Genomic DNA, 72,089 nt, shown 5'->3' on the forward strand with positions numbered 1-72,089 from the left:
AGAAAAAAAAATGGTCTCAGAACTTCTTTTTTCCCTCTATTGAGAATCATTAGTATCTTTTGGCTTCCTGTACTGTTATGAAAGGCAATTCAGTACTACAATGGACATAGCGGTCAGAGCACATACAGTGATCTGACAATAACCCAAAATCATAGAACGAGCTCTGAGACGTGGGAACTCTGCAGACCGCAATCCCCAATCCTCTCCAAACAACACTAGAGGCAGCCGTGGATTGCGCCTAACTCTGCCTATGCAACTCGGCACAGCCTGAGAAACTAACTAGCCTGAAGATAGAAAATAAGCCTACCTTGCCTCAGAGAAATACCCCAAAGGAAAAGGCAGCCCCCCACATATAATGACTGTGAGTTAAGATGAAAAGACGAACGTAGAGATGAAATAGATTCAGCAAAGTGAGGCCCGACTTTCTTAACAGATCGAGGATAGAAAAGGTAACTTTGCGGTCTACACAAAACCCTAAAGAAAACCACGCAAAGGGGGCAAAAAGACCCTCCGTACCGAACTAACGGCACGGAGGTACACCCTTTGCGTCCCAGAGCTTCCAGCAACAAATTAGACAAGCTGGACAGAAAAAATAGCAAACAAATAGCAAAGAAGAACTTAGCTATGCAGAGCAGCAGGCCACAGGAATGATCCAGGGAAAAGCAAGTCCAACACTGGAACATTGACAGGAAGCCAGGATCAAAGCATTAGGTGGAGTTGAGTAGAGAAGCACCTAACGACCTCACCAGATCACCTGAGGGAGGAAACTCAGAAGCCGCAGTACCACTTCCCTCCACCAACAGAAGCTCACAGAGAGAATCAGCCGAAGTACCACTTGTGACCACAGGAGGGAGCTCTGCCACAGAATTCACAACACCGATCCCATACACCTCCATATTCATCCCCAGATCCTCCAGATGGCTGAGCCTCTGCGGCATCCCCCTCCTGGGCGGCTTGGTCCTCGTGCCCCCGCCAGCTTCGGAGCCAACTGTTCCCGTCCCAGCAGCCACCACAGGCTCCCCGAGTATAGCGGCTGACATCACCTGTGCAGATGCTGCACTGCCTGGGCCCGGCACACAGCGGGTGCGCGATTAAGTGACATCATCGAGCACCTGCAGTGTAAGAGGCAGAGGGGAATGATGTGAGGGAGCGTCAGCTGATGCTCTCTCCTCCATCATTGCTTTGAACTGTACTGGCGTCATAGACACCGGTGTAGTTCAATGTGGCGGCGGCAAGGGGAGTCGGCACTGGCAGCAGGCGGGCCCCCCTGACCCACGGGCCCCATAGAGGCAGCGTGATGTGCCGCTATTAGTGGCACGCCACTGGCTGGGGGCCCCTGGGGGCGTGTGGGCCCTAGGCCTGGTCTGTGTGCCGCTAAGAACGGCCATGGCCACTATTTATTAATTTATGACTAGACCATACACAACACCATTTTTTTTACCTTTTGTGTCAAACTTATTTCCTCTCAGACTGCATGCTTACTAGCAGGAACCTCACTTTTCTTGGTATGTGTTGTACTATATGTTACTCTGTAATGTTTTATCTTGTTTGTACAAATTCCCACTGAATTGGGCAGCACGGTGGCTCAGTGGTTAGCACTGCATCTTTGCAGTGCTAGGTTCAAATCCCACCAAGGACAACATCTACAAGCAGTTTGTATGTTCTCCCCGTGTTTGTGTGGCTTTCCTCCGGGTACTCCTGTTTCTTCTCACATTACAAAGACATACTGATAGGGATTCTAGATTGGGAGCCCCATTGGGGACAGTGCCAATAATATTTGTAAAGAGCTGTGGAATTAATAACGCTATATAAATTATTAAAATAAATAAATGAAATAAAAAGAAATTGTAAAATCTGTTGGCACTATAGAAAAAAAATTATTATTATTGTTTTTTTTTGTTTTTTTTAGGTTATCCAATAAAGGTATAGAGTAAAAACATGAAAGGGCATTTTGTGCATAAAGACAACTTATCTAAGAAAGGTGTCAGTGTCAAGAATTGTTCTGACAAACAGGCAGTGTACATTCAATCGAATTACAGCCAAAAGTAACTAATGTGTCCAAACACACAATTCAATGTTCCTTAGCACGAGTGAACAACAAATTACCAGTTGCAGTGACATTGGTGCCAAAGGGACAAATAAATCAAAGCATGATTCAATTTTTCACGCTTGTGTGAGAAGTGATTCTTTCTGCATGGGTAAATATTTCTGCGTTTGAAGTCTATTTCATGCCGAATTGGTGCAATTAAAAAGGTCAAAGATGGTCTAACCAAAAAAGTTCCAAGTCAGTTTAGAGTTGCTTTGTTTGAATTCCAATAGCTTTTTTTTATAACAGATGTTAGTGATAATTGCATACATTTATAATTATAAATGTGACTTAACATTGACTGTACCTAATATATTTATTTTCTTTTGTCTTAAACAATTTGCCAAGTAAATGACTCAAAAAGAAAATGTCTCTTTCTCTGTGAACTCTCTGATGTGTGGCAAGGTTAAATGTGTAGGTAAAACTTTCCCTACATTCTGAACACAAAAAATTGTTTCACCTCTGTGTAAATTATCAAATTTATAGCAAGGCTATAAATTAAAACCAATGAAAACATTTCCAATTAAAACATTTGCCATACTCTCAACATGAGAATGGCTTCTCTCTTGCATGAATACTCAGATGCCTAACAAGTATGGATTTCTCTGTAAAATATTTTCCTCATTCTGAACATGAAAATGGCTTCTCCCCTGTGTGATATTTCTGATGAGTAGAAAGTTTTGTTTTGTGATTAAAGCATTTCCCACATTCCGGACATGAAAATGGCTTCTCACCGGTGTGAATTCTCTGATGTCTAACAAGACTTGATTTCTCTGTAAAACATTTCCAACATATTGAACATGAAAATGGCTTCTCCCCTGTATGAATTCTCTGATGTTTATCTAGATCAGATTTTGTAGAACAATATCGCCCACAGACTGAACATGAAAATAACTTCTCCCCTGTGTGTAATATCTGATGAATAACAAGATGTGATTTCACTGTAAAACACTTCCCACATTCTGAACATGAAAATGGCTTCTCACCTGTGTGAATTCTCTCATGTGTAACAAGATGTGATTTCCTTGCAAAAGATTTCCCACATTTTGAACATGAATATGGTTTCTCACCTGTGTGTCTTTTCTGATGATTAATAAGAGTTGATTTATCTGTAAAACACTTGCCACAGTCTGAACATGAAAATGGCTTCTCGCCTGTGTGAATTCTCAGGTGTGTAGCAAGATTTGTTCTTTGAGTAAAACATTTCCCACATTCTGAACATGAAAATGGCTTCTCCCCGGTATGAATTCTTTGATGTTTAGCAAGAACAGATTTTGTAGCACAACATTTCCCACATTCTGAACATGAAAATAGCTTCTTTCTTGTATGGTCACTTTCATGTTCACCATCCCTTTTGTTAAACTTATTGTGCTTATCAGTCTGTGATGAATCAGTGGATAGAACCTGTTCAAAAGGACTAGATGAAATATCTTTACTTTGATGGGCTGTAGATAATTCTAGAATACTGGCATGATCTTCATAAATATCTGGGAGAATACCATGATCATTTGCTTTAAAATTTGAATATACCAAATAATTCCCTGAGCTCAATGTCCAGTAATCTGCCAAAAAAATGAAAATGAAATATTTTGTTTTTATTTTTTAATAATACTTCCTTACTTCCTTAAACATATATTATTTCTAATATATTATTAAATACAACTTAAAACTGTAGATAATTTGGAATAAAATTACATTTTCAACGAACTAGGACAGTGATGACAACAGTAGACCTTCTATCACCACTAGAAACGGATCTTGGTTTGTTTCTTACATGACTCCTGCCTCATCCCCTGCTTAAATGACCATTTGCCTGACTTTTTTTTATAATGGCATCCGTGGGGTGACTGGGACATTTCCTGCAGTGAAGTCCAAAGCCCTGCTAAGGTATGACTAACAAGGATCCCTTAGATCCACTGTCTGTTTTGGCAAGCATTGAACTCTTCAAAGCTTGTTTCACTTTACTTGTAAGCATAATCATATCAGGATAACTGACCAATATTATTAGGATGGACCAGATGTAACCTGCGATGAATCAAGTGATTGATTCTTTCAGGTGGATAATGAAGAGGCCAACTTTGGAATTTTCCTTTAATTCTGCAGCTTTAGCAGCACTGGCCTCTACTGAACACAAGGACAATGTATCTGATGAATTAGCGAGACATTACAGAAAAATGTTGTGCTTTTCAATTATTTTAAGATTCATCCTCTGCTCTGAACAATAAGCTAGACCATGCCCGCTCCTGGCATGAGATGAGATAAGCATCTTGCCTCAGGTGGCGGCAGTTGTTAAATGGTACCGTCCAGTTTATATTTTTCTTATCTTGTTTCCAGAGCCATAACTTTTATTTTTCTATTGACATACTGTAGCTTTATCATGACTTGTATTTTTCTGGAACAAGTTGTAGTTTTGTATGTCAGCATTAATTTTACCACAAAATTTACTGAAATACATGAAAAAAATTCCAAGCAATGATGGAAAAAATTCTGCCATTGTTGGAGGTTTATTTTTAGTACTTTATTTTTACAAAGCATGACCAATACGCATGGGTGTCTAATGTATGGATTTAACCCCTTTACCCCCAAGGGTGGTTTGCACGTTATGGACCGGGCCAATTTTTACAATTCTGACCACTGTCCCTTTATGAGGTTATAACTCTGGAACGCTTCAACGGATCCCGGTGATTCTGACACTGTTTTCTCGTGACATATTGTACTTCATGATAGTGGTAAAATTTCTTTGATATTACCTGCGTTTATTTGTGAAAAGAATGGAAATTTGGCGAAAATTTTGAAAATTTCGCAATTTTCCAACTTTGAATTTTTATGCAATTAAATCACAGAGATATGTCACACAAAATACTTAATAAGTAACATTTCCCACATGTCTACTTTACATCAGCACAATTTTGGAACCAAAATTTTTTTTTGTTAGGGAGTTATAAGGGTTAAAAGTTGACCAGCAATTTCTCATTTTTACAACACCATTTTATTTTAGGGACCACATCTCATTTGAAGTCATTTTGAGGGGTCTATATGATAGAAAATACCCAAGTGTGACACCATTCTAAAAACTGCACCCCTCAAGGTTATCAAAACCACATTCAAGAAGTTTATTAACCCTTCAGGTGCTTCACAGGAATTTTTGGAATGTTTAAATAAAAATTAACATTTAACTTTTTTTCACAAAAAATTTACTTCAGCTCCAATTTGTTTTATTTTACCAAGGGTTACAGGAGAAAATGGACCCCAAACGTTGTTGTACAATTTGTCCTGAGTACGCTGATACCCCATATGTGGGGGTTAACCACAGTTTGGGCGCATGGCAGAGCTCGGAAGGGAAGGAGCGCCATTTGACTTTTCAATGCAAAATTGACTGGAATTGAGATGGGACGCCATGTTGCGTTTGGAGAGCCACTAATGTGCCTAAACATTGAAACCCCCCACAAGTGACACCATTTTGGAAAGTAGACCCCCTAATGAACTTATCTAGAGGTGTGGTGAGCACTTTGACCCACCAAGTGCTTCACAGAAGTTTATAATGCAGAACAGTAAAAATAAAAAATCATTTTTTTTCACAAAAATTATCTTTTCACCCCCAATTTTTTATTTTCCCAATGGTAAGAGAAGAAATTGGACCACAAACGTTGTGCCACAATTTGTCCAGAGTACTCTGATACCCCATATGTGGGGGTAAACCATTGTTTGGGCGCATGGGAGAGCTCGGAAGGGAAGGAGCGCCGTTTGACCTTTCAATGCAAAATTGACAGGAATTGAGATGGGACGCCATGTTGCGTTTGGAGAGCCACTGATGTACCTAAACATTGAAACCCCCCACAAGTGACACCATTTTGAAAAGTAGACCCCCTAAGGAACTTATCTAGATGTGTGGTGAGCACTTTGACCCAATAAGAGCTTCACAGAAGTTTATAATGCAGAGCCGTAAAAATAAAACAAAAATTTTTTCCCACAAAAATAATTTTTTAGCCCCCAGTTTTGTATTTTCCTGAGGGTAACAGGAGAAATTGGACCCCAAAAGTTGTTGTGCAATTTGTCCTGAGTGCGCTGATACCCTATATGTGGGGGAGAACCAGCGTTTGGGCGCATGGGAGGGCTCGGAAGGGAAGGAGCGCCATTTGGAATACAGACTTAGATGGAATGGTCTGCAGGCGTCACATTGTGTTTGCAGAGCCCTTAATGTACCTAAACAGTAGAAACCCCCCACAAGTGACCCCATATTGGAAACTAGACCCCCCAAGGAACTTATCTAGATGTGTTGTGAGAACTTTGAGCCCCCAAGTATTTCACTACAGTTTATAACGCAGAGCCGTGAAAATAAAAAAAAAAATTTCCCCTCAAAATTATTTTTTAGCCCCCAGTTTTGTATTTTCTCGAGGGTAAAAGGAGAAATTGGACCCCAAAAGTTGTTGTCCAATTTGTCCTGAGTACGCTGATACCCCATATGTTGGGGTAAACCACTGTTTGGGCACACGGGAGAGCTCGGAAGGGAAGGAGCACTGTTTTACTTTTTCAATGCAGAATTGGATGGAATTGAGATCGGTCGCCATGTCGCGTTTGGAGATCCCCCTGATGTGTCTAAACAGTGGAAACCCCCCAATTATAACTGAAACCCTAATCCAAACACACCCCTAACCCTAATCCCAATGGTAACCCTAACCACACCTCTAACCCAGACACACCCCTAACCCTAATCCCAACCCTATTCCCAACTGTAAATGTAATCTAAACCCTAACCCTAACTTTAGCCCCAACCCTAACTGTAGCCCCAACCCCAACCCTAGCCCTAGCCCTAACCCTAACCTTAGCCCTAACCCTAGCCCTAACCCTAATCCTAGCCCTAACCCTAGCCCTAATGCTAACCCTAGCCCTAACCCTAGCCCTAACCCTAGCCCTAGCCCTAACCCTAGCCCTAACCCTAGCCCTAACCCTAATGGGAAAATGGAAATAAATACATTTTTTTCATTTACTTTTATAGCGGGTTTTTTAGCGGATTTTTATGATTGGCAGCCGTCACACACTGAAAGACGCTTTTTATTGCAAAAAATATTTTTTGCGTTACCACATTTTGAGAGCTATAATTTTTCCATATTTTGGTCCACAGAGTCATGTGAGGTCTTGTTTTTTGCGGGACGAGTTGACGATTTTATTGGTAACATTTTCAGGCACGTGACATTTTTTGATCGCTTTTTATTCCGATTTTTGTGAGGAAGAATGACCAAAAAACAGCTATTCATGAATTTCTTTTGGGGGAGGCGTTTATACCGTTCGGTGTTTGGTAAAATTGATAAAGCAGTTTTATTCTTCGGGTCAGTACGATTACAGCGACACCTCATTTATATCATTTTTTTATGTTTTGGCGCTTTTATACGATAAAAACTATTTTACGGAAAAAATAATTATTTTTGCATCGCTTTATTCTCAGGACTATAACTTTTTTTTTTTTTGCTGATGATGCTGTATGGCGGCTCGTTTTTTGCGGGACAAGATGACGCTTTCAGCGGTACCATGGTTATTTATATCCATCTTTTTGATCGCGTGTTATTCCACTTTTTGTTCGGCGGTATGATAATAAAGCGTTGTTTTTTGCCTCGTTTTTTTTTTTTTTTCTTACGGTGTTTACTGAAGGGGTTAACTAGTGGGCCAGTTTTATAGGTCGGGCCGTTACGGACGCGGCGATACTAAATATGTGTACTTTTATTGTTTTTGTTTTTTTTATTTAGATAAAGAAATGTATTTATGGGAATAATATTTTTTTTTTTTTTTCATTATTTTGGAATATTTTTTTTTTACACATTTGAAAAAATTTTTTTTAACTTTTTTACTTTGTCCCAGGGGGGGACATCACAGATCGGTGATCTGACAGTTTGCACAGCACTCTGTCAGATCACCGATCTGATAGGAGTGCAGGCTGCTTCACAGTGCCTGCTCTGAGCAGGCTCTGTGAAGCCACCTCCCTCCCTGCAGGACCCGGATCCGCGGCCATCTTGGATCCGGGGCTCGAGCAGGGAGGGAGGGAGGTGAGACCCTCGCAGCAACGCGATCACATCGCGTTGCTGCGGGGGGCTCAGGGAAGCCCGCAGGGAGCCCCCTCCCTGCGCGGTGCTTCCCTGTACCGCCGGCACATCGCGATCATCTTTGATCGCGGTGTGCCAGGGGTTAATGTGCCGGGGGCGGTCCGTGACCGCTCCTGGCACATAGTGCCGGATGTCAGCTGCGATAGGCAGCTGACACCCGGCCGCGATCGGCGGCGCTCCCCCCGTGAGCGCTGCCGATCGCATATGACGTACTATTGCGTCCTTGGGAAGTAAAGCCCACCCCACATGGACGCAATAGTACGTCTAATGGCAGAAAGGGGTTAAGGAGGTTTTTTTTGTGTAATATATTTTTCTCATTAATATTTTGCAAAGAGCTGATGCTCCTCATCCCATGCTGGCTATGTGCGCGGCCAGTCTCCGTGCTTCATCTTCCAGCCAAACACATGATCGTTTCTACCTATCACTGATTGCAGCAAAGACGAATGCATCTCTGCTGTGGCTGGAATATTGTCTGATTTCAGCCATTGATAGTTGCAGCTAAATGCATTAATAAAAGAAAATTGTAAAACGGTATATTTTGTTCAAAATTGCAAAATGTTTTTGTCAGTAGAATCCACAAAAAAATTTGCATAATCAAAGCTTAAAAATTACAAGTCAGTGACTGAGTAGCATCTGTGACTTATCTGCCTTTAGTGGTCACTACTCACCTGTGAGGTTATCTGTAGGAATCTCCTCTTTACACCACTCATCACCCTTCACATATGTCTCTGTAGTATTAATATGGGTCAGATCTTTACCCTGAAACAAATATTGTAAAAGTCACAGACAGATGGAGAAGTCATATCAGCTCTAATTCTGCCATCTCCACCATTCTCATTACACAAGTATAAGACATACAATACTGGTGGATAAATCAAGACTGAGCACAAGATCTTCACAGCCGTCTACAAATCATAGGGGAGATATCATGACACCTTCTCTCCATCTACCTGATAATCCTGAGGAACATTGGGATCTTCTTGTTTACAATCCTGTGGAAGAAGAGGACGGGGACATCTCTCTGGTGTTGTCCTGTTACTGGATAGAACTGGAGGAAACACATACAGGGACTGAATTCATTCTTTACATATAGATAATTATAGGCCGTGTGTATTTAGTCCTGTCTATTACCTGGTGATGTGAGGGGCTGGGGAACCTTCATCATGACGTCCTTGTACAGATCTTTGTGTCCTTCTAAATACTCCCACTCCTCCATGGAGAAATAGACGGTGACATCCTGACACCTTATAGGAACCTGACACATACAATGATACTGTCATCCCCCCGGTCCCTCCATAGCGTTACTGTATAATGTCCCAGCATTCCCAGCAGTGTCACCTCTCCAGTCAGCAGCTCAATCATCTTGTAGGTGAGTTCTAGAATCTTCTGGTCATTGATGTCCTCATGTATCAGGGGGTGAGGTGGAGGCCCCGTGATTGGGCTCAGGGGTCTTTCCCATCCCTCAGACACAGGGGCCTGACAGCGCTCACTTGAGGTATTCTTCACTACTGTGTAATCCTGGTTATGGAGAGACACATGAATAAATCTCACTACAGACATTTCCAGAGTCCTCACCTCTCCAGTTCTGTCCATCTGTTATTCCCATAGATAAGAATGATGTAATGTGACGTCATCAGAATCTCTCACCTCTCCAGTAAGCCGGAAGAGGATCTCTAGGGTGAGGTGTAATATCCTCTCCGCCATCTTGTCCTTGTCCCTATCCATCCTTGTAGGGTCACTCAGGAGAATTCTCTTATATAGAAGATCTCCACTGAGAGGATCCGATATTGTAGGAACCTGAATGGGGAGAAGATGATGATGTAAGATCATAAAGATCCCATGTAAGAAATCTCCGGAGCTGTTACCGGCGTCACATGATCACTACATCCAGTCATTGGTCTCGTCCTGCCCCCAGTATAAAACACAATACAATTTTAGTCTGATGACAATCAGGTCTACCTGTCTGGTCCAGATGTCACCTCTTTGCTGTCCAGTATCCCAGAGTATCTATCAGCCATATTCTCCTTACTCTCATAACACTTCTCAATGTAGGAAAAACTGAACTCATCATGTTTCCTCCATATCATCTCACCACCTACCCAATCTATCACAATAAATGACATCACGCTTTTCTCTGTACCGCAAGTCCGCTGCCTATGAGTAACCCTCGACTCTGCCTTGCCCTTCAAATTGCACATCCAAACTCTCACCACCTCCTGCCGACTCCAACTCAAAAATATTTTCAGAATCCATCCTTTCCTCAATTTCCAATTTACTAAAATGTTAGGGGATGCTCTCAATGTCCTTACCATTATCTCCCACCTCGACTACTGCAATATCCTCCTCTGTGGTTTTCCTGCTAACACAGTCTCGCACCTCTCCAATCTGTCCTTAACTCTGCTGCCCAACTAATCCACTTTTCTCCTTGCTACTCCTCTGCTTCTCCCCTCTCCCCTTCACTAGCTCCCAATTCCACAATGTTTCCAGTTCAAACTACTAATATTGACCTACAATGCTGTCTATAATCTGTCTTCCCCATAATCTTTGAACTAATCTCCCAATATCTTCACACACGTAATTCAAAAATCTTCTCTTCTTCACACTTATACGTTCCTCACAAAATCATCTCCAAGACTTCTCCCAAGTATCACCTCATTATCTGGAATTCTGTGCCCCTGTCACGGGGTTACCGCGACAGTGTAGAGCCAGAAGACCACAGCGCCTGATTGCTCCTACTGCGGGGCTGAGAAGAGGCACTTCTCCTTCATTTTAAATGTGTTTATTTCTTCTGGCAGAACAGTGGTTAATCTGCCATGCTGGAAAATCGCTGTGTTCACAGCTGTTCTCGGTTAGCCACTCCTTTTCCCTTTATAATCTGGGCTCTGTTACTAATCCTGGTCAGAGATAGCATTTGCTGCATGGCTAATTGTTGGAGAGGAGAGTTGGAGGAGTAATCTGTGACTGTTGCTTGGTTTGCATGCATAGTAATTCCTTATCCTTTTTTGTTTATTCCCTTACCTTCACACCCCGGTGCATTCCTCTGTTATATATGAGTGAATATTTTGTATGCCTGGAGTTTTTTCTTAACCATTGTCCATGTTACCTTGTTTGTCGGGTTGGTGTACAGTAGCACCCCCTCTTCCCTGGGTGGGGGAGGAGAACAGATGGAGGGTCTGACTTTGGAGATAAGGCAAGGACAGAGGTCCCGGCAACTTTGCCATCTGAAGTGTCCCAGGGTGCCCCCTAGTGTTAGGGACAGGGGAGGGGCCTTTGGTCCCTGGTCAACTGACAGCTGAGTTGTGACAGCCCCAACATATCTGATTATCCACTGATGGAACATTCAGACAGAACCTAAAAACCCATCTCTTCAAGAAAGCTTACAGCCTGCAATGACCTCGCTGCCACCTCAACACCATTGGAGCTGCCACAACCCTCAACCTACTGTCTCCTTCCCCATAATCCTGTAGAATGTCAGCCCGCAATGGCAGGGTCCTCGCCCCTCTGTACCGGTCTGTCATTGTTAGTTTGCTCATTGTCATTTATATTTTGTATGGAACCTCCTTGTGTACAGCACTATGGAATCAATGGTACTCTACAAATAAATAATAATAATATTATATAGTCACACAGAGATTTATCACAGAATATCTCCAATCCAGCACCAATAACATGGAACGAATAAAAAAATCTTATGTATCTTGGAATAGAGCAACAGAAATATACCTAAACAGAGACAGTAGTAAAGGAGTTAATGTCCCCTGCGCCCAGTAATGGGGAATCTCCAGCACCTACCTCCACCTGCAGAGCCGCACACCACATATATGGCTGTTCTGTGCACACAGGACCTGTGATGAGGTCACAGGAGGGGAGGAGTCAGGGGTCACAGACCATCCAGAACAGCCATATATGTGGTGTGCGGCTCTGCAGGTGGAGGTAGGTGCTGGATATTCCCCATTACTGGGCGGGGGCAGGGGACATTAACCCCCACAGTGCTGCGGTCACATTCCGGGAGACAGAACGTGTTCCCGTCTGTGTCACTATATCAGGATCTCTGTCTGTAGTGGATTACATTGGAATCATAAATCATTTCCTTCTCTTCTCTTGCAGTTATTTAGGGAGGTGCATTTTTATCTTTTTTACCTTTTTCAATGTATTTTTTTATATTAATTTTCAATTTAATATACTGTACACAAGTACAAACATACCAATAAATCACTGCCCCTAATATAGTACAATCGCACCAATGCACATTAAAAGGAATACACATCACCAGCTGTTGTTTGTTTTCCCAGTTCCTCTTGCAATGTGAAATTGCACAAAAGCTTTTTGACTTTTGCCAATTTTCTCTGCAGATTTGCCCAACTCACAATGGTTGGCGCACAAGCGGGACTGGAATCTGATGCAAGATTTGTGGTGAGAAACTCCTGATTCATTAAGAGGCTGGTAAACATTAGTAAGTAGAGACGGGCGGACACCTGGATGTTCGAGTCTGGCTGGTTTGGCCGGGTTCAGGTACCAGAACAGTACCCGGACCCCATTCACTTGAATGGGGGGCCCAAACATCCAGTCAAGTGCATGGCAAGGCAGCAAACACCACTTCTGATCAGCGATGAAATCATGCCCACGTGTAAGAGAGCCGCGGTTCCCACACTGTCAAAAGAACAGCGTGAGTGTGCAGCTGTGATCGGAAGTATAAAGTTTCCCACCGGTCACTGGTGTCAGCTGATGGGACTACTGCTCCCATAATCTTAAAACCTACAAGAGAAAAAAGTAAATGAAAACCCTGATATAACTAAGTAAAAAAAAAGGAAAAATGCATTTAAATAACACAGAGTTTTTAGTAATACTGTTTTTTGATCAAAAAATAGCACAAAAGCCATCCCACCTCGTCATGGTAACTCTGATTGGGACAGTCCTAAACTATCTAATATTAAAACCTTACCATGTGTCAATGTTGACCTCAGTGTGAATAAGGGCAGATGAAAGGACTGAGCCCAAACAGTGAAACACTAGACTAGGGAAGCCTTATATAGTTTCTAGCTCAGAAACAGGGAGGCCACACCCCGGATTGCACAGAATGCAACAATTCACAGAAAAAAAAACACAAAATTGAGCTTAACTTAAGTTGGTATACATGCAGAGGTAATACGCATGTTCAAAATGGCCACAAAACATTAAAACCTACAAGAGAAAAAAGTAAATGAAAACCCTGATATAACTAAGTAAAAAAAAAGCAAAAATGCATTTAAATAACACAGAGTTTTTAGTAATACTGTTTTTTGATCAAAAAATAGCACAAAAGCCATCCCACCTCGTCATGGTAACTCTGATTGGGACAGTCCTAAACTATCTAATATTAAAACCTTACCATGTGTCAATGTTGACCTCAGTGTGAATAAGGGCAGATGAAAGGACTGAGCCCAAACAGTGAAACACTAGACTAGGGAAGCCTTATATAGTTTCTAGCTCAGAAACAGGGAGGCCACACCCCGGATTGCACAGAATGCAACAATTCACAGAAAAAAAACACAAAATTGAGCTTAACTTAAGTTGGTATACATGCAGAGGTAATACGCATGTTCAAAATGGCCACAAAACATTAAAACCTACAAGAGAAAAAAGTAAATGAAAACCCTGATATAACTAAGTAAAAAAAAAGCAAAAATGCATTTAAATAACACAGAGTTTTTAGTAATACTGTTTTTTGATCAAAAAATAGCACAAAAGCCATCCCACCTCGTCACGGTAACTCTGATCGGGACAGTCCTAAACTATCTAATATTAAAACCTTACCATGTGTCAATGTTGACCTCAGTGTGAATAAGGGCAGATGAAAGGACTGAGCCAAACGTGGTGGTGCAGAAAGGCAAGGTGCATGACTTGGTGACTGAATACCCACTGCCGAGGTTGCCGCAGCTTGGACTGGAGCAGTTGCAGCAGCCGACATCAGAGCATCTAAGCGAGTGTTTACTGTCTGCAGATAAGACAGGATTATATCTTGCTGATCTCTTTGGTGGGTCATCTCCTGAAATTACTCCGGGACCGGAGGAGTATTGTAGCCAGCAGGTTCCATGTCCTGAGCAAACTGTCACAGCTGGTGGTTGTGGATCCACTGTGCCACGGACTGCGGAGAGCTTGGAGGTGAGTAACTAAGCAACCACCTGGTTCTTCACTAGAGTCCCTGAGGGTGTGGTTAGATTTGAGCAACAGGTGGACACCAGGTGCTACTCCAAGACAGTCCCCAGAGGGCAGCAGCTGACCCCAAAGGGGCAGGGAACCAGGAATGGACTCAAAGAGTCAGGCTGGCCAGGAACTGGTTAACAGGAGGAATGAATGCTGTACGGCTGGCTAGGCGGAGAAGATACCGGAAAAGGTACAGACAGGGCAGGATCAGGAACACAAGATCAATTCAGGTAAAGAATCGCAGGTGCAGATTCAGACTGGACAGGAGAGGGTAAAGGTGCAAATGTGGAGAAGGCAGATCAGGATCAGGACTAAGTAAAGGCAGTACGGGCTAAAGATCGGGTTCATGCAGGACGGTCAGGATTAGGTTCAGGACGCACAGATACAGGGACCTTACAACTAAGATAGTAGTGTACACCCTAATCACTAAAGTTGCTCAGTCACCTCCCTATCAGGGAGGGTACCTTAAGTATCTGATGTCTCCCAGCTATTGGCTGGGGACATTTCAGAAATGCACAAGCTGATCCTTTCAAAAGTGAAGAGTGTGTGCATGCCCTAAGTATATTTCCAGGAAATCTGAGCACTGTGCACAAGTCCTGGGACGAAGCAGATGCGGCGGTGACCAAGGAAGAGTGGGTGAGAATATCGGCGCCCCTGTTGGGAGAACGATGGGGGGATCGTGCAGGAACACTGGCGCTGACATTACACACGTGTTGCATATTGTTCAAACCGGATCTCATGTTTCTTCATTGACATTGGTCACGCTCAGTCTCAACACCTATTATCAGATCATTTTTTATTTTTTATTGGATATAGTACTTAGTGACAGCGTTTTTAATTACATACTGCACTGACATGTTTTATCCTAATTGAAATGTGAAAAAAACCTCCAGAAATAAACACTTTTCTGTGCTGTGAATGAAATTTCCTGTGGTGGAGATGACCAGCTTAAAGCTTCAGTAAGGGTGTGTGCACACGTTGCGGATTGTCCCGGATCTGCAGCAGTTTTCCATGCGGTGTACAGTAGCATGTTAACCTATGGAAAACCAAATCCGCTGTGCACATGCTGCAGAAAAAAGCGCATAAATGCAGTGTTGTTTTTTCCGCAGCATGCCAATTCTTTGTGCGGAACTGCAGCGTTTCTGCAGCCATAGACTTGCATTGAGTCGGGCACATCCACGGCAAAACCGCAGATGTAAAAAAGATCTGTGGTTTAGCTGCGGGGGAAGTGCTGCAGATCGGGAGGAGGGAAGTGTGTGGGCGGAGACTGTGCACTGTGCATGTATGTGTGTGCGTGCGGGGTCTGCGGGCTGTCCGGGGGTCTGTGGGATTCTGCTGAGACATCTGCAGGGCTGTTGGGGGGCTGTTGGGGGTCTGCCAGGGCTGTTGGGGGTCTGTGTGGGGCTGCCGGGGCCGTCAGGGGTCTGTGTGGGGCTGTCGGAGGTCGTCTGCCGGGTCTGTGCGGGGCTGTCCGTGAGTCTGTCGGGGGTCTACCGGGTCTGTGCGGGGCTGTCAGGGGTCCGCTGGGTCTGTGCGGGGCTGTCCGGGCATCTGCAAGTCCCATTGGGCTATGCTTGCTTCAGTGACAGTGATTGACACATTAGCCAATGATGGGACAGTAAAAAAAAACACAAAAATTTAGCTAAACTTGAGTTGGTACACATGCAGAGGTTAAACGCATGTTCACGTTGGCCACAAAACATTAAAACCCACAAGAGAAAAAAGTAAGCGAAAACCCTGATGTAACTAAAGGTACCGTCACATTAAGCGACGCTGCAGCGATATAGACAACGATGCCGATCGCTGCAGCGTCGCTGTTTAGGTCGCTAGGAGACGTCAAACACTGTAAAAGCAGAACGATGCAGGAGCGATCCAGTGACGTACTTATCGTTCTCGCTGGTTGCTCGCTCCATGGAAAAACATTGCAGGCATCGTTGCTTTTGCTGTCAAACAGGACGAATCACGCCGACCTGACGACCAAATAAAGTTCCGGACTTTCAGCAACGACCAGCGATGTCACAGCGGGATCCTGATCGCTGCTGCGTGTCAAACACAACAAGATCGCTATCCAGGACGCTGCAACATCACGGATCATTGTCGTTCTCGTTAGTAAGTTGCTTAATGTGACGGTACCTTAAGTAAAAAAGCAAAAGTGCATTTAAATAGCACAGAGTTTTTAGTAATACTGTTTTTTGATCAAAAAATAGCACAAAAGCCATCCCACCTCTTCACGGTAACTCTGATCGGGACAGTCCTACTGTCTAATATTAAAACTTTACCATGTGTCAATGTTGACCTCAGTGTGAATAAGGGCAGACAAAGGGACTGGGCCCAACCAGTGAAACACTAGACTGGGGAAGCCTTATATAGTCTCTAGCTCAGAAACAGGGAGGCCACACCCCGGCTTGCACAGAATGCAACAATACAGAGAAAAAAACACAAAAATTGAGCTAAACTTGAGTTGGTACACATGCAGAGGTTAAACGCATGTTCACATTAGCCACAAAACATTAAAACCTACAAGAGAAAAAAAGTAAGCGAAAACCCTGATGTTTTAATATTAGACAGTGTAGGACTGTCCCGATCAGAGTTACCGTGACGAGGTGGGATGGCTTTTGTGCTATTTTTTGATAAAAAAAACAGTATTAGTAAAAACTCTGTGTTATTTAAATGCACTTTTGCTTTTTTACTTAGTTACATCAGGGTTTTCGCTTACTTTTTTCTCTTGTAGCTTTTAATGATGGGAAAGTAGTAGTCCCATCATCCGGATAATGTGTTGAATGTAAAAAAAAAACAAAAAAACAACACTTACAGTACATACAACATACAGCACATACAACATATAACAAGTACATGCAACATATAACAAGTACATAAAACATACAGTAAATAAATCATACAGTACATACAACATACAGTACATACAACAGTACATACAACATACAGTTGATACAACATACAACAGTACATACAACATATGACATACAGTACATACACCATACAACAGTACATACAACATATGACATACAGTACATACACCATACAACAGAACATACAACATACAGTACATACAACGTAAAACAGGACATACAACATATGACATACAGTACATACAACATACAACAGTACATACAACAGTACAAACAACATATAACATATGGTACATACAACATACAGTACATACATCATATAACATACAGTACATACTACATATGACATACAGTACATACAACAGTACACACAACATATAACATACAGTACATACAACATACAACAGTACATACAACATATGACATACAGGACATACAACATACAGTACATACAACATACAGTACATACATACAGTACATACAACACATACATATAGACATACAGTACATATACACAAAACATACAGTACATACCTCCCCCAATAAAATTAATCAGGGAAAGAGGATCCATTCAAATAAATTCAAATAACCAGTATTTAGTTCCAAGTATTAAAACAATTTAAAAATTCAAGCAGGACTAACATAAAGTGACACATACAAATCAAAAACATCATATAACACAACACCAATTCAAGTGGACATAAGCTCATAGGTATAATGAAATATATCACTAATAGTCCATTTTAGTGCATGTGTGTACAGCCCATGATTTCCATAAAAAAGTGCATGTGCCAAACAATAACAGGGCTTTTTGTGCCTGAAGCTATACTAAAACAGAGAGATTGCGCTCACTGAATAGGACAGAAGTGAAAATAAAGTGCTTTTTAATACTTAAATAAAGTGCCTAGGAGCTAATGAGGTAGATTGATTAAAGGTACCGTCACACTAAACGATATCGCTAGCGATCTGTGACGTTGCTGCGTCCTGGCTAGCGATATCGTTCAGTTTGACACACAGCAGCTATCAGAATCCTGCTGTGATGTCGTCGGTCGCTGCAGAAAGTCCAGCACTTTATTTCGTCGCTGGACTTCCTGCTGACATCGCTGAATCGGCGTGTGTGACGCCGATTCAGCGATGTCTTCGCTGGTAACCAGGGTAAACATCGGGTTACTAAGCGCAGGGCCGCGCTTAGTAACCCGATGTTTACCCTGGTTACCAGCGTAAAAGTAAAAAAAACAAACGCTTCATACTTACCTTCCGCTGTCTGTCCCCGGCGCTGTGCTTCTCTGTACTGGCTGTGAGCACAGCGGCCGGAAAGCAGAGCGGTGACGTCACCGCTCTGCTTTCCGGCCCCTGTGCTCACATTGAGTGCAGGAAAGCAGAGCGCCGGGGACAGACAGCGGAAGGTAAGTATGAAGCGTTTGTTTTTTTTACTTTTAGGAAGGTAACCAGGGTAAACATCGGGTTACTAAGCGCGGCCCTGTGCTTAGTAACCAGATGTTTACCCTGGTTACCGGCATCGTTGGTCGCTGGAGAGCGGTCTGTGTGACAGCTCTCTAGCGACCAAACAGCGATGCTGCAGCGATCCGGATCGTTGTCGGTATCGCTGCAGCGTCGCTTAGTGTGATGGTACCTTAAGTGTCACCACCCCGATGACGCCGTTTTGCCAAATGCTTCTTCAATAAGGGGGCGATAGTTACTGACTGAACTGCCTTCATTTTATAGAACGGTGCAGAGCGCTCATTGGTGGTCAGTGATTGTTCGGCGCATGTCAGTTACATGCCGCGAACCTCATTTAAAAGGACTTCCGAATCAAACTGCGCTGAAACGCAGCGTGGAACGCAAGCGGGCCTCTATGCGCAGGACCGGAAGTTAACGGAGCAGCTAAATCGACATGCGCACCTTCTGACCAGGAATGAGTGTACATATGCCCTAGCGCAGTGTGCAGAAGGCAGGACTACATTCCGATCAAAACAGGAGGGAGACACAAAGGAATTAAGTGCATGAAAGTATAAATACGCCGTGACGCAGTGTACAGGAGGTGAGACTAAGTTCTGATCAGACCAGGGAACATACACTGATGGAATTAAGTGTATAAATGAAAATATAAACATACGGCGAAGCAGCTAAATTCCGAAACTAACCAAAAAATATATGCTATGAAATGAGTGAGAAAGAAGAATAAAATTGTATGTGAATTCTGTGAAACCATATTAAGTAAAGTATACCTATATGAAAATAGGACAAAGCCCAAATAAATACATAAATATATGAATATATTATATTTTATATGAAAATACCGTGACACAGTATACTGGAGACGGAACAAATTTCCGAACTACCAGAAAATATTGTGAAAATAAGTAAAAAGGGGATAAATAAACTAGTGTGTGAATGATGAAAAACCATATTAAAATATATATATATCATAACACAATATAAATAAAGCGGGGTCAAAAAAACAATTAACCAAGAAATACACATCAAGTGAATAAATAATATGAATAAATATACATATGTGCAGTGAATATATTAAAATAAATATAAAGTCTATTTTAATATTCCAATTATTGGCGCTTATTCACTCTCCTTCATTCTCTTTCCAAATCCATGAAGTTCAATGATGTTCCCATATAGGACCACTCAATCCAAAACCATCAGGGCTCACATAGAGGATCTCTATTGATAGCCGAACCTCATAAGGCAGTAACAGCCAGATAGACAACTAGAAAAAGCTACAAACAATAAAAAATTAAAAAACAATACATAAAACTTGAAATCACTTAAAAAAGAAGTCTAAAGAGATTTTAAAGAAATTTAAAGAAAGGCTCCCATGACATAACTTAAAGTGTTTAGGCAAAGTTTTTAAACTACTCACGTCAGTTATGGAAAGAGATTTTTCAATGTCCCTTATATGTTCACGTGTTCGGATTTTGAGTTCCCCTTTCTGCAGGGGCATTCAGTATGGTAGATAACTCCTTTTGATGAGCTTGTCTCAAAGATTTAAGCCATGCACGTGTAAGTACACACGGACGGTACAGTGAAACTGCGAATGGCTCATTAAATCAGTTTGGGTTTTACAAATCTCAAAAATTCTTGTTCTATTATGGTTCTTGAAAGTTTTGCTTTTCACCAAATTACGACATGCTTTGCATATTCCACACGGAAAAAACCCATATTCAAAATTTCTTGAACAGGGGCGGGAGCAAGATGGATCATAGTGGCTATGCACAAGAGTCCCTCAAATTATTTGCTCATCTAGCCATAATAAGAGGTGTTGTAGCTAAAATCTTCTTTAGAACAGGGTCCATCAAAAGTATATTCCAATGTTTTTTGATTATTTGGGTTAAATCATTCAACTGTTTATTATAGTCCGTTATAAATCGCACTTGTCCATGGTCATCTCGATTCGTCTTTGTTTTCTCTTTTCCGTAGAGTAATTACTCCCTAAGGGTATTAAATGCCTTCCTAAAAACCTTTTTAATCTGCCTCCTACTGTATCCACGATCAAGGAAACGTCTGGACCTCTCATGGGCCTGCTCCATAAAGGTGTCATCTTCTGAGCATATCTTTCTAATTCTCATAAATTGACCTACCGGGATCCCATCTATGGTGGGTATATGGTGAGAAGAGGTTGCATATAGCAACATGTTCGTGGCAGTAGGTTTTCGATATACATTAGTTCTTATATTACCATCAGGAAGAGTGGAAATATATAAATCCAAAAATTCCAAACTCCGCCCATATTTAATTGTCAATTTTATGTTAAGGTAATTTTGATTAAGATAGTCCATGAAGGTATACAGTTTTTCTATAGATCCCTCCCATAGAAACCAAATGTCATCTATAAACCTCATCCACTCCTGGACAAACTGTTCTCCTTTGTTCCTCTCACTATGGAAGTTGTCACATTCCCAAGCTCCCATAAAGAGATTCGCGTAACTGGGGGCACACGCAGCCCCCATCGCAGTCTCCTGTAATTGTAAAAAGATTTTGTTTTTGTAAATTAACACATTGTGCTCTAATACAAATCTTAGCAAAATCATGAAAAGTTCTATCAATGATCTATCTAGATTGCTCTCCTGTAAAAAAGGGCAACTGCACGGAGACCATCCTCATGTTTGATAGAGGAATACAAAGCCTCAACATCGGCAGTAACATTATCATTTCCTCTGACAACTGTATCTGGTTAATCCTTTTTAGGGCTGCTGATGTGTCCTGTATATATGAAGGCAAAATAGTGGTTTTAGATAAAAATCTATTGTAGTAGAGATCAACTCACAGAGACCCCATTCCCTGAGACTATGGGTCTCCCTGGTGGATTCGTGGCATTTTTGTGCAATTTGGGTAGCAAATAAAACATAGTAACATAGTAACATAGTTAGTAAGGCCGAAAAAAGACATTTGTCCATCCAGTTCAGCCTATATTCCATCATAATAAATCCCCAGATCTACGTCCTTCTACAGAACCTAATAATTGTATGATACAATATTGTTCTGCTCCAGGAAGACATCCAGGCCTCTCTTGAACCCCTCGACTGAGTTCGCCATCACCACCTCCTCAGGCAAGCAATTCCAGATTCTCACCGCCCTAACAGTAAAGAATCCTCTTCTATGTTGGTGGAAAAACCTTCTCTCCTCCAGACGCAAAGAATGCCCCCTTGTGCCCGTCACCCTCCTTGGTATAAACAGATCCTCAGCGAGATATTTGTATGTATTGTCCCCTTATATACTTATACATGGTTATTAGATCGCCCCTCAGTCATCTTTTTTCTAGACTAAATAATCCTAATTTCGCTAATCTATCTGGGTATTGTAGTTCTCCCATCCCCTTTATTAATTTTGTTGCCCTCCTTTGTACTCTCTCTAGTTCCATTATATCCTTCCTGAGCACCGGTGCCCAAAACTGGACACAGTACTCCATGTGCGGTCTAACTAGGGATTTGTACAGAGGCAGTATAATGCTCTCATCATGTGTATCCAGACCTCTCTTAATGCACCCCATGATCCTGTTTGCCTTGGCAGCTGCTGCCTGGCACTGGCTGCTCCAGGTAAGTTTATCATTAACTAGGATCCCCAAGTCCTTCTCCCTGTCAGATTTACCCAGTGGTTTCCCGTTCAGTGTGTAATGGTGATATTGATTCCTTCTTCCCATGTGTATAACCTTACATTTATCATTGTTAAACCTCATCTGCCACCTTTCAGCCCAAGTTTCCAACTTATCCAGATCCATCTGTAGCAGAATACTATCTTCTCTTGTATTAACTGCTTTACATAGTTTTGTATCATCTGCAAATATCGATATTTTACTGTGTAAACCTTCTACCCAGGGGTGGATTAAGGGTAGCCAGGGCCCCGGGCTGTTCAGACACTGTGGGCCCCCCGGATCATGTGACGGGGGTCATGTGACGGGGGTCATGTGACGGGGCCCGGGGGTCATGTGACGGGGGTCATGTGACATACCCGAGCCAGATTATTCCAGAAAAATGGCCGGGTCCTACTCTACTGTAACCTATTAAATATTTGTTAAAATCTGCAATACAATTTAGGTATATTTTGACCAATAATATCACATACAAGGAACAAATAGCACCGCACCATGACCAGACCACAAATTACAACCCCAGTGATCGAATAATATCACATACAAGGAACAAATAGCACCGCACCATGACCAGACACCATATTACAACCACAGTGATCAAATTATATCACACACAAGGAACAAATGCCAGACCACATATTACCACCAGTGACCGAATAATATCACATACAAGGAACAAATACCGCTACACCATGTCAAGAGCACATATTACCACCACTTGGTGACCAAATAGCACACACAAGGGACAAATACCACAACACCATTTCCAGACCACATATTACCACCACATAGTGACTGAATACTACAATCCTGACAGTAATAAATAAATAAAAAAACAAAATACTGTCACCATAACTGCCAGTATTCACAGGAGATCTGTAATTGGTATGCAGTGTCTGTGTAGAGGTTATACAGCGATCACTGGCGACATTATACACAGGACCTCTGTATATGGTTTACAGCAGAGGTGTCAAACTGCATTCCTCGAGGGCCGCAAACAGGTCATGTTTTCAGGATTTCCTTGTATTGCACAGGTGATAATTTAATCACCTGCACAGAATGATCCCAGCGCCTTGTGTAACGCAAAGGAAATCTTGAAAACACGCACGGTCTGAGCTGAGGCCCTCGACGAATGCAGTTTGACACCCCTGGTTTACAGTGTATAGTGTCAGTGTATAGATAACACTGACTCACCAGTGACGTCTCTAGCGGTGAAGTCCTTCATCTGTCATGAAGCACAGACTGCCATCATTTATTCCAGCCAGGGCTTGTTTGTTGTTTCTGCAGGAAATAACACAGTTATCTCGAGCTCCGCTTGCAGAACACATTACTTAAATTTTCACAATTTCAACATTACACCACATGAAGAAAAAAAGGCAATATGGTGTCACTCTGCACAGTAACAGGACCGCCCCCCCATTTAAAAAAAGTATACGCAAAAAATAAAATAAATACATCACTGCAGTAATAATATCCCTTAATTAGCCCCTACGGAAATAATATTTCCCACCCTGGCCCCGTTTATCTCATTCCTGGCTCCTGCAATATATTCTCGCATCCTGCACTCATGAGTATCCATCCTGCCCCATATGATTTACCCATCCTGCCCCATCTGTCTCCATCCTGTCCCATGACAGTATGTTCAACAATCTGCCCCAGTGTGGCCAGCATATTACCCCCAGTGTGTCCAGCATATTACCTCCACACAGTGTATCCAGCAATCTGCCCCAGTATGTCCAGCATTGCCCCCAGTGTGTCCTGTCCAGCAATATGCCCCAGTATGTCCAGCAATCATCTGCCCCAGCCAGACTGTGTCCTCAGGCTCCAGCATTGCCCCAGTCAGTGTCTCCAGCAATCATCTGCCCCAGACTGTGTCCTCCTCCAGCATTGCCCCAGTATGTCCAGTAATCATCTGCCCAGCCAGTCCCCAGACTGTGTCCTCCAGCATTTCCCCCCCAGTGTCTCCTGCATTGCCCCCCCCCCCCCCCAGTGTCCAGCAATAGCAATGCAATCATTTGAGGCCCCCAGTCCCGACTGTGTCCTCCTCCTCCAGCATCATTGCACCAGTATGTCCAGCAATCATCTGCCCAGCCAGTCCCCAGACTGTGTCCTTCAGCATTTCCCCCCCAGTGTCTCCTGCATTGCCCCCCCCAGTGTGTCCAGCAATAGCAATGCAATCATTTGAGGCCCCAGGCCCCAGTCCCGACTGTGTCCTCCTCCTCCAGCATCATTGCACCGTGACCAGTATGTCCAGCAATCATCTGCCCACAGCTCAGCCAGTCCCCAGACTGTGTCCTCCAGCATTCCCCCCCCCCCAGTGTCTCCTGCATTGCCCCCCACCAGGCCCCAGTGTCCAGAAATAGCAATCATTTGAGGCCCCCCCAGTCCCGACTGTGTCCCCTCCTCCTCCAGCATCATTGCCCCCCCAGACCCAGTGTGTCCAGATATCAGACTGCCCCAGTCCCAGACTGTGTCCTCCTGCTCCCAGCATTCTGCACCTGCCACCCCCCCCCCCAATCACACACCCCCATCACCCCCACTCCCGACTTCTCCACCGTTATATTTATTATATCTCCACTCAGATTATTAAAAAAAAAAAAATTCTCCAGTCCTCACCTTACCAACGATCCAGGCGGTGAGCTCCCTCCCCTCCAGCAGCGCGCACTCGCCGGCGACTGACAATGACGTCAGACGCCGGCGACGTGTGCGCTGCGCCTGCGGCCGACGTTAACTATTGCCGTGCGGGCGCGCCCGCACGGCAATAGGAAACTAACCGACGCAGGCAGCGCCGCTAGGGGCCCGGTGAGCAGATGAGACGGGGCCCGATGCGGGCCCCCTCTCTCTGCCCACCGGGTCCGGGGGGGCTCCCGGCACGGCATGGGCAGTGTCCTCAGTGATCGAGAGTGACGGCACGGCAGGGGCACGGCGGCCGGCCGCACGGGCCCGGCACTCGCGCCGGCGGCGGCAACACATACAAACAAACCAGTCTTCTGACAGGGGCAGCAGGCGGGCGGCTGGGTGGGTGGGTCACGGCCGGGGGTGCCACTGCACTGTGTCAGTGAGACAGTGACTCACTGTGTGCACTGTGCTGAGTCACTGTCATATGATGATGAGACTTGCTGCGAGTGCCCTGATGATGGCGGCGGCCAGCGGGCAATCTGTGTGTGGTAGCCCAGGGCCCCCCCACACTACTGGGCCCTGGGCTACCGCCCAGATTGACCCTCTTATAATCCGCCCCTGCTTCTACCAGATCATTAATGAATATGTTGAAGAGAACAGGTCCCAATACCGACCCCTGCGGTACCCCACTGGTCACAGCGACCCAGTTAGAGACTATACCATTTATAACCACCCTCTGCTTTCTATCACTAAGCCAGTTACTAACCCATTTACACACATTTTCCCCCAGACCAAGCATTCTCATTTTGTGTACCAACCTCTTGTGCGTCACGGTATCAAACGCTTTGGAAAAATCGAGATATACCACGTCCAATGACTCACCGTGGTCTAGCCTATAGCTTACCTCTTCATAAAAACTGATTAGATTGGTTTGACAGGAGCGATTTCTCATAAACCCATGCTGATATGGAGTTAAACAGTTATTCTCATTGAGATAATCCAGAATAACATCCTTCAGAAACCCTTCAAATATTTTACCAACAATAGAGGTTAGACTTACTGGCCTATAATTTCCAGGTTCACTTTTAGAGCCCTTTTTGAATATTGGCACCACATTTGCTATGCGCCAGTCCTGCGGAACAGATGCATGTGAAGAAGCTGCGGAAACACCATCACGTGTTTCTCGACGCAAGCAGTGAATAGCCAGGCCTTTCCCCGGGAAGGAACAACCACGGGAAGGGCAGCATCCTATGAAGGAAAGCCACCTATGCCAAGCATGGTATCCATCCACAGACAGCTGTTTCGGGGTTTTTGCCCCTCATCAGTGTGGAGTGGGAATCTGGCCATTAGGAGCAGTGCCTAGTAAAAAGGCTATAAAGGCACAGATGATTGGCCTCGGGGAGACCAAAACATCCAACACCGCAGAGACACCATCACGTGTTTCTCAACGCAGTGATTCCAGAACACTGCCCCCATCCCTTATGGGAAATATGCAGATGCATGTAAAGAAGCTGCGGAAACACCATCACGTGTTTCTCGACGCAAGCAGTGAATAGCCAGGCCTTTCCCCGGGAAGGAACAACCACGGGAAGGGCAGCATCCTATGAAGGAAAGCCACCTATGCCAAGCATGGTATCCATCCACAGACAGCTGTTTCGGGGTTTTTGCCCCTCATCAGTGTGGAGTAGGAATCTGGCTATTAGGAGCAGTGCCTAGTAAAAAGGCTATAAAGGCACAGATGATTGGCCTCGGGGAGACCAAAACATCCAACACCGCGGAGACACCATCACGTGTTTCTCAACGCAGTGATTCCAGAACACTGCCCCCATCCCTTATGGGAAATATGCAGATGCATGTAAAGAAGCTGCGGAAACACCATCACGTGTTTCTCGACGCAAGCAGTGAATAGCCAGGCCTTTCCCCGGGAAGGAACAACCACGGGAAGGGCAGCATCCTATGAAGGAAAGCCACCTATGCCAAGCATGGTATCCATCCATAGACAGCTGTTTCGGGGTTTTTGCCCCTCATCAGTGTGGAGTAGGAATCTGGCTATTAGGAGCAGTGCCTAGTAAAAAGGCTATAAAGGCACAGATGATTGGCCTCGGGGAGACCAAAACATCCAACACCGCGGAGACACCATCACGTGTTTCTCAACGCAGTGATTCCAGAACACTGCCCCCATCCCTTATGGGAAATATGCAGATGCATGTAAAGAAGCTGCGGAAACACCATCACGTGTTTCTCGACGCAAGCAGTGAATAGCCAGGCCTTTCCCCGGGAAGGAACAACCACGGGAAGGGCAGCATCCTATGAAGGAAAGCCACCTATGCCAAGCATGGTATCCATCCACAGACAGCTGTTTCGGGGTTTTTGCCCCTCATCAGTGTGGAGTAGGAATCTGGCTATTAGGAGCAGTGCCTAGTAAAAAGGCTATAAAGGCACAGATGATTGGCCTCGGGGAGACCAAAACATCCAACACCGCGGAGACACCATCACGTGTTTCTCAACGCAGTGATTCCAGAACACTGCCCCCATCCCTTATGGGAAATATGCAGATGCATGTAAAGAAGCTGCGGAAACACCATCACGTGTTTCTCGACGCAAGCAGTGAATAGCCAGGCCTTTCCCCGGGAAGGAACAACCACGGGAAGGGCAGCATCCTATGAAGGAAAGCCACCTATGCCAAGCATGGTATCCATCCACAGACAGCTGTTTCGGGGTTTTTGCCCCTCATCAGTGTGGAGTAGGAATCTGGCTATTAGGAGCAGTGCCTAGTAAAAAGGCTATAAAGGCACAGATGATTGGCCTCGGGGAGACCAAAACATCCAACACCGCGGAGACACCATCACGTGTTTCTCAACGCAGTGATTCCAGAACACTGCCCCCATCCCTTATGGGAAATATGCAGATGCATGTAAAGAAGCTGCGGAAACACCATCACGTGTTTCTCGACGCAAGCAGTGAATAGCCAGGCCTTTCCCCGGGAAGGAACAACCACGGGAAGGGCAGCATCCTATGAAGGAAAGCCACCTATGCCAAGCATGGTATCCATCCACAGACAGCTGTTTCGGGGTTTTTGCCCTCATCAGTGTGGGGATGGGGGCAGTGTTCTGGAATCACTGCGTTGAGAAACACGTGATGGTGTCTCCGCGGTGTTGGATGTTTTGGTCTCCCCGAGGCCAATCATCTGTGCCTTTATAGTCCTGCGGAACAGACCCCGTCGCTATAGAGTCCCTAAAAATAAGAAATAATGGTTTATCTATTACATTACTTAGTTCTCTTAGTACTCGTGGATGTATGTCATCCGGACCCGGAGATTTATCTATTTTAATCTTATTTAGCCGGTTTCGCACCTCTTCTTGGGTTAGATTTGTGACCCTTAATATAGGGTTTTCATTGTTTCTTGGGATTTCACCTAGCATTTCATTTTCCACCGTGAATACCGTGGAGAAGAAGGTGTTTAATATGTTAGCTTTTTCCTCGTCATCTGCAACCATTCTTTCCTCACTATTTTTTAAGGGGCCTACATTTTCAGTTTTTATTCTTTTACTATTGATATAGTTGAAGAACAGTTTGGGATTAGTTTTACTCTCCTTAGCAATGTGCTTCTCTGTTTCCTTTTTGGTAGCTTTAATTAGTTTTTTAGATAAATTATTTTTCTCCCTATAGTTTTTTAGAGCTTCAATGGTGCCATCCTGCTTTAGTAGTGCAAATGCTTTCTTTTTACTGTTAATTGCCTGTCTTACTTCTTTGTTTAGCCACATTGGGTTTTTCCTATTTTTCCTATTTCCTAAACGTCGGAAGCCTAGGATGTTGTTTCTTAATGCTATCCAACATTTTTTTAGGGATAATGTTTTCTTCAAAAGCTCTTTCTAGAATGTGTATCAGTTGATCCTGGAAACTAGTTAGAGGGTTGAAAGTTATCTTCTTGTAACAGGTCCCATAATTCAATATTTTATTGGCCTGAATCTCATAAAGTTTATTTGGCCAGATGAGAAGGTTTCCACCCTTATCTGCCAGTTTTATTGTCACATCTGGGAGTTTCTCTAATTGTTTTTCTGTCCTTTCCTCATTTTCCAAATTAGATTTCCATTTGGGACTATTTTCTAAGGTTTCAATATCATGGCTGACCATGACATTGGTATTGTCGACTACCGTGAATAAGTGCCTTCCCAAGTGATTTCTGACCCCCCCTTTTCCTCACAACCCCCCGAATAACGACATGAATCTCAAGTTGGATATAATTGGCCACAGCGGCCTTTATTATAAACAAACAAAACATATAACCGTAACATGAGCTGGGAAGGAGTCCTTGAAGCTAAAAGTCTGGTGATAACCATAGTATAAACAAGTGGACAAGAGACCAACCGTAGATTACTCTCAGCCGTTACCCCACAGGCTCAAGAGCACCAAAATACCCCGAAGGGTTACCATTGTCCACTTCCAACTTAGGAATCTGGCCCACTGTTACCAAGATTCCCCCAAACCACCAGACCCGCAACCAAAACTTATACCAACTGGAGAATCCGTATCCCAACGGACCCCCCAGGCCAATTTAGCACCAACTCCAAGGACCCCTCCCCCGCCTACAGCCACTATGACCCAAAAACAGAAAGCCAGCTAAAATTGTCAAACACACAAATATAAAGGGCGGGTGGGCGGGACTGCTCACATGTCCTCAGAGCGGGAAGTGATCGGCTCACCCCCCACTCACCCCATACCCTCTCTGGCCAGAATTAACCCTCCCCTAGGAGCAAACCCTACGCCCCCTTCTTCATGCTCCAAACCCCCTGTTATGGCGGCTTCCATGTATGCCACCCGGAGGAGGGGGTGGGGCGGCTCGCTCCAGCCTGGTCTTTCTAATACAAACCGCCACAGACGAACAAGGGCTTATGGGGCAAAAAAATGTTTGATTTTTGCCACAAATGATGAGGAAAGTGACCTACCTTGGAATTCCTATCAGCCAAATCCTCTAAGTCTCTTAAAGCCTCCTGTTCACATTCAGTAGGAACAAGAGCATCAACATCTGATTTAAAGTGCAACTTCTTTAAGATAAGTTTTCTGGAGAATAAGTGTAAGTCCTTTACCACCTTGAATTTGTCAAAAAAAATACAACGGGGAGAAAGTTAGACACTTCTCCAAAACTCTAATTTGAGGTGGAGTAAGAGTATAGTCAGATAAATTAATTTCTTTCATTTTGTCATCATTTTTTGTGGTTCTTTTTGAAAAAATATCAGGATATTTCTGGAACTTCCTATTGCTGTTCCGAGTCCGCATGTGTCCATCACTGGAACCTTCAGTGTCACTGCATGAAATGCTACTCTCTGACACTGAGGATGGCTCTCTCTTGGGATTCTGTGATGAATTTCCCGTTGATTGCTTTTACGGTAGTTGCCATCTAAATATCAAATCTTGTTCATTGACCTTAGTATCCCTAAGATATTTTTTCAGTTTGATTTGGCTAATTTCCTTCTCCCAGTTATCAATATCTTTTTCAATAGATTTCCAACAATTATCTAGGAGCTCAATTGCGAGATCCTTCTTGAGACTAATTTGTATCTCCTCAATCTCTTTATCCATTTTGGTCACTATGATTTTTATAAACTCAAGGGAACAATTTGAGATGTCCAGACGTTTCCTTGATCGTGGATACAGTAGGAGGCAGATTAAAAAAGCTTTTAGGAAGGCAATTAATACCCCTAGTGAGCAATTACTCTACGGAAAAGAGAAGATAAAGACAAATCGAGATGACCATGGACAAGTGCGATTTATAACGGACTATAATAAACAGTGGAATGATTTAACCCAAATAATCAAAAAACATTGGAATATACTTTTGATGGACCCCGTTCTAAAGAAGATTTTAGCTACAACGCCTCTTATTGTGGCTAGACGAGCAAATAATTTGAGGGACTCTCTTGTTCATAGCCACTATGATCCATCTTGCTCCCGCCCCTGTTCAAGAAATTATGAATATGGGTTTTTCCCGTGTGGAATGTGCAAAACATGTCGTATTTTGGTGAAAAGCTAAACTTTCAAGAACCATAATGGAACAAGATTTTTGGAGATTCGTAAAACCGTTAATTGCCCTTTAAAAGGAGTTATCTACCATACTGAATGCCTCTGCCGAAAGGCTTACGTAGGGCTTGCAACAAGAGAACTCAGAATCCGAACATGTGAACATATAAGGGACATTGAAAAATCTCTGTCCATTACTGATGTTAGTAGTTTAAAAACTTTGCCTAAACACTTTAAGTTATGTCATGGGAGCAATCCATCAGGCCTCAAAATTAAGGCCATTGATCAGATTGACTTGGGAGTGTGGGGTGGGGATCGGGAGAAAATCCTTGCCAAAACCGAGAGCAAGTGGACTTATAAGCTGGGCACTTTAGCACCACAAGGGTTGAATGAAAACTTGGGCTTCAGTGTCTTTCTTTAAATTTCTTTAAAATCTCTTTAGACTTCTTTTTTAAGTGATTTTATGTTTTATGTATTTTTTTAATTATTTATTGTTTGTAGTTTTTTCTATTTATCTATCTGGCTGTTATTCACATACAATTTTATTCTTCTTTCTCACTCATTTCATAGCATATATTTTTTGGTTAGTTTCCGAATTTAGCTGCTTCACCGTATGTTTATATTTTCATTTATACACTTAATTCCATCAGTGTATGTTCCCTGGTCTGATCAGAACTTAAGGTACCGTCACATTTAGCGACGCTGCAGCGATCTAGACAACGATCCCGATCGCTGCAGCGTTGCTGTGTGGTCGCTGGAGAGCTGTCACACAGACAGCTCTCCAGCGACCAACGATGCGAAGTCCCCTGGTAACCAGGGTAAACATCGGGTTACTAAGCGCAGGGCCGCGCTTAGTAACCCGATGTTTACCCTGGTTACCAGCGTAAACGTAAAAAAAACAAAACACTACATACTTACATTCCGGTATCTGTCCCCCGGCGCTGTGCTTCTCTGCACTGTGTAAGCGCCGGCCGGAAAGCAGAGCACAGCGGTGACGTCACCACTGTGCTTTCCGGCTGGCACTCACAGTCAATGCAGAGAAGCACAGCGCCGGGGGACAGACACCGGAATGTAAGTATGTAGTGTTTTTTTATGTTTTTTACGTTTACGCTGGTAACCAGGGTAAACATCGGGTTCCTAAGCGCGGCCCTGCGCTTAGTAACCCGATGTTTACCCTGGTTACCAGTGAAGACATCGCTGAATCGGCGTCACACTCGCTGATTCAGCGATGTCTGCGGGAGTCCAGCGACTAAATAAAGTTCTGGACTTTCTGCTCCGAACAGCGATGTCACAGCAGGATCTTGATCGCTGCTGCCTGTCAAACTGAACGATATCGTTAGCCAGGACGCTGCAACGTCACGGATCGCTAGCGATATCGTTCAGTGTGAAGGTACCTTAAGTCTCACCTCCAGTACACTGCGTCACGGTGTATTTATACTTTCATGCACTTAATTCCTTTGTGTATCCCTCCTGTTTTGATCGGAATGTAGTCCTGCCTTCTGCACACTGCGCTAGGGCATATGTACACTCATTCCTGGTCAGAAGGTGTGCATGTCGATTCAGCTGCTCCGTTGACTTCCGGTCCTGCGCATTAAGGTTCGCTTGCGCTCCACGCTGCATTCCAGCGTGGTTTGATGTGGAAGTCCTTTTAAATGAGGTTTGCAGCATGTAACTGACATGCGCCGAACAATCACTGACCACCAATGAGCGCTCTGCACCATTCTATAAAATGAAGGCAGTTCAGTCAGTAACTATCGCCCCTTTTTTGAAGAAGCATTTGGCAAAACGGCATCAACGGGGTGGTGACACTTAATCAATCTATCTCATTAGCTCCTAGACACTTTATGTAAGAATTAAAAAGCACTTTATTTTCACTTCTGTCCCATTCAGTGAGCGCAATCTCTCTGTTTTAGTATAGCTTCCGGCACAAAAAGCCCTGTTATTGTTTGGCACATGCACTTTATATGGAAAACATGGGCTGTACCCACATGCACTAAAATGGACTATTAGTGATATATTTCATTATACCTATGAGCTTATGTCCACTTGAATTGGTGTTGTGTTATATGATGTTTTTGGTTTGTATGTGTCACTTTATGTTAGTACTGCTTGAATTTTAAATTGTTTTAATACTTATAATAATAATAATAAGAATCTTTATTTTTATATAGCGCTAACATATTCCGCAGCGCTTTACATTTTGTGCACATTATCATCACTGTCCCCGATGGGGCTCACAATCTAAATTCCCTATCAGTATGTCTTTGGAATGTGGGAGGAAACCGGAGTGCCTGGAGGAAACCCACGCAAACACAGGGAGAACATACAAACTCTTTGCAGATGTTGTCCTTGGGCTTTGAACCCAGGACTCCAGCCTTGCAAGGCTGCAGTGCTAACTACTGCGCCACCGTGCCGCCCATACTTGGAAATAAATACTTTTTATTTTAATTTATTTGAATGGATTCTCTTTTTCCCTGATTAATTTTATTGGTGGAGGTGTTGATTCTATATTTTTGAGGGTATATTCCTTTATGACACTTACTTAAGACTGTGTTCATACATACAGTACATACAACATAGAGTACATATTCACCATCACCTTGATCCCCAAAGCCATTGCTCACCAGTAATAAATATTACAAATAATAAACAACAATATACTCCCTGATACACAGAAATCCAGTTAATATGAGTGTACCACAACAATCTCCCATGGAGAGCTGCCACATCCGCTGATGCGAACGCTCTCTAGGGACTCCGGAATTACCACGACAGAAGGTATCCTTCCGCACTGTATCCCTCCGCCTCTGTGAGAAATAGTTCCTACTCTCACTTGTGGCACTGCTGTGTGGGAAAATCCCCATCCAGGTTTGGCATAAAGTGAGACCAATGAACTCAGGTAACCTCTTCAGTGATGCGCTGCAGGAGCCATTGACTCTTGTCAGTGTGTCACTGAAGGCCCTATAGAGCGGGGACATCACCCGATGTCACTGTTCTATAGGGGAGATCGTCGTGGGATACTCATTATTAATTGGACTGCTTCGGACAGGGAGTATGGTTTATTATTTTTAAATTTTTGCAGGCAATCAAGTATGGTAAGTATGGTGAAATTAATGGCTGCCTTTTTTTTTTTTAACTCTTTCAGTACTATAGGATTAGTAATGGATAGGCATCTTATTGACACCTCTCCATTACTAACCTGGCTTAATGTCACCTTACATTAGCAAGGTTACATTAATCCCTTATTACCCCCTATACCACCACTACAGGGGAGTGGGAAGAGAGGGGCTAAGTGCCGTAATTGGTGTATCTTACAGATGCACCATTTCTGGGGGCTGGTATTTGTAGCCGGGGGGGGGAGGGGGCGGGGCAAACATCCATGGCCCCTCTCTAGGCTATTAATATCAACCCGCAGCTGTCTGCATAGCCTTTCTGGCTATAAAATATAGGGGAACCCCACGTCATTTTTTTGGGGGGGTCCCCCTATTTTAATATCCAGCAAAGGTTATGCAGACAGCTGCAGGCTGATATTCATAGCCTGGTAAGGGGCCATGGGTATTACCTTCTTCCCAGACTACAAATATTGGCCCCCGGCTGTCGGCTTTCCCCCTCTGGCGCAGAAAATTGTGCGGGAGCCCACTTCATTTTTTTTCCTTTTTTTTAATTACACATGTTCATTAATCAACATCGGCCTTGCTATTATATATCTATGGATATATCTATATCTATAGATGGATATCTATGGATATATCTATATTATATACTAAAAAAACGGAAATAGCACAACTTTGGACTATCGGGTGCACAAGCCTTTACTGCAATCCATCCATTTTGCAGGAATATCTAATGAACTTTTAGAAAAAAAGGCAGCTCTCCTTGCATATGGTGAGTATCTGTGGTTTAATTCAGACCCACATGAAATTAAAAGTTAATTATGGATATATCTATAGATATAACTATGGCTATATCTATCTATAGATATATTTATAGATAGATAGTTATATCTATAGATACATAGATATATATCTATCCATATATCTATCTGGCTACTTTCACACATCAGGGTTTTTGCCATCAGGGACAATCCTGCGAGTTTTGAAAAAAAACGGATCCGTTTTTTTTCCGCCGGATCCGTTTTTTTTCTTATAGAGTTGTATTAGCGCCGGATTGCACCTGATGGCCACACGTTTCTTCCGTTTTTTGCCGGATCCGTCAAAAAAGCTGTTTCCGGCAGACGGAGAAAATGTACAGAGGAACGTTTTCTCTGTCTTGCAAAAAAAAAAGCCCAGCGACTGATCCGGCGAAAAACTTATGAAACTGAGAGGTGAAATAACGAACCCATCCTCCAAATTCGGTTTTTCATGCATTTTTCCATTCAAATCATGCACAATTTCCGTTCTCTCTCTCAAAAAAAAACGGATCAGTTGCATCAGTTTTTCACTGTTTGCAACGGATGTTTTTTCAAAAATTCGCCGGATCCTGCCTGACGGAAAAAAACTGATGTGTGAAAGTAGCCTAACTATCCATATATCTATCTACATCTATCCATACATATATCTTTCCATACATATATCTATCCATAGATATATCTATCCATACATACAGTATATCTATAGATAGATACATAGATCTATCTATTCATACAGTATATCTATAGATCTATCTATCTATCTATCTATCTATCTCATTCCTTCTATCTATCTACAGATAGATAGATATGGGATAGATATGAGATAGATAGATAGAAGGAATGAGATAGATATACAGTACAGACCAAAAGTTTGGACACACCTTCTCATTTAAAGATTTTCCTGTATTTTCATGACTATGAAAATTGTACATTCACACCGAAGGCATCAAAACTATGAATTAACACATGTGGAGTTATATACTTAACAAAAAAGTGTGAAACAACTGAAAATATGTCTTATATTCTAGGTTCTTCAAAGTAGCCACCCTTTGCTTTGATGACTGCTTTGCACACTCTTGGCATTCTCTTGATAAGCTTCAAGAGGTAGTCACTGGGAATGGTCTTCCAACAATCTTGAAGGAGTTCCCAAAGATGCTTAGCACTTGCTGGCCCTCTTCCCTTCACTCTGCGGTCCAGCTCACCCCCAACCATCTCGATTGGGTTCAGGTCTGGTGACTGTGGAGGCCAGGCCATCTGGCATAGCACCCCATCACTCTCCTTCTTGGTCAAATAGCCCTTACACAGTCTGGAGGTGTGTTTGAGGTCATTGTCCTGTTGAAAAATAAATGATGGTCCAACTAATCGCAAACCGGATGGAATAGCATGCCTCTGCAAGATGCTGTGGTAGCCATGCTGGTTCAGAATGCCTTCAATTTTGAATAAATCCCCAACAGTGTCACCAGCAAAGCACCCCCACACCATCACACCTCCTCCTCCATGCTTCACGGTGTGAACCAGGCATGTAGAGTCCGTCCGTTCACCTTTTCTGCGTCGCACAAACACACGGTGGTTGGAATCAAAGATCTCAAATTTGGACTCATCAGACCAAAGCACAGATTTCCACTGGTCTAATGTCCATTCCTTGTGTTCTTTAGCCCAAACAAGTCTCTTCTGCTTGTTGCCTGTCCTTAGCAGTGGTTTCCTAGAAGCTATTTTCTGTGGCAATTCCACAACGTGTGCACTTAGCCTTATTGTTGCTCTCATTCATTATCACTTGGACCATTGCAACTCTCTACTAATCGATCTCCCTCTTAATGAACTCTCCCCTCTACAATCCATCCTGAATAAAGACAGGATCATATTTCTGCCCAACCACTACACCAAAGCCTTTACCCTGTGCTAGTAGAGTATAATCAAAACTTATCCTCTCGCACAAAGCTCTTTACAATTCTGCACCGCTCTACATCTCCTACCTCACCTGCCACTGCTACCTCCAGGCCTTCTTTCATGTTGTGCCTGTCCTCTGCAATAAACTAACAAGGACAGGTTCATTACCAATATCCACAATTTTAAGAGAAGCCTAAAACCGCATTTCTTTAGACTGGCCTATCATCTCAACTCAGTAATCTAACTTATTGATTCCATGTTCTTCCTTTCAAGCATTTTGTTTAGGTACTTTTAGAGATACTGGCTGGTGATTGGTTCATGCAGAATCATTTGAATGCCACTATGTATTATCTTCATGACTAGACCATACACACCACCACTTTTTTACCTTTTGTGTCAACCTTATTTCCTCTCAGACTGTATGCTCACGAGTAGTAACCTCACTCTTCTTCGTATGTGTTGTACTGTATGTTACTCTGTAATGTTTTATCTTGTTTGTACAAGTTCGCTCTGAATTGTAAAGTATGTTAGCGCTATAGAAAAAAAATTCATTATTATTGCTTTTTTTATTTTTTTTAAGTTATCCAATAAAGGTATAGCCAACACTTTTATGTTTTGTGGACATGAAAGTATTTACATAGAGCAAAAACATGAAAAGGCATTTTGTGCATAAAGACAACTTATCTAAGGGTCAGTGTTAGGAATTGTTCTGACAAAAAAGGCAGTGTACATTCAAGCGAATTACAGCCAAAAACAACTAATGTGTCCAAACACACAATTCAATGTTCATTAGTACAAGTAGGCAAGAGCAACAAATTACCAGTTGCAGTGCCATTGGTGCCAAAGGGACAAGTAAATCAAAGACTCAAGCACAGAGTGATCCAGTTTTTCAAGCATATGTGAGAAGTGATTCTTTCTGCATGGGTAAATATTTCTGCGTATGAAGTCTATTTCATGACGAACTGGTGCAATTAAAAAGGTCAAAGGTGGTCTAACCAATAAAGTTCCAAGTCGGTTTACAGTCGCTTTGTTTGATTTCCAATAGCGTTTTTTATAACAGATGTTTAGTGATAATTGCATACATTTATAATTACCATTTAGTGCTTTAAATTATTTTTCCTTTTTTTTGTAGGATATATGACTTAACATTGACTGTACCTAATATATTTATTTTCTTTTGTCTTAAAGGGACACTATCACCTGAATTTGGAGGGAACAATCTTCAGCCATGGAGGCGGGGTTTTGGGGTTTTTGATTCACCTTTTCCTTACCCGCTGGCTGCATGCTGGCTGCAATCTTGCCTTGCGCAGGCGTGTACTATGGAGGACAGAGAATGAACTTCAATCCAATATTGCAGCCAGCGGGTAAGGAAAGGATGAATCAAAAACCCCAAAACCCTGCCTCCATGGCTGAAGATTGTTCCCTCCAAATTCAGGTGACAGTGTCCCTTTAAACAATTTGCCAAGTAAATGATTCAAAAAGAAAATGGCTCTCTCTCTGTGATTTCTCTGATGTGTGGCAAGATTAAATGTGTAGGTAAAACTTTCCCTACATTCTGAACACAAAAAATGGTTTCTCCCATGTGTAAATTATCAGATTTAGGGCTCATACTCACATGCGAGAAACTCGGATGAGTCTCGCACGTCAATACCCGGCACTGCACCCGGCACTCAGGAGCGGAATGTGCGGCTGCATTTATTGCTATGCAGCCGCACGCTCTGATCTGAGTGCTGGGTGCAGGGTCAGGTATTGACGTGCGAGACTCATCCGAGTTTATCGCATGTGAGTATGAGCCCTTATAGCAAGGCTGTGAATTAAAACCAATGAAAACATTTCCAATTAAAACATTTGCCATACTCTCAACATGTAAATGGTTTCTCTCTCGTGTGAATACTCTGATGCCTAACAAGTTTGGATTTCTCTGTAAAATATTTTCCACAGTCTGAACATGAAAATGGCTTTTCCCCTGTGTGAATTTTCTGATGTGTAGAAAGATTTGTTTTGTGATTAAAGCATTTCCCACACTCCGGACATGAAAATGGCTTCTCACCTGTGTGAATTCTCTGATGTCTTACAAGAGTTGATTTCTCTGTAAAACATTTCTCACATTCTGAGCATGAAAATGGCTTCTCCCCTTTGTGAATTTTTTCATGTGTAACTAAAACTGATCTGTGTTTAAAACATTTCCCACATTCTGAACATGAAAATGGCTTCTCCCCTGTATGAATTCTCTGATGTTTATCAAGATCAGATTTTGTAGAACAATATCTCCCACAGACTGAACATGAAAATAACTTCTCCCCTGTGTGAAATATCTGATGTGTAATAAGATGTGATTTCACTGTAAAACACTTCCCACATTCTGAACATGAAAATGGCTTCTCGCCTGTGTGAATTCTCAGATGTGTAGCAAGATTTGTTCTTTGAGTAAAACATTTCCCACATTCTGAACATGAAAATGGCTTTTCCCCTGTGTGAATTCTTTGATGCTTAGAAAGATCAGATTTTGTAGAACAACATTTCCCACATTCTGAACATGAAAATAGCTTCTTTCTTGTATGGTCACTTTCATGTTCACCATCCCTTTTGTTAAACTTATTGTGCTTAACAGTCTGTGATGAATCAGTGGATAGAACCTGCTCAAAAGGATTAGATGACAGATCTTTACTTTGAAGGGCTGTAGGTAAATCTAAGATACTGGCATGATCTTCATATATATCTGGGGGACTAACATGATCATTTGCTTTAAAATTTGAATATATGAAATATTTCTCTGAGCTTAAGGTCCAGTGATCTGCAAAAAAAATGAAAATGAAATATTTGGGTTTTTTTTTCAATAACACTTCCCTGAAAATGCATTAATTCTAACATTATTAAATACAACTTAAAATTATAGATAATTTGGAATAAAATTATTGTATATACTCGTGTATAAGCCGAAATTTTCAGCACAATTTTTTTGTGCTGGAAACGCCCCCCCTTGGCTTATACACGAGTCAATTGTCCAGAACGCTGGTTGGGTGAGGGGGTTCAGACATCATACTCACCCTCCGTTGCTGCACCTCCGTCCCCGCATCTCCATTGTCACGGCGCCGGCGGCTCTCCTGTCTTGAGCAGTCATGTGGTACCGCTCATTAAGATAATGAATATGGACGTGTCTCCACTCCTATATGTGTGGAGCGCATATTCATTACCTTAATGAGCCATCTGACCCCTGAGCAGAGGGGAGGAGAGCCGCCAGTTCCAGATAACAGAGAGGCAGGGACGGAGATGCAGTTGCGAGGAGAGTGAGTATGATGGGGGGGCAATGTGAGCCATGCATATACAACCAGGGTAAGGGGGGAGCCGAGCCATGGGGGACGGGGGAGCCAAGCAATGCGGTACTGGGGGAGCTGAGCAATGCAGGATCGGGGGAGTCATGCATACAACAGGGGGAGCCACACATACCAGGACAAAACAGGTGCAGCCACACATTCCATGACAGGGGGAGCCACATACCAGGACCGCACAGAGGGAGCCACATACCAGGACAGGAGGAGGGATGCCACATAACAGGACAGGGGGAGCCACACATAGCAGGACAGGGATGAGAGGACAATGCATACCCGGCTTTTGCTCAAGTCAATAAGCTTACCCAGTTTTCCGTTGCAAAAACAGGCACCTCGGCTTATATTCGGGAAGGCTTATACTCGAGTAACTGACTAGGACAGTGATGGCAACAGTAGACATTCTATCACCACTAGAAATGGATCTTAGTTTCTTACATGACTCCTGCCTCATCCCCAGTTTAAATGACCATCTTTCTGACTTTTTTGTATAACCTGCATCAATCTTTGATCATGACTTCCTCAAAAACTAAAAAATGGCATCCGTGGGGTGACTAGGACATTTCCTGCAGCAAAGTCCAACTCCCTGTTAAGGTGTGACTATCAGGGATCCCTTAGATCCAATGTCTATTTTGACCAGAATTGAATTCTCCAAATTTTGTTTCACTTTACTTGTAAGCATAATCATAACAGGATAACTGACCAATACTATTAGGATGGACCGGCTGTAACCTGTGGGGATCAAGGAACTTATTCTTTCAGGTGGAGCATAAAGAGGTCAACTTTGGAAGTTTCCTTTAACTCTGCAGCTTTAGTACCAGTGCCTGCTATTGAACCCAAGGAAACGTTATCTGATCAATTACCAGTAGATTACAGAACCATGTTGTGTTTTTCCATTATTTTAAGATTCAACCTTTGTTCTGTACACCAAGCAAGACCATGCCTGCTCCTGTCATGAGATGAGATAAGCATCTTGCCTCAGGTGGCGGCACTTTCTCTATACCTTAGCGCAGAGCCGGACAGGCCATTGGGCAAATGCTAAATGGTACGGTCCAGTTTATATTTTCCTCCCCTTGTTTCCAGAGCCATAACTTTTATTTTTCTATTGACATAGCTTTATCATAACTTGTAACTTGTATTTTTCTGGAACAAGTTGTTGTCTTGTATGTCAGCATTAATTTTACTATATAATTTACTGAAATACATGAAAAAAATTCCAAGCAATGATGGAAAAAATTCTGCCATTGTTGGAGGAGGTTTATTTTTACTACTTTATTTTTACAAAGCATGACCAATACGCATGGGTGTCTAATGTATGGATTTAAGGAGTTTTTTTTGTGTAATATATTTTTCTCATTAATATTTTGCAAAGAGCTGATGCTCCTCACCCCATGCTGGCTATGTGCCCGGCCAGGCTCCGTGCTTCATCTTCCAGCCAAACACATGATCGTTTCTACCTATCACTGATTGCAGCAGAGACGAATGCATCTCTGCTGTGGCTGGAATATTGTCTGCAGCAGTTACATATTTATACGGTCAAGAATGTTTATGTATTTTTCTGAAAAAAAAAACATTTTGATTTCAGCCATTGATAGTTGCAGCTAAAATGCATTATTAAAAAGAAAATTGTAAAACGGCATATTTTGTTCAAAATCTCAAAATGTTTTTGTCAGTAGAATCCACAATTTTTTTTTTACATAATCAAAGCTTAAAAAAAATGACAAGTCAGTGACTGAGTAGCATCTGTGACTTATCTGCATTTAGTGGTCACTACTCACCTGTGTGGTTATCTGTAGGAATCTCCTCTTTACACCACTCATCACCCCTCACATATGTCTTTGTAGTATTAATATGGGGCAGATCTTTACCCTGAAACAAATATTGTAAAAGTCACATCTATGATCAGCTCTAATTCTGCCATCTCCACCATTCTCATTACACAAGTATAAGTTATACAATACTGGTGGATAAATCAAGACTGAGCACAAGATCTTCACAGCCATCTACAAATCATAGGGAAGATCTCATGACACCTCTCCATCTACCTGATGATCCTGAGGAACATTGGGATCTTCTTGTTTACAGTCCTGTGGAAGAAGAGGACGGGGACATCTCTCTGGTGTTGTCTTCTTACTGGATAAAACTGGAGGAAACACACAAAGGGACTGAATTCATTCTTTACATACAGGTAATTATAGGCCGTGTGTATTTAGTCCTGTCTATTACCGGGTGATGTGAGGGACTGAGGAACCTCCATCATGACGTCCTTGTACAGATCTTTGTGTCCTTCTAAATACTCCCACTCCTCCATGGAGAAATAGACGGTGACATCCTGACACCTTATAGGAACCTGACACATACAATGATACCGTCATCCCCCGATCCCTCCATAGCGTTACTGTATAATGTCCCAGCATTCCCAGCAGTGTCACCTCTCCAGTCAGCAGCTCAATCATCTTGTAGGTGAGTTCTAGGATCTTGTCGTCATTGACATCCTCATGTATCAGGGGGTGAGGTGGAGGCCCCATCATTGGGCTCAGGGATCTTCCCCATCTCTCAGACACAGGGGCCTGACAGTACTCACTAGAGGTCTTCTTCACTACTGTGTAATCCTGGTTATGGAGAGACACATTAATAAATCTCACTACAGACATTTCCAGAGTCCTCACCTCTCTAGTTCTGTCTGTTATTCCCATAGATAAGAATGATGTAATGTGAGGTCATCAGAATCTCTCACCTCTCCAGTAAGGCGGAAGAGGATCTCTAGGGTGAGGTGTAATACCCGCTCCGGCATCTTGTCCCTGTCCCTATCCATCCTTGTAGCATCAATTAGAATAATTCTCTTGTACAGAAGATTTCCACTCAAAGGATCCGATATTGTAGGGACCTGAATGGGGAGAAGATGGCAATGTAAATTCATAAAGATGCCATGAAAGAAATCTCCGAAGCTTCATATAATCACTACATCCAGTTATGGGCCTCGTCCTGCCCCAGTATAAAACACAATACAATTTTAGCCAATCAAGTCTACCTCCTTGGCCCAGATGTCACCTCTTTGCTGTGTAGAATTCCAGAGTGCCCATCAGCTGTATTCTCCTTATTCTCTTCACAGTTCCTTAAACTTAATGTAGACAAAACTGAACTCATCATCTTCCCTCCATCTCACCTAACCCCCCTACCTGATCAATCTATCACAATAAATGACATTACTCTTTCCTCTGTACCGGAAGTCAACTGCCTGTGAGTAACCCTTGACTCCTTCAAACTGCAAATACAAACCCTCAACACCTTCTCCTGCTGCCTCCACCTCAAAAATATTTCCAGAATCTGTTCTTTTCTCAATCCTCAATCTACTAAAATAATAGTGGTGCCCTTATGATCTCCTGTCTCAACTACTGCAATATCCTCCACTGTGGCTTTCCTGCTAACACTCTCGCACCCCTCCAGTCTGTCCTTAGTCTTCTGCCTGACTAATCTACTTCTGTCTTCGCTACCCCTCCTCTTCTCCAATCTGCAAAACCCTTCCCTGGCTCCCAATTCCCCAATGTATCCGATTCAAACTAACACTGTTCTACAAAGCCATCCATAATCTGTCTCCCCCATGTAACTCGGAACTAATCTCCCAATATCTTCACATACGTAATTCAATGATCTCTTCTTCACACTTTTATGGTCCTCACAAAATCTTCTCTAAGACTTTCAAAGTATCTCCCTAACCCTCCCAAGTATCTCCCCATCCTCTGGAATTCTGTGCCCCAACCCATCTGATTATCCACCACTGATGGAACATTCAGACAGAACGTGAAAACCCATCTCTTCAAGAAAGCTTACAGCCTGCAATGACCCCGCTACCACCGAAGCTGCTGCAACCCCATGACCCCATATTATCTTCCCTCCCCGTTATTCTGTAGACTGAAAGCCCATGAGGGAACACAGTCCTCTCCCATCTGTACCAGTCTGTCATTGTTAGTTTATTCACTGCCATTTCTATTTTGTTTGGAACCTCCTCATGTACAGCACTATGGAATCAACGGTGCTCTAAAAATAAATAATAGTAATGATATATAGTCACATACACTGATTTATCACAGAATATCTCCAATCCAGCACCAAAAACACAGAAAAAGAAAAATCTTATGTATCTTGGAATGGAGCAACACAAATGTCGTAAAGGGGTTAATGTCCCCTGCACCCAGTAACGCGGAATCTCCAGCACCTACCTCCACCTGCAGAGCCGTACACGACATATATGGCTGTTCTGAGCGCACAGGACCTGTGATGAGGTCACAGGAGGGGAGGAGTCAGGGGTCACATGATCAGAGGCCGCCTCAGTATGTACCATATATATGTGGTGTGCGGCTCTGCGGGTGGAGGTATGTGCCGCGGTCGCGAACGTGTTCCCGTCTGTCGCTATATCAGGATCTATGTCTGTAATGGATTACATTGAAATTATAAATCATTTCCTTCTCTTCTATTGCAGTTTTTTTTATTGAGGTGCATTTTTATTTTTTTAACCTTTCTCAATGTGTTTTTTTTAATTGATTTTCAATTTAATATGCACAAGTAGAAAAATATTTAGAATTGATTGAAGGTATCAACCACTGAGGACTCTCAATTCTAAATATTGTTCTATCTACTGGCTAACGCGGTACCAAGATATATATCTTTCCTGTATATACACAAGTACAAACATACCAACAAATCACTGCCCCTAATATAGACAATCGCACCAATGTACATTAAAATGATTACACATAACCAGCTGTTGCTTGTTTTCGAAGTTCTTCTTGTAACGTGGAGTTGCACAACAGTTTATTTTACTTTTGCCAATTTTATGTCAGGTTTGCCCAGTTCCTTCACAATGGTTGGAGCACAAGCGGAACTAGAATCTGAGGTAAGATTTGTGGCGAGGCATACGCCACTCGTCAGAAACTCCTGATTCATTGTGTTGTGTAAACATCAGTAAACACCATAACACGGAAAAAAAAATATCAAAATGGCAGAATTGTAATTTTTCAATTCCCACAACTGTTTTCACAAATACAATAAAAAGCGCTTAAAATGTCTCATGGACCCCAAATTGGTATAAATTAAAAGGGAAGCCCACCATGCAAAGAACAAGCCCTCACACAGCTCCACTGATGGAAAAGTACAGCTCTCAGAAAAGGGATATAAACCAAGTTTCTTTTTTTCTTTTTACATTTTTTTTCCACCACTTAAAAAAATGCAAGTTTGGTATTACTGCAATTTTACTATCCTGTAGAATCATGTTTACGGCTTATTTTTACCAGTATGATGGATACCAGGGGTGTCAAACTGCATTCCAGGAGGGCTGCAAACAGGTCATGTTTTCAGGATTTCCTTGTACTGCACAGGTGATAATTTAATCACCTACACAAATAATGAGTTGGTGATTAAATTATCACCTGTGCAGTACAAGGAAATCCTGAAAACATGACCTGTTTGCAGCCCCCGAGGAATGCAGTTTGACACCCCTGATGGATACTGTATAATGTGAAACCAAAAAGCAATGGCAAAGTTGCATAGTTTTCATCATTTCACCCCACTTGTTTTTTTTCCCCATTATTCAGCACAATGTTCAGTAAAATATAATGTTCTTCAAAATGACAATTCACAAAAATTAAGCCGTCATACAGCAAAAACTAAAAATTACTTGTAAGTCAAGGGGTTCAAAATACTAAGATAAGCACATTACAGCGTGGTCATGGTTTGTCATGATGGCATATAATGTTACTCTATGAACACATTTTGTTTTTCTACATCAGTGACTCTATATTTGCTATACACTGTGCAGAGTACATTGTTGCAAATTATTTTTCAGGTCCTCTATTGTTCCTATATTCATATATTCGTAATGGAAGACAATATTTACTTTGCCTTCCATCATGTATAAATGTGTATGAAGGACTTGTTCTCATTTCTTGCATCCACTGCTCTGTTCCATAAAAAAATTTAAAAACTACACTTGCTCCAAAGCCATGTCTTATTCATGTCTTATTCATACACGACCATACTGATCCTCTCATGTGTCCTGCTGTGTGCTACACAACATGTTAGGCCGCGTTCACATATTGAGTATTTAGTGAGCTTCTTATCTAAGTATTTATAAGCCAAAACCAGGAGAGGAACAATCGGAGGAAAAGTATAATAGAAACACGTCACCACTTCTGTATGTCTCTCCCACTCCTGGTTTTGGCTTACAAATACTGATGAATACTGATCACCTCTTTGCTGACGACACACAGATCTACATCTCTGGACCAGATATCACCTCCCTTCTAACCAGAATCCCTCAATGTCTGTCCACTATTTCATCCTTCTTCTACGCTAGATTTCTGAAACTTAACATGGACAAAACAGAATTCATCATCTTTCCCCCATCTCACGCGACCCCCCCAACGAACCTATCCATTACAGTAAATGGCTGCCCACTCTCCCCAGTCCCACAAGCTCGCTGCCTCGGGGTAATCCTTGACGCTGATCTCTCCTTCAAACCACATATCCAAGCCCTTTCCACTTCCTGCTGACTTCAACTCAAAAAAATATTTCCCGAATCCGTTCATTCCTCAACCATGAATCTGCAAAAACCCTAGTCCATGCCCTCATCATCTCTCGCCTTGACTACTGCAACCTCCTGCTCTGTGGCCTCTCCTCTAACACTCTCGCACCCCTCCAATCTATTCTAAACTCTGCTGCCCGACTAATCCACCTGTCCTCCCGCTATTCCCCGGCCTCTCCCCTCTGTCAATCCCTTCACTGGCTCCCCATTGCCCAGAGACTCCACTACAAAACCCTAACCATGACGTACAAAGCCATCCACAACCTGTCCCCTCCATACATCTGTGACCTCATCTCCCGGTACTTACCTACACGCAACCTCCGATCCTCACAAGATCTCCTTCTCTACTCCCCTCTTATCTCCTCTTCCCACAATCGTATACAAGATTTCTCTCGCGTATCACCCCTACTCTGGAACCCTCTACCACAACACATCAGACTCTCGCCTACCATCAAAACCTTCAAAAAGAGACTGAAGACCCACCTCTTCAGACAAGCCTACAACCTGCAGTAACCACCGATCGACCAAACCGCTGCACGACCAGCTCTACCCTCACCTACTGTATTCTCACCCATCTCTTGTAGATTGTGAGCCTTCGCGGGCAGGGTCCTCATTCCTCCTGTACCAGTTATGACTTGTATTGTGTAAGATTATTGTACTTGTTTTTATTATGTATACCCCTCCTCACATGTAAAGCGCCATGGAATAAATGGCGCTATAACAATAAATAATAATAGTAATAATGTGAAATACTGACCAAATACTGAACGTGTGAACATGGCCTAACTGTAAGGGAGTGTAGGAGATAAACACCACCTATTAATAATAATAATAATAATAATCTTTATTTTTATATAGCGCTAACATATTCCGCAGCGCTTTACAGTTTGCACACATTATCATCACTGTCCCCGATTGGGCTCACAATCTAGAATTCCTATCAGTATGTCTTTGGAATGTGGGAGGAAACCGGAGTGCCCGGAGGAAACCCACGCAAACACGGAGAGAACATACAAACTCTTTGCAGATGTTGTCCTGGGTGGGATTAGAACCCAGGACCCCAGCGCTGCAAGGCTGTAGTGCTAACCACTGCGCCACCGTGCTGCCCTACCTATTAGCACTACCTAGGGCATATTCCCACGGTCAGTAAATGCAGGTGATTGGACGCTCAGTATTCGCAAGATAAATTTCCCATCCAATGTATTGGGAGCAGTGATTCTGCATGGTTCAATGAACACATGTGGAATCACCTGTGTTCAAAAGCTGGCATCGCTTTGGACGGAGCAGACAGGTGCTGGGTCCAAAGTGCTGCCGGTTCCTGACCGTGGGAACATACCCTTAGATTCCTTTTATGAGTCTCCATTGGATGTATGGAGAAGTGAAAACTTAAACACAGCCTGTTAGTCCCTACTTTGAAGTCTACTAGACGTTTTTAGTTGATAATTGAATTACAATTTATATAAAAATGTTACAAAATATATTAATATAAATGATACAATGTCATGGTGAAGTCATTGAAAAACAAAATAAGTTTTATTCTTGGCAGATGTACCAGTAGCTCAGAGGGACATCTGAAATTTTCAGATTTTACGATTATGATGTTACACCAGATATATGTGGAGAACATGTCAATATCCCAGATACACCTCCAACCCTTCACAGCAAAAATGTTTCAACTGATCATTTTCAACAGGTCCAATCTTCTATTTCATCAAAGACTGATAAGAAAAATAAAAGTCACAGTAGCGCTGTCGAACATAAAACAGGTTGCGAAGGGGAAAAAAAAATTGTGGGAAAAGTTTTAGACATAAACCACATCTTGTTACACATTAGAGAATTCACACATGGGATAAGCTGCAATATTCAGGGAAACTGACGAGTTGTTGGTTTAGCTTACTGACTCCACAGCCTTGGATATAAGGGGTCAACATGTGGTGGTATATCTTGTTGACATCGTATTTTTTTACCTGATTATGCTAAACTTAAAGGCATTTTTCTAGTTCAAGAAGTAAAATGAAATTCTTGGGGAGTAGCTTGTTTGCCAAAGCTTTGCATATAAATTCCTCTAATGTCCAGGCCATTAAAGACTGAGATCAACCTAAATCTCTGAAAGATTTGCATTGTTTTCTTGTATTCACTAATTATTATCATAAGTTTATTATCTGGAAATCTGAGGAGGTCAGTGCCAAGCTAAAATAATATTTCTCAGCTGACCCTGTATTAAATCAGCCTAAGCTACAACATTCCTTGTATTGTGGCAGTGGATGCCTCTAAGCAGAAGCGTAGCTACGTAGAGGGGGGGGGGGAGAGGGGGCGGTGGCCCCGGGCCCCGTGGTCTAATGTGACCCACCCAGAGCTGCACTACTGTAGCTCTATCGGCGTGCATGGCCCACCGATACAGTTACATTCTGTGGCAGAGAAGGGGGAATCATTCTCCCTGCACTGCCGCCTGGCCGCTATGGGACCCCTGAGCAAGCGGGGGGCCCAGTGCCAGCAGTGGGCTCCAGGCCTGTCATCGCAAGTGCAACTGTATCGGCTGCATGCCGATGCAGCGGACCACCATCCCCCTCTCAGCGTCTGACGTCACTGATGCAAACCCTGACAAGGGTCGCAATGACGTCGCCCGCTGTCTGGAGATGTGTGGGCGCTCAGATCAGCGGAGAAACGAGGAGAAGAGGGGACTCAGGTGAGTATTGTATTCATTTATTTTTGTGGGGGATGCATTATACTATACAGAGTCTGCCTTTGGGGGCTGCCTTATATCATACAGAGTCTGCCTATGAGGGCTGCCTTATGCTATGCAGAGTCTACCTATGTGGGCTGCCTTATAATATGCAGAGTATGCCTATGGGGGCTGCCTTATTATATACAGAGTCTGCCTATGGGGCTGCCTTCTGCTATGCAGAGTCTGCCTATGTGGGCTGCCTTATACTATGCAGAGTCTGCCTATGGGGGCTGCCTTATACTATACAGAGTCTGCCTATGGGGGCTGCCTTATACTATAGAGTCTGCCTATGGGGGCTGCCTTATACTATAGAGTCTGCCTATGGGGGCTGCCTTATACTTAGACTCTGGCTATGGGGGTGCATTATACTATAGAGTCTGCCTTATACTATAAAGTATGCCTATGGGGGCTGCTTTATACTATAGAGTCTGCCTATGAGGGGTGCATTATACAATATAGAATCTGCCTATGGGGAATGCATTATACAATATAGAGTCTTCCTGTGGATTGCGTGAGTTTATGTTCAGCTGTCTTGTTTCTGGACTGGGCATGTGGGAGTTAATCCCCTCTGCCTCACTTTGAATCTGGCTGAGCTATTTAAGTCCTCTGCAGCCTGTGGGCCAGTGTCAGCTGTAGTTCATGTTGCATGGCTTGAGCACCTGACCTGTTCACTAATACTAGTGTTCCTTTTTGCCTCTGACTGCCTGTACCCGTTTATGACCTGTTCTGACCTTTGGCTTGTATCCCGACTTCGTCTTGCATCTCACGTTTTGGTTACCACGTTCCCGGTAGGCTCTGACTTGTTGTTTTTCACCGACCATTCTTCTGACCCCCCCTGTGTACTGCGCTGATCTCTCTGTGTATGATTTTGGCTTGCTTGACTTCTCTTTCATTACCTGTGACACCTGTGTATTAGTTCAGTATTGCTGCTCTGTGTGTACAACCTCTTTTCATTAACCAGCACCCCCTGGTGGAGGTTGCACTATACTGCACTGCAGCAGCACATTACACTTCCTATGTGGAGTACATTATACTATATGGAGGCCTATAAAGAAAGAAATAAAGTTGTAGCATGCATATTACATACAGGGGAAAACATAATACATTGCAAAGAATAGGAAGGAGGAAGGAGCTGCTTTGTCGCTCCGAAACGCGTGTCGGGGTGGGCTGTTATGACCTGGTGGTCAGGACAATAATGGACCTGGTGGTTAAGAGCACACGGAATGACCTGATAGTTACTGATAATAAGGACGAGCTCTGGGACTTGGGAACTCTGCTGACCGCAATCCCTAAACCTATCAAACACACTAGAAATAGCCGTGGATTGCGCCTAATGCTCCCTATGCAACTCGGCACAGCCTAAGAAACTAGCTAGCCCTGAAGATAGAAAAATAAAGCCTACCTTGCCTCAGAGAAATTCCCCAAAGGAAAAGGCAGCCCCCACATATAATGACTGTGAGTAAAGATGAAAATACAAACACAGATATGAAATAGATTTAGCAAAGTGAGGCCCGACTTACTGAACAGACTGAGGATAGGAAAGGTTACTTTGTGGTCAGCACAAAAACCTACAAAAAGACCACGCAGAGGGCGCAAAAAGACCCTCCGCACCGACTCACGGTGCGGAGGTGCTCCCTCTGCGTCCCAGAGCTTCCAGCAAGCAAGACAAAAAATTAAATAGCAAGCTGGACAGAAAAATAGCAAACCAAAGAAATACAAGCTGGAACTTAGCTTCTGATGGGAAGACAGGTCACAAGAACGATCCAGGAGTGAACTAGACCAATTCTGGAACATTGACAGGTGGCATGGAGCAAAGATCTAAGTGGAGTTAAATAGAGCAGCAGCTAACGAATTAACCTCATCGCCTGTGAAACTCAGAAACACCCACCAGAGGAAGTCCATGGACAGAACCAGCCGAAGTACCATTCATGACCACAGGAGGGAGCCCGACAACAGAATTCACAACAGTACCCCCCCCTTGAGGAGGGGTCACCGAACCCTCACCAGAGCCCCCAGGCCGACCAGGATGAGCCAAATGAAAGGCACGAACCAGATCGGCAGCATGAACATCAGAGGCAAAAACCCAGGAATTATCTTCCTGACCATAACCCTTCCACTTGACCAGGTACTGGAGTTTCCGTCTCGAAACACGAGAATCCAAAATCTTCTCCACCACATACTCCAACTCCCCCTGAACTAACACCGGGGCAGGATTATCAACAGATGGAACCACAGGCGCCACGTATCTCCGCAACAACGACCTATGGAACACATTATGGATGGCAAAAGAAGCAGGAAGGGCCAAACAAAATGACACAGGATTGATAACCTCAGAAATCTTATACGGACCAATGAAACGAGGCTTAAACTTAGGAGAGGAAACCTTCATAGGAACATAACGAGATGACAACCAAACCAAATCCCCAACACGAAGTCGGGGACCCACACAGCGCCGGCGTTTAGCGAAACGTTGAGCCTTCTCCTGGGACAATGTCAAATTGTCCACCATATGAGTCCAAATCTGCTGCAACCTATCCACCACAGTATCTACACCAGGACAGTCTGAAGACTCAACCTGCCCTGAAGAGAAACGAGGGTGGAAACCAGAATTGCAGAAAAACGGCGAAACCAAAGTAGCCGAGCTGGCCCGATTATTAAGGGCGAACTCAGCAAACGGCAAAAAGGACACCCAATCATCCTGATCAGCAGAAACAAAGCATCTCAGATATCTTTCCAAAGTTTGATTAGTTTGTTCGGTTTGGCCATTTGTCTGAGGATGGAAAGCCGAGGAAAAAGACAAATCAATGCCCATCCTAGCACAAAAGGATCGCCAAAACCTTGAAACAAACTGGGAACCTCTGTCAGAAACGATGTTCTCCGGGATACCATGTAAACGAACCACATGCTGGAAAAATAATGGCACCAAATCAGAGGAGGAAGGCAATTTAGACAAAGGTACCAAATGGACCATCTTTGAAAAGCGATCACAAACCACCCAAATGACCGACATCTTTTGAGAGACGGGGAGATCCGAAATAAAATCCATAGAAATATGCGTCCAGGGCCTCTTCGGGACCGGCAAGGGCAAAAGCAACCCACTGGCACGAGAACAGCAGGGCTTAGCCCGAGCACAAGTCCCACAGGACTGCACAAAAGAACGCACATCCCGCGACAAAGACGGCCACCAGAAGGATCTAGCCACCAAATCTCTGGTACCAAAGATTCCAGGATGCCCAGCCAACACTGAACAATGAATCTCAGAGATAACTCTACTAGTCCATCTATCAGGGACAAACAGTTTCTCCGCTGGGCAACGGTCAGGTCTATCAGCCTGAAATTTTTGCAGCACCCGCAGCAAATCAGGGGAGATGGCAGACAAAATTACCCCCTCTTTGAGAATACCCGCCGGCTCAGGAACACCCGGAGAGTCAGGCACAAAACTCCTTGACAGGGCATCAGCCTTCACATTCTTAGAGCCCGGAAGGTACGAAACCACAAAATCAAAACGGGAGAAAAATAACGACCATCGAGCCTGTCTCGGATTCAACCGTTTGGCAGACTCAAGATAAGTCTAATTCTTGTGATCTGTCAAGACCACCACGCGATGCTTGGCTCCTTCCAGCCAATGACGCCACACCTCGAATGCCCACTTCATGGCCAACAATTCACGATCGCCAACATCATAGTTACGCTCAGCAGGCGAAAACTTTCTAGAAAAGAAAGCACATGGCTTCATCACCGAGCCATCAGAACTTCTTTGCGACAAAACAGCCCCTGCTCCAATCTCAGAAGCATCAACCTCAACCTGAAACGGAAGCGAAACATCTGGCTGGCACAATACAGGGGCAGAAGAAAAACGACGCTTCAACTCCTGAAAAGCCTCTACAGCTGCAGAAGACCAATTGACCACATCAGCACCCTTCTTGGTCAAATCAGTCAACGGTTTAGCAACACTAGAAAAATTAGCGATGAAGCGCTGATAAAAATTAGCAAAGCCCAGGAACTTTTGCAGGCTCTTCACAGATGTCGGCTGAGTCCAATCGTAAATGGCCTGGACTTTAACAGGATCCATCTCGATAGTAGAAGGGGAAAAAATGAACCCCAAAAATGAAACCTTCTGAACTCCAAAGAGACACTTTGACCCCTTCACAAAAAGGAATTCGCACGAAGGACCTGGAACACCATTCTGACCTGCTTCACATGAGACTCCCAATCATCCGAAAAGACCAAAATATCATCCAAATACACAATCAGGAATTTATCTAGGTACTCTCGGAAGATGTCATGCATAAAGGACTGAAATACTGATGGAGCATTGGAAAGCCCGAATGGCATAACCAGGTACTCAAAATGGCCCTCGGGCGTATTAAATGCTGTTTTCCATTCATTGCCTTGTTTAATACGCACAAGATTATACGCCCCTCGAAGATCTATCTTGGTGAACCAACTAGCCCCCTTAATCCGAGCAAACAAATCAGACAGCAGCAGCAAAGGATACTGAAATTTGACTGTAATTTTATTAAGAAGGCAGTAATCAATACAAGGTCTCAAAGAACCATCCTTCTTGGCCCCAAGAAGAACCCTGCTCCTAACGGTGATGACGACGGGTGAATATGGCCTTTCTCCAAGGATTCCTTTATATAACTCCGCATAGCGGCGTGTTCTGGCACAGATAAATTGAACAATCGGCCCTTAGGAAACTTACTACCAGGAATCAAATTAATTGCACAATCGCAATCCCTATGAGGAGGTAGGGCACTGGCTTTGGGCTCATCAAATACATCCCGATAATCCGACAAAAACTCTGGAACTTCAGAAGGAGTGGAAGACGAAATAGACAAAAATGGAACATCACCATGTACCCCCTGGCAACCCCAGCTGGACACAGACATAGATTTCCAGTCCAATACTGGATTATGAACCTGTAGCCATGGCAACCCCAAAACGACCACATCATGCAGATTATGTAACACCAGAAAGCGGATATCCTCCTGATGTGCAGGAGCCATGCACATGGTCAATTGGGTCCAATACTGAGGCTTATTCTTGGCCAAAGGCGTAGCATCAATTCCTCTCAATGGAATAGGATACTGCAAGGGCTCCAAGAAAAAACCACAGCGCCTAGCATACTCCAAGTCTATCAAATTCAGGGCAGCGCCTGAATCCACAAATGCCATAACAGAATAGGATGACAAAGAGCAAATCAGAGTAACGGACAATAGAAGTTTAGACTGTACCGTACCAATGGTGGCAGACCTAGCGAACCGCTTAGTGTCCAAGGACATAGACTCATTCAGACCAGCAGGCATAGGAAACCCCACCATGACATCCTTAAGGGCTTCAGAGAGACCCTTTCTGAAGATTGCTGCCAGGGCACATTCATTCCACTGAGTGAGCACAGACCACTTTCTAAACTTCTGACAATATATCTCCGCTTCATCCTGACCCTGACACAGAGCCAGCAAGATTTTCTCTGCCTGATCCACTGAACTAGGTTCGTCATAAAGCAATCCAAGCGCCAGGAAAAACGCATCAACATCACGCAATGCCGGATCTCCTGGTGCAAGGGAAAATGCCCAGTCTTGAGGGTCACCACGTAACAAAGAAATAATGATCTTTACTTGTTGAACAGGGTCACCTGAGGAGCGAGGTTTCAAGGCAAGAAACAATTTACAATTATTTTTGAAATTCAAGAACTTAGATCTATCACCAAAAAAAAATCAGGAATTGGAATCCTAGGCTCTGACATCGGATTCTGAACCACAAAATCTTGAATGTTTTGTATCCTTGTAGTGAGATTATCCATCCAAGAGGACAGACCTTGAATGTCCATGTTTACACCAGTGTCCTGAACCACCCAGAGGTAAAGGGGAAAATAGAGACAAAACACACTGCAAAGAAAAAAAAATGGTCTCAGAACTTCTCTTATCCCTCTATTGAGATGCATTAGTACTTTGGGCCACCTGTACTGTTATGACCTGGTGGTCAGGACAATAATGGACCTGGTGGTTAAGAGCACACGGAATGACCTGATAGTTACTGATAATAAGGACGAGCTCTGGGATGTGGGAACTCTGCTGACCGCAATCCCTAAACCTATCAAACACACTAGAAATAGCCGTGGATTGCGTCTAACGCTCCCTATGCAACTCGGCACAGCCTAAGAAACTAGCTAGCCCTGAAGATAGAAAAATAAAGCCTACCTTGCCTCAGAGAAATTCCCCAAAGGAAAAGGCAGCCCCCACATATAATGACTGTGAGTAAAGATGAAAATACAAACACAGAGATGAAATAGATTTAGCAAAGTGAGGCCCGACTTACTGAACAGACCGAGGATAGGAAAGGTTACTTTGCGGTCAGCACAAAAACCTACAAAAAGACCACGCAGAGGGCGCAAAAAGACCCTCCGCACCGACTCACGGTGTGGAGGCGCTCCCTCTGCGTCCCAGAGCTTCCAGCAAGCAAGACAAAAAATTAAATAGCAAGCTGGACAGAAAAATAGCAAACCAAAGAAATACAAGCTGGAACTTAGCTTCTGATGGGAAGACAGGTCACAAGAACGATCCAGGAGTTAACTAGACCAATTCTGGAACATTGACAGGTGGCATGGAGCAAAGATCTAAGTGGCGTTAAATAGAGCAGCAGCTAACGAATTAACCTCATCGGCTGTGAAACTCAGAAACACCCACCAGAGGAAGCCCATGGACAGAACCAGCCGAAGTACCATTCATGACCACAGGAGGGAGCCCGACAACAGAATTCACAACAGTGGGCTCTGGGTCCCCCACCGCTGTGCATACCAGGTATTACATGCTGCTTATATTTTTCTAAGCTTGGGATATTAGGTCTTAGTACCGATATTTACTGTATCATATTTATTCGTCCATAATTATGGGTGATATCCTGGTGTATTGGATTATGGTATGTTTAGGCTGTGGGTGGTACCTTGGGCCCTTTGCTTTACAGTGTACTGCCATTTAGTGCTCCACCGTCCTTACCTGTTTCATTTGTACCTGTTTCCATGTATTGATTTTATTTGTAATAAATAAAGGTGATATTTTATGGGATTTATCTGCGTTTTGTGGTGTTTAGGATATATGGAGGCCTATGGGGAGTGCATTATACGATATAAAGTCTGCCTATGGGGAATGCATTATACTATATAGAGTCTACATATGTGGATTACATTATACTATATGGAGGCCTATGAGGAGTGCATTATAGAATATAGAGTCTGCCTATGGGGAATGCATTATACAATATAGAGTCTGCCTATGGGGAAAGCATTATACTACAGCTCTGGAACAAATTAAGAGACCACTGCAAAATGTTCAGTTTGTCTGATTTTTCTCTTCACATGTATATGCTTACAAAGCAACGGTGTATCACCAGTCCAAAAATGTATATCAAAGCAGGGTGTGACTAATATATAAAAATTAACTTTTAATAAGTAATACTAAAAATGGTATAAAAAACCACATAAAAGCAGACATGAAGGACTCACAAAACAAATTCCCATATATAGGGGGAATTAACAAATCGCCAAATCCCTGAGACCGTCCACATAGACGCCTCAGTGTCGGTCTGTACAGGGAAAAAAAGGGAGAACCACTCCTACCAGGGGAGCATATAGCGTGTGTAGGTAATATATTCGCACTGCCTATAATGTATTCCCATCAATGTCGTGGGAATGCAATAAGAACGCATATGTCCTGTCTCTGTCACTCTTCTAGAGACATGCACAGTGTGAAAAAAAAAATTGGAACGATCTCACCTCTGGACTTCTTATCTTATAACGGTGAGGCCACTCATATCCGCAGCATCTGGGAGGGGGGTCCACAGTTTTGACCACACATGTACCCATCCACGCTGTCCGGAATATCAATTAATTATTGGGGACAGATGCTGCGGATATAAGTGGCCTCACCGTTATAAGATAAGAAGTCCAGAGGTGAGATCGTTCCAATTTTTTTTTTCACACTGTGCATGTCTCTAGAAGAGTGACAGAGACAGGACATATGCGTTCTTATTGCATTCCCACGACATTGATGGGAATACATTATAGGCAGTGCGAATATATTACCTACACACGCTATATGCTCCCCTGGTAGGAGTGGTTCTCCCTTTTTTTTCCCTGTACAGACCGACACTGAGGCGTCTATGTGGACGGTCTCAGGGATTTGGCGATTTGTTAATTCCCCCTATATATGGGAATTTGTTTTGTGAGTCCTTCATGTCTGCTTTTATGTGGTTTTTTATGCCATTTTTAGTATCTAATATATAATTGCCTAGAATACTACTTCCTGCAATTTGTGCCAACTTCCGTGTCTTTGTCCGGAGCTAATGTCCGGAGCTAATGTCCGGAGCTAATGTCCGGAGCTAATGTCCGGAGATTAATTGCCTAGAATACTACTTCCTGCAATTTCTGCCAACTTCCGTGGCTTTGTCCGGAGCTAATGTCCGGAGCTAATGTCCGGAGCTAATGTCCGGAGCTAATGTGCGGAGATAATGTCCGGAGCTAATGTCCGGAGCTAATGTCCGGAGATAAGTGACGTCAACAGTGTCCAGTGTCTGATTGGTTGCCGCCTGCTGTGAGCGACCAATCAGAAACGTGCCGTACTGTGACACACTCCGCCTGCCATTTTGGTGTGATTTTTGAATTTTTACCTCACAGCAAGTTTCTACTGCGTGGAGGCGGGCCCAGTGACGTTGCTCTTCAAGCTCCTGCCGAATTTCGTAAAAAAAATGATAATACCATTTACCAAAACTATATATATTTAGTTGTGAAGTGGTTCAGTGACATTTTCACACCAATTTTGAACTTTTGTTTGGTGTTTTCACCATATACTGCCTATTATTTTTGTTCTTTCTTACTATTATTTATTAATTGTATTATTCTTACATTTGAATAAATAAAGTATATATGGATTCTAGACTCCCGATTCTTTAGAATCGGGCTGCCATCTAGTTACTTATTAAAAGTTAATTTTTATATATTAGTCACACCCTGCTTTGATATACATGTATATGTTTGAGTAAAATGTAACTTGTTCTTTTATTCTATAAACTTCTGACAACATGTCTCCGAATTTCCAAGCAATACATTTTTTATTTTTTTTTCTGAAAAGGAGAAATGGCCAAAATAAAAAAAATAACCAGTGCTTTCAGACCTCAAATAATGCAAAGAAAACAAGTTCATAATCATTTAGAAACAACAATAATAATGTTTTAACCCAGGAAGAGTTCAGAAATTAATATTTTGTGGAATAACCATGATTTTTAATCACAGCTTTCATGCGTCTTGGCATGCTTTCCACCAGTCTTTTACACTGCTCCTGGTGCAAAAATGTAAGCAGTTCTTCTTTGTTTGATGTCTTGTGACTATCCATCATTCTCTTGATTACATTCCAGAGGTTTTCAATGGGGTTCAGGTCTGGAGATTCGACTGCCCATGACAGGGTTTTGATGTGGTGGTCTCTTAATTTTTTCCAGAGCTGTATATGAAGGCCTATGGGAGGTGCATTATACTATGTAGAGTATGCCTATGGGGAATGCATTATACTATAGAGGCCTATGAGGGGTGTATTATACTATATGGATGCCTTTGGGGAGTGCATAATACTATATTGATGACTATCTGGTGCATTATACTATATGGAGGCTATCTAGGGGGCCATTAAAAAAGACATCAACAAACTGGAGCAAGTTCAGAGAAGAGCGACCAGAATCGTGACCGGTCTGCAAACCATGTCCTATGAAGAGCGTTTACAGGATTTGGGAATTTTTAGCTTGCAAAAAAGAAGACTGAGAGGAGACTTAATAGCTGTCTACAAATATCTCAAGGGCTTTCACATTGTAGAAGGATCAACTTTATTCTCATTTACACAACGAAAGACTAGAAGCAATGGGATGAAACAGAATGGGAGGAGACACAGATTAGATATTAGAAAAAACTTTTTGACAGGGTGATCAATGAGTGGAACAGGCTGCCATGATAGTCGGTGAGTTCTCCTACAATGGAAGTCTTCAAACAGAGGCTGGACAAACATCTGTCTGAGATGATTTAGTGAATCCTGCTTTGAGCAGGGGGTTGGACCAGGTGACCCAGGAGGTCCCTTCCAACTCTAACATTCTATGATTCTATGATTATATAGTGTGGAGATTACAGCGAGGGGGCCATCATACAGTGTTGGAGCCATCAAAGTTTGGGGGCTACTAAGGGGTCAGTATACTGTGGGTGGTACTATACAGTGAGGGGGCATTATACTGTGTATAGGGGAGCTGTACAGGAACGGAGACTCTGGATATTATTAAAGGCAAAGTGGACACTTATTGCTATAGAGGAACTCAGGTTACTTTGACTATGAAAGGGGCATATAGAAAGCATTATTCCTTTCTAGGGGGCAAAATGTGGGCACTGTTTTCTAGGGCACTTGCACCCAGCATTACTATATTGTAGAGGGTTGTTTTGGAATTTAGAAGGCACAGAGAACGAAACAGTAGGTGCAGTAACGGGGTCACATACAGCAGCAGCGGCTCCGTATTTTTGTGATATCAGCAGGATGAGGAGTTTATACAGGTTGGGAATAGTGCCATTGGGGACGGTGCTGAAAATATAAAACGTGAAATGTGTCTTTGTTGCAATTTTTCCAGCCGAGTCCTGGCTGGAAGAAGTTGTGATGTCGGTCTGGGACAAATGGAAAAGACATGAAAAGTGAATGATTCCATAAGAAAGATCGTCATAAGTCACCATGTGCAACTGTACAGTAATCTCTTATATGTTCTGTAGGACTGGTACCTACCACTGACCATATGGCGGTAATATCAATGTTGGTCTTTGTGTAGAGATTATTTTCAGCAACATCGCTGTCATATGTTGAGGTTCTCCTACATCCACTATTGCGTGCGTCACTCAGTTGTCATCAAGGGTACCTGGTTAGGGGCCCACTCAGACATTTCGCCCCCACCGAACCGAAACCCTAGCTATGCCTCTGCCTCTATGGGCCCCTTTCCACTTGTGAGAAAAACGGACGAGTGCAATCCGATAAAAAATCGGATTGCACTCGGACCAATGTTTTTCAATAGGTGACATTCCATTAGCGATTTTTTTTCCCAGCCGAAATCGGACTGAGAAAAATCTGTGTCGGCTGAGAAAAAAATCGCAGCATGCTGCGTATTGCTGAGATTCTCGGACGAGACTCGCCAATGCAAGTCAATGGGTGCGAGAAAAAAAACGCACAGCACTCGCACCATGCGAGTGCTGTCCGATTTTTACGCACCCGTGTCCTTAGAAAAGCCGGCAATTCAGTGCAGAGTACAGTAAAATCACACTGACAGGTTAGATGAGAGTAGATATATACACATAGAATAGGTATATATACATATATATATGTCAGGGAGACACCTATATATATATATTTATATTTAATGCAACGTGAGAGAGCTTTAAAGCTGGTAATTCAATTACCGGCTTTTGCTTTCTCCTTCCTAAACCCGACATGATATGAGACCTGGTTTACATACAGTAAACCATCTCATATCACCATTTTTTTTGCATATTCCACACTACTAATGTCAGTAGTGTGTCTATGCAAAATTTGGCCGTTGTAGCTATTATATTTATGGGTTAAATGGCGGAAAAAATTGGCGTGGGCTCCCGCGCAGTTTTCTCCGCCAGAGTAGTAAAGCCAGTGACTGAAGGCAGATATTAATAGCCTGGAGAGGGTCCACGGTTATTGGCCCCCCCCCCGGCTAAAAACATCTGCCCCCAGCCACCCCAGAAAAGGCACATCTGGAAGATGCGCCTATTCTGGCACTTGGCCACTCTCTTCCCATTCCCGTGTAGCGGTGGGATGTGGGGTAATGAAGGGTTAATGCCACCTTGCTATTGTAAGGTGACATTAAGCCTAATTAATAATGGAGAGGCGTCAATTATGACACCTATCCATTATTAATCCAATTGAATGAAAGAGTTAAAAAAAACACACACACATTATTAAAAATTATTTTAATGAAATAAAAACAAAGGTTGTTGTAATATTTTATTTAACGCCCAATCCAATCACTGAAGACCCTCGATCTGTAAATAAAAAAACATAATAAACCAACAATATACATACCTTCCGAGGATCTGTAAAGTCCAACGATGTAAATCCTTCTGAAGGGGTTAAAACATTTTGCAGCCAGGAGTTCTGCTAATGCAACGCTACTCCTGCCTGCAAAACCCCAGCGAATGAAGGTAAAGTAGGTCAATGACCTATATTTACCTGCATTTGCGGTGAGGAGCCCTCTGCTGGCTGTTCATAGATCGTGGGAGCTTTCCTTGAAAGCTCCCAGGCTTTCTAGGCGTTTTTTTTCTCGCACCCATTGACTTGCATTGGCGAGTCTCGTCCGAGAATCTCAGCAATACGCAGCATGCTGCGATTTTTTTCTCAGCTGACACAGATTTTTCTCAGTCCGATTTCGGCTGGGAAAAAAATCGCTAATGGAATGTCACCTATTGAAAAACATTGGTCTGAGTGCAATCCGATTTTTTATCGGACTGCACTCGTCCGTTTTTCTCACAAGTGGAAAGGGGCCCATAGAGTCAAGAAAATAATCCATAGGCAAGTTAGATGGGCATTATTTTTCTCTAGCTTTGATTTTGTGATTACATTTAGACCTGGTTTAAAAATGATGTAGTCAATGCTCCGTCATGAAGGTATAGTTTAGTCGTCTGTCTCTCTAGATATTGTTAAGGAAATCCCTAGATTTCAAGCATAAGCCCCATACAACACTCTTAATCAAAATGTTTTTGTTCTACCCAATGTTTGTCTGCGAATTCTTCAGGAGTACCCTTACTCAGTGCTCACAGGTCACTCTGAGATTAATAATACTATTGAACTTGTACGTAAAAAAATTTACCTCAGCAACTCTGCCCGTGTAGAAATAATGCCTCATTTATCTTGTTCTCATCGCTCCAGAGTATAGATTCCCCATAGTCTTCAAATTTTTCAGCATAGGCCTTGGCAAATTGTAGATTTTTTTTGGACATTGGCTGTAAGAGAGTCTTTCCTTGTGAATGGCGTATATGCATATGCCGTGTATGCCGTATTGTGTCACAGGAAACACTCACCCCAATTGGGCTTTCTACCACTTTAGCTAACTACAGTAAATCTGCATGTGAATTTTTTTCAACCCTTCTCATCAGAAGACGCTCCTGTTTAAGTATTAACTTCTGTTGTCGGCCTTGAAGTCTGTGAGTTGATTGAAGTTCCATCTTTGTTACATTTTTACATTACTTTTACTACAGTATTCTGACTGATAAGTAAAGCTTTGCTGATCTTCTAGCCTTCACATTTCTTATGTAAAGAAATTATTTTCTTTCTCAGGTCTTGTGACATTTCTCTTCCATGTGGTGCCATTGCTGAGAGTAATGCTCTTTAAGTCAACGGTCTGCTGGACACCTATTTAATGAATAATTACTGTAGACTTACCTGTTCTTGTTAAATAGAATCTCGTAGTCTAAAATGTAGCTTTGCTAAGAATATTACTTTTTTGGGTGTGCAAAATAACAAATCTTGTTTTCAATTAAAGGCCCTCATTTCTGGAACTATTTTGTGGTATCATATCCCATAAAAAATATTGATTCTGAAAGGAAACTACATTTTTTGTAACAAATCTCTTGGGGCGTATTCATTTATGCAGAGCACTGTAAGTCTAAGGTCATCAATCAGCACAGCGCAAGTGGCACAAAATTGCATTTATATGGTACTGAGAATCTACTGTAAAACAATAATAAAGAGGTTTTCAGGGCCAGGACAAATTTTCAGAAAGCAATGTAATATACTCTGCTAAAGATTGTCATGCCAGGGCAGTGAGATGCTGAGTGTTCGACGCAACGGAAGGGGTGAGGAAGCTGATAAAGGAAAGCCCTGATGACAGAGAGAGGAGGAAGATGGGGACCCCTCAACAATCACCCAATACTGAAGCTAGCACTTCCTATCGCTCTACCTGGGTCCTTCCCTTTGTGCACCATCATGTGCCTAAGCCCTGACTGATCCAGCATCTTTCCCTGACTAATGTGCAGGATCATAAGACACTAATCTTACTACTGTAGTAAAGACAACACTGGGATTGAGACACACAGGTGAAAACACACAAATAGAAATCAACAAGCTTCAAAGAAGCACAACAGTTTCCACAAGAACAGCTTCTCCAGAGTAGTCAGGAACAGAATAGTAATTCTACAGCTGGCATGAGAGAAAGCCAGTAGCAGGCTTAAATAATGAAAGGGATGTAGTTCCAACAAGCAGCAGCTGACACCAGCCAATAAAAAATCTCAGCAGACTTACAACAAGGAACTCTTAACCACTTCTAAACCACAAAAAAAATAAACCTGTTTAACTCATGAATTGCCATTTTTGGTGGACTACAAGTTCCAGATACACTAAGCGAGTGCTGCTGAGTGGAGAGAGGGTTACCTTTAAGTCCGGGGCTGCAGATAAGTGTATAGATAAACAGGATTATATCTTAATTAACCAGATGACTATGTTTAGCAAACCAAGAAGAATAGACTGTTATCTGTATGTTGGCTTTTGAATTTAAGCGTTGATTTCTGGTTGGTCAAGAAAACAGACTTTTGTTTGTGTAAGCCTGGAATATTGACTTGTAAGCTGATATTTGATATAACATAGTGTGACTAGTGATATACCAATTATGCATTGGGTAGCTGAGATAGTTTGTTGATTTTTAAAACAGAGGAGGAAAATTTTTTCAAATAGATTACATAATCAAACAAGGTGACTTGTTCATCACCATTCTTCTCCTTATCTGTGATGCTGGACACTTGTTAAGTATAAAAATAGGTTGCTTGCCTCTGTAGAGAGAGACAGAGACACAGAGAGAATGAACGAGAGCCAGAGATTCTTCCAAGACTTCCAAACATCCAAGGGACCCTACAGGACTGCCCCATCATGAAGGACACAGATCTATCATTCTACAGGAAACAACCTAGGAGACCTCGGCCCCGGTTGGAAAAATACAGATCTGCTCCACCGACCATCTCTAAACCATGGATACATTTGGACAAAGCCAGGATTGGGACCCACCAGTCACTTGGCTCCATGGAAATTTTTTTAGAAGCCAGGTTGCGACCCTTGGGTCAATTGGCCCTGTACCTCCATGGACTGTCATCTTTCTACTCTTCTCATTACCTCCTCTCTGTGTGCATGTTACATGTAGGGTAGTCGACCCTAGGAGCTCTGAAGTAGCAGCTGCAATTATTATGGTGAGTCAGCGGGTGAGACAAGTATGCACCATCTTAAGGTATTTTGCTGGGACTGTTCTACATGTTTTCTGCATGTTTTGTGGTTCAATAAAGCGTTGCCACACTGTTTTACCCTCACCCTATGTTGTCTGAGTAGCGTTATGCCCACGTTTAAAGGGAGAACGGACATTTGACGAGATGATCCCTGGTCCATACGGTTCCGGCTAGCAGACCTGGGCGCCCAACGACCCCCCCATGTCTTCACAGGAGTATCATAGTTTAACACAAGAATATAGTTTGGTGTTTTCCTTACTAGCTTTCCATTGTTTTTTCTGCTTTTATCTGTACGGTAATCCCCATTTAATATGTGCTCCATGGACAATACGACCAGGTGTGCATCTTGTGAGATGTATACACGCCATGAACAGCCATTTGAGGGTGAATATATCTGCACTCGTTGTCAGCAAGTTACATGTTTTGAAGCCCAAGTAATGGATCTGAATGTGCAGCTTGCAACACTCAGGAGCATTGTGAACCTGGAGAGGAGTTTAGAGCTCAGCTTGTGCGGGCTGGGGCCAGTGATATGGAGGAGGGAGGAGGTGGGGAAGATAATAATAATAATAATAATAATAATTTTATTTCTATAATGCCAACATATTCTGCAGCACGTACATTTTAGAGGAGACTTGTACAGACAATAGGCATTACAGCATAACAATAAACACATAGATCAACAGATACCAAGAGGAATGAGGGCCCTGCTCACAAGCTTACAATCTATGAGAAAATAGGGGCGGCACAAAAGGTGGATGGAAACAATTGCTTTCACTGTTCGGATTAGCCATAATGTAAGAAATCGGGTGTTCATGTAATGCTGCATGAACCGGTTATCAGCCTAAGAAAGTAACAGTACAGACACAAAGGGCTATTAAATGCATAAAGCATATGAGAACATGATACCAGGAACCTGGTTATGGTAAAACTTTTGAATGGGTAACACAGGGATTGTTAGATTAATGTGTTGAGGTGGAAGGCCAGTCTGAAGAAATGCGTTTTTAGGGCACGCTTAAAACTGTGGGTATTGGGGATTAATCAAATTAACCTGGGTAGTGCATTCCAAAAAATTGGGGCAGCACATGAAAAGTCTTGCAGACGGGTGTGGGAGGTTCTGATTATTGAGGATGTTAACCTCAGGTCATTAGCAGAATGGAGGGCACGGGTAGAGTGGTAGACTGAGACAAGGGAGGAGATGTAAGGTGGTGCTGAGCCATGGAGTGCTTTGCGGGTGAGGGTTTATACTGAATTCTGGAGTGGATGGGCAACAAGTGTAATGACTGGCACAAGGTAGAGGCATTGGTGTAACAGTTGGTGAGGAATATGATCCTGGCTGCAGCATTCAAGACAGATTGGAGAGGGGAGACTTTGGTAGGTGAGAGACCGATTAGTAGAGAATTGCAATAGTCTAGACGAAAATGAATAAGAGTTTTTGCAGAGTCGAAAGTAAGAAAAGGTAGAATTCTAGAAGTGTTTTTGATGTGCAGATAGCAAGAGTCAGCCAGTGATCGGATGTGGGGTTGAATGAAAGCTCTGAATCAAGTATGACCCCAAGACAGCAGGCATGTTGCTGGGGAGTAATTATAGAACCACACATAGAAATGGCAATGTCGGGCATAGGTAGGTTAGTAGACAAAGGAAACACAAGGAGTTCAGTTTTGACAGGTTCAGTTTCAGATAGAGGGAGGACATGTTGTTGGAGATAGCGGTAAGACAATCACTGGTGTTTTCTAAAAAGGCAGGACTGATCCTTGAGGAACCCCAACAGTAAGGGAAAGATGAGAGGAGGAGGAGCTGGCAAAAGATATAGCGAAGGAGCAGTCAGAGAGATAGGAGAAGAAACAGGAGAGAACGGTGTCCTTGAAGTCAATGGAACAGAGCATATGGAGGAGGAGCTGATGATCCACAGTGTTGAATGCTGCAGAGAGATCCAGGACAATTAGCATGGAGTAGTGACCATTAGATTTAGTTGTTAGTAGATCATAGGAGAGGGAGTGTAAGGTCGAGGAGGTGACTGGGGAAGTGCGCACGAGGAACTCTCTGGCACTGACCAAGGATGGGGCCGGGGGTCATAGTTACATAGTTACATAGTTATTAAGGTTGAAGGAAGACTATAAGTCCATCTAGTTCAACCCATAGCCTAACCTAACATGCCCTAACATGTTGATCTAGAGGAAGGCAAAAAAAACCCATGAGGCAAAGAGTAAGCACCACATTGGGGAAAAAAATTCCTTCCCGACTCCACATACGGCAATCAGACTAGTTCCCTGGATCAACGCCCTATCAAGGAATCTAGTGTATATACCCTGTAACATTATACTTTTCCAGAAAGGCATCCAGTCCCCTCTTAAATTTAAGTAATGAATCACTCATTACAACATCATACATCAGAGAGTTCCATAGTCTCACTGCTCTTACAGTAAAGAATCCACGTCTGTTATTATGCTTAAACCTTTTTTCCTCCAAACGCAGAGGATGCCCCCTAGTCCCGGTTTCAGGTCTATGATTAAAAAGATCATCAGAAAGGTCCTTGTACTGTCCCCTCGTATATTTATACATTAACATAAGATCACCCCTTAGTCTTCGTTTTTCCAAACTAAATAGCCCCAAGTGTAATAACCTATCTTGGTATTGCAGACCCCCCAGTCCTCTAATAACCTTGGTCGCTCTTCTCTGCACCCGCTCTAGTTCAGCTATGTCTTTCTTATACACCGGAGACCAGAACTGTGCACAATATTCTAAGTGTGGTCGAACTAGTGACTTGAATAGAGGTAAAATTATGCTCTCCTCATAAGCATCTATGCCTCTTTTAATGCATCCCATTATTTTATTTGCCTTTGTAGCAGCTGCCTGACACTGGCCACTGAACATGAGTTTGTCATCCACCCTTAGGGCCGGCTCCAGGTTTTTGTGGGCCCCAGGCGAAAGAGTCTCAGTGGGCCCCCCCTTTAACACATACCACGATTCATGATCGCATATAAACACAGCCATGTAGTATATAACACAGCCCACGTAGTATATAGCAGCCCATGTAGTATATAGCAGCCCAGCTGCCCATGTAGTATATAGCAGCCAACGTAGTATATAGCAGCCCACGTAGTATATAACACAGCCCAGCCAGTATATAAGAGCCCATACCTTGTCCTCCCAGCCAGGCTCTGCATCCCCCCCGCAATCCTTTGTTCCAGCCAGGAGGCAGGTGCTGCACACTTCCTGCTTGGGGACGCTCGGCTCATTCTCTGGGCACTGGACGGTCGGAAGTCACTCTGCTCTGCTCTGCGTATCCATGGCGATGGATTGTGGGCAGCCCTCCAGCAGCTGCAAAAGTCCCAGAGCTCTGTGCTGCCTCCTCTCTTCAATCGTGCACCTCGGACCGCAGATGCCTGCCTCAGGGGCCGCATGCGGGCAGCCTGCCCCTAACGCCAGCCCTGAATGGGCCCCCCTGTCTCGCCAGGGCCCCGGCATTTGCCTGGGTACGCCTGGTGCTGACGCCGGCCCTGATCCACCCATACACCCAGGTCTTTTTCATTGACGGTTTTGCCCAGAGTTTTAGAATTAAGCACATAATTATACATCTTATTTCTTCTACCCAAGTGCATGACCTTACATTTATCCCCATTAAAGCTCATTTGCCATTTATCAGCCCAAGCTTCTAGTTTACATAAATAATCCTGTAATATAAAATTGTCCTCCTCTGTATTGATTACCCTGCAGAGTTTAGTGTCATCTGCAAATATTGAAATTCTACTCTGAATGCCCCCTACAAGGTCATTAATAAATATGTTAAAAAGAAGAGGGCCCAATACTGACCCCTGTGGTACCCCACTGCTAACCGCTACCCAGTCCGAGTGTGCTCCATTAATAAACACCCTTTGTTTCCGATCCCTGAGCCAGCTCTCAACCCACTTGCACATATTTTCCCCTATCCCCATTATTCTCATTTTATGTATCAACCTTTTGTGTGGCACCGTATCAAAAGCTTTTGAAAAGTCCATATACACTACATCCACTGGGTTCCCTTGGTCCAATCCGGAACTTACCTCTTCATAGAAACTGATCAAATTAGTCTGACATGAACAGTCCCTAGTAAACCCGTGCTGATACTGGGTCATGAGGTTATTCCTCTTCAGATACTCCAGTATAGCATCCCTTAGAATGCCCTCCAGGATTTTACCCACAGTAGAGGTTAAGCTTACTCGCCTATAATTTCCGAGTTCAGTTTTTGTCCCCTTTTTGAATATTGGCACCACATTTGCTATACGCCAGTCCTGTGGTACAGACCCTGTTATTATGGAGTCTTTTAAGATTAAAAATAATGGTCTATCGATGACTGTACTTAATTCCTGCAGTACTCGAGGGTGTATCCCATCCGGGCCCAGAGATTTGTCAATTTTAGTGATTTTTAGACGCCGCCGTACTTCCTGCTGGGTTAAGCAGGTGACATTTAATGGGGAATTTTTATCACTAGTCATTTTGTCTGCCATGGGATTTTCTTGTGTAAATACTGATGAAAAAAAGTCATTTAGCATATTGGCTTTTTCCTCATCCTCATCCACCATTTCACCCAGACTATTTTTAAGGGGGCCAACACTATCATTTTTTAGTTTCTTACTATTTATGTAGTTAAAGAATATTTTAGGATTATTTTTACTCTCTCTGGCAATGAGTCTCTCTGTCTCAATCTTTGCTGCCTTGATTTGCTTTTTACAGAATTTATTTAATTTTTTGTATTTATTTAATGCCTCCTCACTACCTATTTCCTTTAATTCTCTAAATGCTTTCTTTTTGTCACTTATTGCGCCCCTTACAGCTCTATTTAGCCATATTGGTTTCCTCCTATTTCTAGTATGTTTATTCCCATACGGTATATACTGTGCACAGGTCCTATCCAGGATGCTAATAAATGTCTCCCATTTTCTTTGTGTATTTTTGTGTCTCAGGATATCGTCCCAGTTAATTGCACCAAGATCCTCTCTCATCCGTTGGAAATTTGCCCTCCTGAAGTTTAGTGTCCTTGTAACCCCTCTATTACACATCTTTTTAAAGGATATATGAAAACTTATTATTTTGTGATCGCTATTACCCAAGTGACCCCCAAGCCTTATATTTGATATGCGGTCTGGCCTGTTGGTTAATATTAGGACTAGCAGTGCCCCCCTTCTTGTTAGGTCCTGAACCAGTTGTCAGGGTAAATTAGATAGAGCACTCGCTAGACAGCAGTGTCGGGAGGCTCAGGTTCGGGTGCGACGTAATACAAACATATTGTCACGCCGTAAGCGGCGTTAAAGGGGCAGGAGGGCATACTGGGACCCGCACCTGTCCCTACCACTTTAATGGGGCCCTGGCTTTCTCTTATCTCGGGGGTACCTATGATGGTTAGGAGGCCCGAGCCTCCAGCGTATCCCTGTCTCTTGTGCAGGCCCTATAAGTGGCCCCCTGTCCCCCCCCCACAGGGAGGAGGACTGCACCAGTGTATAAACACAACAATAAACAGGGTATACAGACAAGGTAACTAAAAGACTCAAACTCACCAAATGCTCACACAACCACAGAGGGTACACATAGAAGGGAAGAGAAGGAGAAATCTAGGAAGGAAAACAGGTTTAACAAGCAACCAAAACAGCAGACACCAATCTCTGTAATAAACCTCCAAGCTCCAAATATCACTCTCCTTCAACCTCCAAGCCAGGCAGCAGAACTGATCACTGACACTAGCTGTAGTCAAGGCTGGGTCTATATAGAGGAGTAGATTACAAAAATCCACTTTAGCTGAGAGACCCAGCTCACAGCAACTTAGCAAATAAGGTTAACTCCTGCACTGCTGGCACAAAGCAGCCAGGTCAAAATACAGGAGAAGAGCTTCTGTTCACTGTGTGTGAACGAGGCCCAGAGCGCTGCGGTTCTCTGGAACCTCTCTGTTGTAGTGGCCCTGTGACAGTACCCCCCTTCTACGAGGGACCTCCGGAACCTCAGGACCAGGTTTCTCAGGATGAGCTGAATGAAATGCCCGAACCAACCTAACCGCATGGACATCGGAGGCGGATACCCACGTCCTCTCCTCAGGACCGTACCCTCTGCAGTGTACCAGATATTGTAGGGATCAACGAACTAAACGAGAATCCATAACCTTGGAAATCTGGAACTCGAGATTTCCATCAACAAGGACCGGAGACGGAGGTGAAGGGGACGGATTGGATGATGCCACAACCTTCTTGAGTAAGGAGCGATGAAAAACATTATGGATCTTAAATGACTGAGGCAAAGCCAGCTGAAAAGCAACAGAATTCACGACGGCCACAATCCTATAAGGACCAATGAACCTAGGGCCCAATTTCCACGAAGGAACTCTCAGCTTAATATTTTTCGAGGACAACCAAACCCAATCACCCACACACAGGTCCGGACCTTCCACACGTCTCCGATCAGCTGCATTCTTATACCTGGAACCCATCCTCTTTAATTTATCAAGAACCCCTTGCCAAACGGACGTGGATGAAGTAAACCTCTCCTCTTTAGGCACTCCTGAGGAATCCTTCCTATTAAAAGAACTGAATTGAGGATGAAAACCATATGCCCCGAAAAACGGGGACTTACCAGTGGACTCATGAGTACGGTTGTTTATAGCAAACTCTGCCAACGGTAAGTATTTAACCCAGTCCTCCTGATTTTCTAAAATGAAACACCTGAGATAAGTTTCAAGATTTTGATTTTCACGTTCTGTTTGACCATTAGATTGAGGATGAAAAGCTGAAGAAAATGACAAATGAATCCCCAACTGGCTGCAAGAAGCCCTCCAAAACTTAGAAATAAACTGCACCCCACGGTCTGATACAATATCTGAAGGAACACCATGCAATCTCACAACCTCCTTGATAAAGATCTGTGCCAGAGTCTTGGCATTAGGTAACGTGGGAAGAGCAATAAAATGTGACATTTTTCTAAATCTGTCAACTACGACTAAAATAACTGTATTACCCTCAGAAACCGGTAAGTCAGTGAGGAAGTCTATTGACAAATGGGTCCAAGGTCTATTGGGAATCTTCAGAGGTTGGAGAGACCCAGATGGGCAAGTACGAGGCGTCTTGGAAAGCGCACACACACTGCAGGCAGCGACATATTCCTGTACATCATGATTTCACCCAGACCACCAAAAACGCCAAGTCAGAAGGTCCGAGGTAACCTTACTTCCAGGGTGTCCGGCCAGAACCGAATCATAATGTTCATTGATGACCCTAAGACGAAGATTAGGAGGAACGTACAGTTTACCTAAAAGACAGGCTGCTGGGGCGTCCCTCTGCGCCTCTACCACCTCTCTCTCTCAAGATCCGAATTAATTGCGGCGACAATTACACCCTTCTGCAGTATAGGACCTGGCTCACAGTTAT

General features: G+C 43.2%; 1 protein-coding gene across 1 annotated transcript; it reads right to left on the bottom strand.

Moving 5' to 3' along the window:
• Positions 1-2,594: 2,594 nt before the first annotated feature.
• Positions 2,595-44,374, bottom strand: LOC138664093 (oocyte zinc finger protein XlCOF6-like). Its single transcript, XM_069750521.1, has 8 exons — positions 44,319-44,374; positions 42,836-42,985; positions 42,531-42,710; positions 42,325-42,448; positions 42,144-42,241; positions 41,877-41,967; positions 38,673-39,566; positions 2,595-3,342 (listed from the first exon to the last, which is right to left on the bottom strand). Exons 1-8 carry the CDS (start codon positions 44,343-44,345, stop codon positions 2,708-2,710), a joined length of 2,199 nt encoding a protein of 732 aa, XP_069606622.1. The 5' UTR covers positions 44,346-44,374; the 3' UTR covers positions 2,595-2,707.
• Between the last annotated feature and the right edge of the window lie 27,715 nt (positions 44,375-72,089).

This window comes from Ranitomeya imitator, chromosome 2, assembly GCF_032444005.1.
Source record: "Ranitomeya imitator isolate aRanImi1 chromosome 2, aRanImi1.pri, whole genome shotgun sequence".
NCBI lineage: Eukaryota > Metazoa > Chordata > Amphibia > Anura > Dendrobatidae > Ranitomeya > Ranitomeya imitator.

Excerpts from the sequence above, each read along its gene's own strand:
- LOC138664093 (XM_069750521.1), bottom strand. The coding sequence starts at position 44,345 with ATGTCGTGTACGGCTCTGCAGGTGGAG. Across the intron at positions 42,449-42,530 it reads TTGAGCTGCTGACTGGAGAG|GTTCCTATAAGGTGTCAGGA; the intron begins GTGACACTGCTG and ends TGTATGTGTCAG. Across the intron at positions 3,343-38,672 it reads GAAATCCAAACTTGTTAGGC|ATCAAAGAATTCATACCGGG; the intron begins ATCAGAGTATTC and ends TTCTTGCTAAAC.